This window comes from Schistocerca gregaria, chromosome 3 (genome assembly GCF_023897955.1).
Source record: "Schistocerca gregaria isolate iqSchGreg1 chromosome 3, iqSchGreg1.2, whole genome shotgun sequence".
Lineage (NCBI taxonomy): Eukaryota > Metazoa > Arthropoda > Insecta > Orthoptera > Acrididae > Schistocerca > Schistocerca gregaria.
Genome location: NC_064922.1, coordinates 791945982 through 792018070, shown reverse-complemented (window position 1 = coordinate 792018070; position 72089 = coordinate 791945982).

The following is a 72089-nucleotide window of genomic DNA, read 5'->3' as shown; positions in this document are numbered from 1 at the left end:
ACATCAATGGAGACGTGATTTCCAGAATGAGGTGAGCTGCACTCATTTCTGGCTCTAGGCAATATGTAGGTAACAACAGCTTCATGTTTTTACATTTCTATTACAACATTCGCCGTTTCTCGTACCCAATGCACTAAGCGCCTCTCTTCTGTAAATGTTCTTCCCTCGCTGCTGGCTGTCCAAGGCTTCGTCCACTCTTTGTCCCATTTGTTCTTTGCCGTCTTCATCGTAACTTAGATCCATATCTTTGCAGGGTACCTTTGCACTTCCATCCAAAAATATTCATTCCACAGCAGTATATTTCGTTCTTTCTGTAATACCTCCTGTCCCCTTCGTTCTTCCCCTCAACGTTGTACTAACACAAAAGGATCTGTCTCTCTGGTTCTTGTCTTAGTTCATTTTCTGAGTTGGAAAAAGAAATACGCAAATCGTCATCTCATTTGTATAGCATCCAACATATTCAAAGAATGTTTTCATAAACTGCATTTAATATTTTGCTCTCGGGTGCAAAAAACTAATAACTTCTCTGGTACCGCAGCCCATGAAGATCCTACGTGTACCTGTCAGTGCAACAAACGCGATAAGTTAAAATTCACTTCGCAACTTTGGAATTTTACGTTTTGCTTTACTGATGGATAAACTGTGCGCAATGTTAACGGAAATAAGATCCTTTTAAAGTTGAATGGTAAGTAACTTGAAATGACTGGAATTAGTGGTAGGAACGGTAACTAAAAGTAAGTTGAAATGACTGGAATTCGTCCGTATGAACAGTAACTAACCCTTTTGTTTTCTTAATAACATTTCCTTTTCTATCGTGTTGTTCAATAGCATTTTTACGAGAGCATTTTGGGGATGTTGAGAAAATTTAAAGATTCTATTGGAACGGTTACGCCTTTGTCTTGGTCCGTTATTGTTTCAATGGATTTAAATATTTTTTTTCTCCCCCTCGTATCCTAATCAGTATTCTCCAGTTTCTTCGTTAAACGGCATCATTTTTTATTTCTAAAACCACTTGCATTGTTTACGTAGATTCTCTCTGTAGGCGGATAAATGTTTTAGAAGTGTTGTTTCTCAGTTTTTACTACGTTGCACCAGTGTGCAGATCAGTGCGATATGTGTCATTACCAATATTTATTCTAGAATTTGAAATCTATCATAATTGGACACTGCAAAGAGCGATCATACTTGCTCCGAATGAACCTTTAGTTTCCAAGACCGCATTCAGTGCCATTTGTTCCTAATGACCTCTTTCACCAGTTCAGGCTGTTATCTTCTGACCTTCAGAAAAATTGTTGTTATACGTCCTTTTACATTATGGCTGTATCACACATGCCATGATGACATTATAATAAATGAAGTGTAGTACATATCACACAGATTTGTTAAGATCAAAAACAAGTTTGTCACAAATAAAAACAATAGGTTTAAAGTGCTTTTCACTATATTGTTTTTATTTGTGACAAGCCTGTTTTTATTTTCAACAAGTCTTTGGGTCATTTGCTACGTTCTATGCCCTATAATGTTAACGTGGCATGTGTGGTATAGTCATAATAGAACAGGACTATAACAACAAGTTTTTTGAAAATCAGAAGATGATAATCTTCACTATCGAAACCGGTTATGAGGAGCAAATATTACTGAATCAAGCCTTGGCAAAAGTTTATTCTAGCACATTCGAGAATATTCTAGAACTTCTAAAATATTCGTAAAGGCTCGATAACATTATAGAACATGCCTGGCTTTTTCCATTTCAAAACGTCTTCATGCAGATGAGACAGAAGGTGTCCTGGTGACGACCATGATGTGATGGCCAACAATCGAAACACTCAAACATTATAATCATCTCGACGTTTTGTACTTACTTTCTTGATTTTTGCGAACGTATCATACTTCTAGGATACTGAGCGACATTCCGTCAACATTAAATGATGTAAAGTATTTCTTTTTTTTAGTGTCGCATTTTGTGAATTTTCTCCGTAATCTACCATCTAGTGTGGTACCTCCTTCCGTCGCTAGGTCATGTGATGTTCTACATCATTCCACAACCTGAATGCTTATCAAAGACAGATTCAGCTTATTTCGTTATTTCCTGTATGTTAGTATCTTTCGCACGGCCGTTGTTTCCAGGAAAGATAGTCTACTAATTTAAACAATTATCATATCCTTAGGCTGTACCTGGGACAAATCAGTTTTGTTTATTGTGATCCTGGAACTTCGCCTGACGGTGGGGAGCACCCTGTTGATAGTACAAAACTTTATCAACTTACATCAAAAGAGAATAATGTCATACGTCGTACAACTGTCTCCAGACAAACCTGTCCACATAACTAATTCATATTTATAATTAACAAAATTCTTAAGTACTTGTCTTTTTATTGGAACATTCTTAAAAGGTATAGTCCTTCGACTTAGGAGAATTGTCCTTCGAGAATTATCAAAAGTTGGTTTGGTTAATGCGTTCAAAATGGAAAGCTACTTGAAACTAAGAACGACAGTTTTTTATATTCTAATGACTGAGTCATAAGAACTGACGTTAGCAGATACCCGGCTCGAAAGCACGACAATAAACTTAAACAGCGTGTGGTCAGACTGCCGGGAGCTTAAATCGTAGGAAATGTAACTGTACCAGTGAACAGGTGACCGCTGTAGAAATCAGAGCCAGAATCAAATTAGTAATTGCCCACATTTCCGTCCACAACGGTACGCAATTGTAAATGTAGGATGCCTGTTCATTTCAAAACACTGTAATCGCACAGCAATGATTGTAGACGACGCGCTCGGTACAGAGATAGAAAATTACACGGCTAGTTCAAGTAGGGAAAAGTAATTTTCTTGCTTAACAATGCTAAACGCTTCTCCGAACACCGCCTTGAGTAACGTGTTCCACAGCCTGCGGTGACAAAATTACTTCAGATGTAACGATAAGCACACTGGATCGTTTCGACTTTGATAGGGTAGGAGAAGGAACTACGACGCAATGCAAGTAATGACAAATACAGTAGGGTTAAAATCTCATATAGGCGTCGGAGAGAATAAGAGAAATATGAGACCTTTCCACCAGCATACGAATAGCTCAAGAATCACTGAACCACAAAAGGTAACGTGACTAACAGCAAAACAAGTATATACTGATAAGTGCTGTCCGCTATTACATACAGCTAATGTTACTAACATGCATTTGGTTCGTATATAAATGTAATATATAGTAATTATCCATGCAAATGCTTGTTACAACTCTGTGTTCTTGATATGCTGCAAGACCGATGACCTTTTAAAGACAATATAATGACAAAAAATTGTTATACAGGAACAACAGTTAAATTAACATAACGGTAAGGTACAGTGACAATGCAGTTAATGCAACATAAAATACAGTTAATAAGCTAATCATGCATCAAAATTCTGACTAGCATCTTCAACAAGGACCTAATCTACAGGAACAGCCTATGAATGAAACACACCCTCTTCTGTTGTACATATGAAAACGCTTAGATAAGCAACATAATGTATGCTCCAGTGTAACTTTGTGATTAAACAAAGACTGGAAGTATATACCTGCACGGAATGTGTTTATACAGTACAGTTACTGAGGCACGCACAAAAAAAAAGAATATCGGCTAACGGTATTGTGCAGGGAAGTAAGGAAACCCACGAACAGCTAACGTGTGCCATAAAAGTTATCTATAGAAAGATATTATATCTAGAGATCAATAGCAAGTGCCAAATTATTATCTGAGGAAATTAAATAATACGAGAGGCAGTAATAAACTGTGTTGGGTTGGGTTGATTTGTGGGAAGAGACCAAACTGCGAGGTCATCGGTCTCATCGGATTAGGGAAGGATGGGGAAGGAAGTCGGCGGTGCCGTTTCAAAGGAACCATCCCGGCATCTGCTTGAAGCGATTTAGCGAAATCACGGAAAACCTAAATCAGGATGGTCAGACGCGGGAATAAACTGACAGTTAGGAAGTAGGTAAGTGGCAAAGTGCCAGGAATAGTTTTGACCAGGGTATTAGCACAAGACGTTGTTAGTGAAAAGTTCGACCGAAGATAAGAATCACACAATTTATTGAAAAAAATGTACACACTCCATCATAAAAGAACATTTATCTCATTGGAATAAACCAATTTCTGTAAGATTAATAAACCATAAAAAGGCATTTACTAACTGGTTTAACTAAACAATTTTTACTCCAGAAAATTAAAATACTTCTAGTTCTCTTGCATTTACATAACCAGTTCGTTACAAACTTGGAACAGCAATAACAACTCACAGATAATGCACAGTTATAACATAGACGAAGACACCACTAAAAACGAGAACGTTGAAACGCCAATTTAAACCAGTGGCAAAACCTGTATACCGAAACAGGAGGTGCCAGTGATATACTCATAACCTTCTTGCACAAAAGAGTTATGGTTAAGCGCTGCATGAACTAAGCCTCGAGAAATCATCATATAAACTTACGAAAAACAACGTGATTATGAAAGGTCCGCAGATGGAGTAATAATTTAGAATGTTTAATACACCCATTATCATTATCATTCGACCCGGCGACAGGTAAGAAAAAAGTCATCACTTACAATAAATGAAATAGGAAATATTAACTACGGCAAGCAGCAATAAGCGAATGTACAGTGCCAAATCTTCTGAGGGATCCACAGAAACAGTTTTAGTACAAAACAGAAAATAACCTATTCCTCTGTGATCGCCTTGAAGAATGGTTTCAAAACGCTCGATGTCATGTGCACAAAATTGATCCAATTCGACAAGCTTCCTTTTTAAGAAGATTTCCACAGTTAATCACCAGGCCTGGATTGTAGGAACTGCCCGGAAGCTGAAGGCACGACGCTGAACTTCTACACTCGAGCACAACGTGCAATCACACGGCAGTGTAGCACCTCTAGCCCGTCACCGATGTAACTTCAAGGGGCGTTAAATATGTAATGAAATATATTTTTTTCCGAAAGCAGGTTGGTTTTATTCATGGTTCCAATACACCATACTATTCCCCACTCTTTCGGGTACAAAACTCTATTTTTCAACAAAATCTCCATTCAGTGCGGCACCTTACTGGGAGAGTCTGTATGGTACCACTCCACTAGTCGATGTCGAACCAGCATATTGATGCATCAATGACCTCCCCATCATCCACGTACTGCTTCCCGTGGAGTGCATCCTTCATTGAGCCAAAGAGAAGGAATACGGATGATGTGAGATCCGTTCCGTAGGCTGGATGAGGAAAATCAGTGCAATGATGTTTTGTGAGCTTCTGTCTGCTTCGCAAAATTATGTGCCACCTTGGTTGTCATGGCGTAAGGGGAAGTTCGTTTGCATTTTTGTGGCAACGAACGCGCTGAAGTCGTTTCTGCAATTTTCTGAGCGTAGTACAACACTCATCAGAGTTGATCCTTGCGCCATAAGGAAGGACATTAAACAAAGTGACCCTTCAAAATCCCAGAAGACCGTCACAATAACTTTACCGATTAATAGTGCGGCTTTTAATTTTTTTTCTTCTGCCGAGAGGTGGAGTGTCACTACTCCATAGACTGCAGTTTGTTTTCCGGTTCGAAGTGATGAACGCATTCTTCGTCGCCAGTTTATTTATTTGATAGTATGGTGATTTTATACAATATACATGTGATATAAGACAAGTTTAAACCTAAAAGTCCGTATTTTTCAACCAATTAATTGAGCTGGGTGTGAGAGTGAACAAGGCGTCGGGAATTCCAGGGTATGAATGAAGTGGACAGCGTTGGACTAAATGTTCAATTGCTGGCTCTTCTTGATTACATTCACACATTGGTGAACTGATTCAGCACCAATTTGTAACTGAAGTAGCTATAACAACCATGTTCAGTCCTTAGCCTGTTGAGGTGGCACGAGAAGTTCCTCGGTAGGTCAAAACCTTTTGGCTTCTTTGTGGGATCAAGGTGATCGGCTCTTGTTCCCAATGTTTTTGTTGACCATTCATGCTTCCAGCTTTCGTTTAGGTCAAAACCATCCGTGATGAGTTGTCCTGCAGTAACACTTGCTGTTCTTCTTGGTCGCAATCGTTGCTGTGGCGGCTGACAGATTTGCTGGTGCAGTGGTAGAGAGGGTGATGCAGAGATTCTCCTGGCCTCCCTCAGTAGAGCTTGTTTTCGCCTTAAGTGAGGTGGAGGGATGTGACTCAGTACAGGTAACCAGTGGCATGGGGTTGATTTGATGCAACCAGTAATGCAGCCCATTGTGTCGTTCAGTTTTGAGTCTACCTTCTTCACATGTACACTTTCCACCCAAACACGTGCACAGTTCTCGGCAGCGTAGTACGGAGGACTGATGCCAGTTAAACGCAGACAGTCAGCAGAGGTTCCCCAGTTGGTACCACTGAGCTAATGTAGTATTCTGTTCCTTGCAGTAACTTTATGAGAAAGCTTGGTGATGTGCTCTTTGTAACTCAGGGTTCTATCTAGAGTGATTCAGAGATATTTTGGGAAATGATTGTACCTCAACGTCTGTCCATTAAACAGAACTCTTGGTTCGTAGTTCACAGCATGATTCGCTAGATGGAAACAAGAGATTTCAGTTTTTGATGTGCTTGGGATCAATCTCCAGGTCTTTAAGAAAGTTGACAACTTCTCCAGCTCCTCTGTAAAAATTCGTTCACCATCTTCGAAATTAATGATCTGTGCTACCAGTGCGATGTCATCAGCATAGATGAATTTAGTTGATGTTGTGGCTGGTCAGTCAATGTATAAATTGAATAGTGATGGGGCTAAAACAGATCCCTGTGACAGTCCATTATTTAGTTTCCGTTTGTGGCTTTGGATACTTAAACAATGACTCGTCGCCAGTGATCATCTTCGACTAAAAGTTCTCACCATCAGCCTCATAACGCTCAAGCAATTCCGCACTGATGGTCCTTGGTTGCTCTTTACGGTCTTCTGTTTGGCAGCGAGAGATCCAACGGGCAAACAGCTTTGAGCATCGCAACTGGTGGATGACTGTCGCAGCGTTACCAACGGAGATACCTAGTTGTGCAGCGAGGTGTTTGTGATCCGTCTATCACCTTGAATGAGAGTGTCCGCACGTTCCAACTTTGCAGGAGTCATAGGTGTGTGCGACCGGCCCGAGCGCGGGAGGTCGGACAGCTCTGCGCGACCTTATAGCGAAAATGTACTTTCGTTATAGATGCCATTTTGAAGACTACGTATAGCGCCACAACCTGTCGGAACTTCATGAAACTGTAGATGTTGAAACAGTAATATTCCACGATGCCCCACAAAAAATTCCGCATTTTCTTAGCCGAAACTGGCCGAGAACAGTAGTGTGTTGCACTACTTATTGAACGCCCCTTGTAACTCCAGTACATGACTGATTCCACGACCGCCACCATCCCGAGTAAGTCGGCTGCCCCCTGTGGACGCTGAAGTAAACACGTTCCCGAGAATTAGGCAAAGATTAAGTAACTCTCGATCCCGCACTTAACACAGGTCATAAATACTAATTACTGGAAGTCACAAAGGAATAGGCAAGGAATGGGCGGATCCGTGAGGTTATTACACAGAAAAACTGCGAGTTAACGAAAGAAATATTTGAAGACGATTGATAGTAGTCCCTTTCTAGAAACAGTGTTATTTACATAAAAAATGTTGATGACCAGTAAGAATAAACTTTCAAAATTATTTCCAAAGGAAATAGACAGAAGAAGGACGAGGAAAGTAATTTTAGGTGAAAAGGGAGAGGGGAAAGGGGAAGGAAATGAATAAAAAAAGGTACCTTTGCTCCAAGGGCTAAAAAAAGAATGAAAATCATTCGAATCGCAAATGCGGGAAAATCAGTGGCAAGCGACTTTGCCAAAGGACAGGTTGCTATGGTCTGGTGCCTGTAAATGAGCATTTCTGAAAGGACGAAACTGGTCGGCTGCTCGCGTGCTACTGCCGTGAACATCTATGGATGATATGAAGATAGTATCTGTTCTTGGGGACATGTCGGACATGTCCGAAAGAACAGATATAATCGGTAATCGATCAGCTCTCTAGAATGGAGATGATAATTAAATCAATATCCTAAGCTGTCGACAGGCGTTGATATACATCAGTAGGGACATTTGAAAATTTGTGCCTCGACCAGGACTCGAACGTGGGATCTCCTGCATACATGGCAGTCGCTCTATCCATCTGAGCCACCTAGGGCACAGAGGATAGTGCGACTGCAGGGATTTACGCCTTGAACGCTCCCCATGCAGGGCAGGGGCACTATGAGTGCAATGTGTGGACATTAAGTTGGGAATGTGGGTTTCACGGGGAGCATGCACGGGATAAATGCCTGCAGTCGCACTATCCTCTGTACTCTCGGTGGCTCAGATGAATAGAGCGTCTGCCATGCAAGCAGGAGAACCCAGGTTCGAGTCCCGGTCGAGGCACACATTTCCAGTTGTTCCCGTTGATATATACCAACGCCTGTCGGCAGCTTAGGGTATTGATTTAATTATCATTTCATTCTATGGATGATAGCTTAACGGTGAAATCATGAGTAGACAAAGCGTTGGATGTTCACACATCATAGAAAACAGGAGATCAGAAGACTGCTCGCTCTATAAACAGCAGTGGTGGCGATCTCTGGCAGATCTGACGACACAGTACAATGCTGGTGCAGGCGCAGGAAATACCGAGCACACTATCCTGCGCATGTAATTAAACATGGGATTACGCAGTACACGACTCGTATGTGGTTCCATGTTTATCCAGCGATTGGGGCGGATACGGGATCATAGTGATTGGGACATGAATGAATGATTACGTCCGTCTGGTAGGATGAATCATGTTTTTTTTGTTATACCAGGTAGACAGTCGTTTTCAGATATTTTGTCATCCAACAAGTGAACGGCTGTCCGAAGCGCGCACCTCGCCACGACGGCCGACATCTTCCTGATCTTCAGTCGAAACTTTGTAATAGTGTAAGGCAGCATGACAGCTGTAAACCAATTTAAGGTTATTGCAGACCAGCTGAATCTCTTCTTTCTTGATATCTTCTCCAATGGCGACGGTATATTCCAGTGGGGTAACACACTGATATTATGGCCACCAGACTCGGCTGGTCTGAAACAGATGAAATCTGTGTGGGGCACACTCAGAAACTGCTGGCCTGCCAAAACATTCGGCCAGATTGAAACTGTGTGCAGGATGGGCACACGAAACCAGCACCTTTGCCACTCACAGACAATTGCTCTACCAATTCAAGTACCCGTGCAAGACTCACGAACCATCATCACAGCTTTAATTCTTTCAGTACCTCATCTCCTACCTTGCAAACTTCGCAGAAGTTCTCTTACATACCTTGCGGGACTAACACACCTGGAAGAAAGAGTATTGCGCAATGTTTTAGGCCAGGGGCGGCTCCTACATAGGTTTGCAGGATTTCGCTAGCCACAGATACAATATTTTCCAACCGTATCTACTTTTTGAGCTTTCTGTACAAGTGCAGTGATAGCGCGCTAAGTATATTCTTCGAACTGCCCGGGCTCAGGCTGTAACCGCGCGCAGCCGAGTGGGAGGGAAATGCACCGACGGCGTTTTGGGATTGCGGGATGCGGAGGCAGTGCTGGGCTACAGCGTTCTCGTACAGGGGCTGTCTGTGAACACCGCACCCGAGCCACCCTTGCATCCGTAGAAAGTGTCCAAAGAGGACCGAAAGTAGCGGGTCTCCGAACAAAGTGGGTTTCTCAAACATCCTTAGTAGTTCACGTGTAGCTGCAAGTGAAGTAAATGTTTAGTGTGTGTTGTGTTCGTTATTTTAGCGTATACTATAGTGATTTTAAGGCTCGTGTAACGAGTGAATACGAGAAATAATAAATTAGGTAATCTCCTTGCTCTCTGAACTGTTAATTATAAGCAAGTTTGAAGAAAAATTAGTAAACAAGAGACTTGGTAGGTCAACACTTATTATGATAATTTCACTGACAGTTAAAAGGAAAACTCGTTTATTCAGTAGAAAATTTAACTCAGAACTGTACAGCAAATACGACCAAGTGTTAGTAGCTGGAGATGAAGATGCAAAATTACGTGCTCCGCAAATTAATAGAAGAATATCAAAAATGGGTTCTTGTCATAAACGTATCTAAAACAGGGTATCTGAAAGTGGGAGAAAATACTATTAACGACTTACAGATCGGTTCTGATACTGTTGAAGGGTTGTCATAATTTTAAGTATTTGGGAGTGACACTGTTGTCCAATGGTAGACGTATGGATGATGTAAACAATAAAATAGGCCAGCGCAAGAGAGCCATAAAACCAGTAAATGGTATTCTCTGGAACAAAAACATAACGCCCGGAACAAAACATACCATCTACCACACAATTATTGATCATATGGTGCAGAGTTGCGGGAACTAACTCAGAGTCAGAAAGATCGTCTGCTGGCTGTCGAGATGGATTTCTGGAGACGGAGTTGTGGATACTAAAGACTTGACCATATTATAAATGATAGGATCAGAGAGGTTATGAATGTCAAAAGCACAATCCTATTCAACATAGAAAGGAAGCGCCTGCTCTGGTATGGTCACTTACAGCGTATGCCAGACACAACATGGCCAAAACGGGTATGACAATTGACTCCACATCAAAGAAGAAAGCGCGGTAGACCTGCGAGATGCTGGAAAGACGACGTCAAAGAAGCAATGGCGGCGAGAGGTCTTAATAAAGGAGACTGGAATGAGCGTTGTAAGTAGGTTGTTTAGGTTTTTTATATTGGTAACGCCACGTAGCGCTCTGTATGAAAATCACTGGCTGTGCTGTGTGCAGTCAGTGGCTGGTTGGCATTGTTAAAATACTCACCATGGTAGTGTTGGGCAGCTGGATGTTAACAGTGCATAGCGTTGCGCAGTTGGAGGTGAGCCGCCAACAGTGGTGGATGTGGGGAGAGAGATGGCGGAGTTTTGAAATTTGTAAGGCTGGATGTCATAAACTGATATATATATATATTATGACTTTTGATGACATTAAGGTAAATACATTGTTTGTTCTCTATTAAAATCTTTCATTTGATAATTATCTCTATAAGTAGGTAGTGCGTTCCGTAGTTTGAATCTTTTATTTAGCTGGCAGTAGTGGCGCTCGCTGTATTGCAGTAGTTCGAGTAACCAAGATTTTTGTAAGGTAAGTGATTTGTGAAACGTATATGTGAATGTTAGTCAGGGCAATTCTTTTGTAGGGATTTTTGAAAGTCAGATTGCGTTGCGCTAAAATTATTGTGTGTCAGTTTAAGCACAATCATGTATAATTGTTCAAAGGGGACATTTCATATGTCGACCCTTAGCCGAGGATACCTCACTGGAATCTTATGATTTTTTTCTTGTGGTTTGTGTAATTAGTGTAGCTATTGTTTATTGCTAGCGCGTAATTGTAGAGAGAATCTCCTTTGCAGTTGGAGTCTTTCATTGTTGTACAGTAAAACAGTTGTGGCATGAATGTAGATTTGCACCAAGAATTTCGCAGCTGCGCTTGCAATTAACTAGATATTATTTTCAATGCTACGTTAATGTGTTTTGTTATTTTGCTCTTCAAATTGTGCTTTTCTGTGTTGTCGTGTGAAATATTGCGACAATAATGGCGTGTGAAAAACGTAACAATAGGCTCCAAAGTAAACTGAGAAATAATATTGACGACGAGCGAAGCTTATCAGCACCACTGTGTAGTGAATTGACAGACATTCGAAGTAATAATTTAGTAATTGTGCATAGGGAAATGGAGCAGGCGCAAATAATGGTGTAGACAACGAAACAAGTAGTGAACAGGGAAACATTATCGATCGATCGGTCGGCAACAGCTCGCCTCAGGAATCCGAAATGACAGAACACGATATTGCAGATACTGTAGACTTAGGTTTTGGGTCCTCACCGTTTTCTCAAATGAGTCAAGACACATTTTCTACTTGTCAAAATGTGAATGTTGCCGGTGAAAATCCACTGCCAATTAGCATAGAGAAACACTAGTACATTAGTATTGCAATTAATGCAAAAAATGGAACAAAATAAGTGACAAACGCAGCAAAAGCTTCAAAAGTTAGACAAAATGAAACAAAATCAGAGACAAACACAGCAAAAGCGTCAAAAGTTAGACACCACACTTGAAGAGACACGTGAAGATTTAACTACTGTTACATAACATTGGATCGAAATATCAAAAAGTCTGTAATGACGTAAAAACACAGATTTGTGAGCATTTACAACCTATTTTTTAGCGGCATGAAAATGCATTACAGAATCACGAAGCAGCTGCAAAAGAACTGCAAACTATTGTTCATGAAAATCATGATACCTTGCAAGCTACAATTGACTCAGTTGGATCTACCGATTCGGTTACGCAACTTGCAAAACACGGTAGATACTCTGAAAATTTGTTCAGAAAGACACATGGAGGAAATTAGTTCATTATCAGAGAAAGTAGTTGAACTTTCGGATCAGCTAAATAATTTATCTCTGAAGGTAGATGATAATCTGAATGACACAAAACCGGTAGTCTTTAATGACACAGAGTGCGAACAAATTAGGAAATCCAAACAAAATCAGATACAAATTAATACGCAACACCAAAGAGAAATTCGGAAAGTACAAGATCAGCTGACACAGGTAATACAAGAATTACGTATTTCAGAGGACACTCGCGCTCCAATACGGGAAGAGGGACATAAAAATACGGAACAGCCACAAAATAATAACACCGGGCACTTCAGAAATTATGAAAGAAATTGGCAAGGTACACCGAATTTTGAGATGGAACATCCGAAACGACGTAACAATGACTGACATGCGACTCGCCGACATGATGATTTTGACTATAAGCTGTTCATTACTACATTAAATTCAAAACATTTGAGAATTCTGACAACGACATTCATCCACAAGCATGGCTCCATCAATTCTCTCATTGTTTTCTTCCCAGCTGGTCATTAGAGCACAGATTAGAATTTATGTGTGGCTACTTAGAGAATGAACCAGCTGTAAGAATGCGATCTGTCATTCACGATTGCAACAGTGAAGGAGAATTTTACCATGTCTTCGTCTCAGCATATTGGTCTCAAGCCACACAAGACCGAGTAAAACATAGCATCATAATGATGAAACATTTCGAACATTATGAATTTTCCAGTCTTGTGAAATATTTTGAAGACATGTTGCACAAGAATCAGTACCTGTCAAACCAATACAGCCCCTCAGAAATCATCCGTATTTGCTTAATCAAATTGCCTGAACATTTACGACACATTATTTAGGTAGGACGTTGCGAAGACGACACTTAAGTTTTTCAGCGACTTAAAAGAATTGGAAATTGACACTGACAATCGCGGAACGCGAAAACAGGAACACAACAATTACAGGTTACATCCGTCGCAATTCCGCGATGAAAGAAATAATAACTGGTCACGACAAGGCTATTCTTACAATGCAATTTGTGAACAAAACAGACACCACCCATATGACAACCACTGGCAGAGTAATAGTTACAGAGAAAGATCGCATTTCCGTAGTAATGCATATGACAGAGATAACCATAGAAACAGACAATATGAGAACCAAAACAATTATTATCAAGGGAGGCAGAATAAGTTCAGACGCAACGGTCCACTGTGCAGTGATAATTCAGGGAGAAATTATCCACTACTTAACCAACAAGAAAGAAACTACAGGAACTACCGACATGACGACAGACGATATAATTGTAACGACAGACTTGAATTCCATCAGAACTAGCGAGATTCAAACAGAGCTGGGCCCTCTCGGCAAGGTTAATTTGTAGAAGTTAGGTCTCCTAATCCCAATAACGACGCGCGACAACAAAGAAACAGATAATGACTCGCACCGCAGGAAGCCACGTGCGCCGGCTGGCTCAGAGAAAAATAACATTGACGCTAACCTTGAGAACAATTTTAGCATTCTTTAGCGATGTATACCACATGATAATTGATTTGAAGTTGAAAGTCTGCACACTATAAAGGGTAAAACATTGCACCAAATTTCACATGCAAAACCGTTTATTGAAAGATAATCTGTCTTTTAACTTTGTCTTTGCCGTATAACTTTTCACTTTACATTACTAGTGTGCTTTGTCAGACTTAGAATCTGTTAACATGCAACAATGTTTGAAGTTAAATATCCAGTCAAGAACCAAGAGAACTTATTTAAACAGAAATTATGAATGCATTGTTATTGTGAACAGACGACACAGTGTTATTGTGTGTGTCCATTCCTGCTTGATAGTTGCATGATTACTCACGACTATAAGGCGTACATACTCGGAACATATACTGCTAATGAGATTTTAATGCAACATTTTGGTTTACTTGCAAAGACATCCCTAATTTCAAGTAGTTTTTGTGACATTAAAGATGACTTAGTATTTGGTTTCTTTGACAGCTACACGATTTTATCACGGCGCTACTAATGTGTGACACAATTTACATTGTTGCTTTTGCGGTGTATCTGTTTTATATCTGCACAGTTTTTCTGAATTCTTCTGGAAAGGAAAACATGTTTTAGTAGTAACTTTTGTGGTATAGCTACAATGAGACAGCCTTTTTCCGTAGCACAACAATACGTTACAGCACAGTACTTTCTTCATCACGGCAATAAGCGTAAAAATTAAGATATTTATACGCAAAGCATTTCACTTTTGTTTATCATGAGGTAAGTACATTGACTTCTGCAGAACTTAACTTTCGGAGGACGATAACTACGACACTTCCACAGAATTATCTTACAGCAAGACGCACATTTAGCGCTACAGGACACGCATTTGAGTGATTAATTTTGTACTTGAACCATTTATTTTTCAAGATTTTTGAATTACAAAGAAAGTTTTCCGTGATACATCTCATTCCATTGCTGTAATCTGTAACACCTGAGGGTGTAATTACATTAATCCTCAGGGGGGTACTCGCTTACTTTGTGTACCATGTGTGTAGCAAGCACAAGGAGCCCTAGCTAATGTGGTATTTGCTTATACAACTTTACATATCGGTACCATATTTCTCTAACACATAAATTACACAGCTCTCTGATCATTTAACTGAGAGGGACAAATATTTATTTTACTACATCAGTGACAGATATTGTTGTTTCGAAAAAGACGGTCGTGTGAAACCCAGCTCTCCTATTCGTCCACGAGACTCAGAGGGCCTTAGACACGGGTTCCCAGGTAGATGTCGTGTTTCTTGACTTCCGCAAGGCGTTCGATACAGTTCCCCACAGTCGTTTAATGAACAAAGTAAGAGGATACGGACTATCAGACCAATTGTGTAATTGGATTGATGAGTTCTTAGATAACAGAACGCAGCATGTCATTCTCAATGGAGAGAAGTCTTCCGAAGTAAGAGTGACTTCAGGTATGCCACAGGGGAGTGTCATAGGACCGTTGCTATTTACAATATACATAAATGACCTGGTGGATGGCATCGGAAGTTCACTGAGGCTTTTTGCAGATGATGCTGTGGTGTATCGAGAGGTTGTAACAATGGAAAATTGTACTGAAATGCAGGAGGATCTGCAGCCCATTGACGCATGGTGCAGGGAATGGCAGTTGAATCTCATTGTAGACAAGTGTAGAAAGATAGATCCCTTATCATTTAGCTACAAAATAGCAGGTCAGCATCTGGGAGCAGTTAATTCCATAATTTATTTGCGAGTAAGCATTAGGAGTAATTTAAAATGGAATGATCATATAAAGTTGATCTTGGGTAAAGTAGATACCAGACTGAGATTCATTGGAAGAATCCTAAGGAAATGGAATGCGAAAACAAAGGAAGTAGGTTGCAGTACGCTTGTTCGCCCACTGCTTGAATACTGCTCAGCAGTGTGGGATCCGCACCAGATAGGGTTGATAGAAGAGATAGAGAAGATCCAACGGAGAGCAGCGCGCTTCGTTACAGGATCATTTAGTAATCGCGAAAGCGTTACGGAGATGATAGATAAACTCCAGTGGAAGACTCTGCAGGAGAGACGCTCAATAGATCGGTACGGGCTTTTGTTAAAGTTTCGAGGACATACCTTCACCGAAGAGTCAAGCAGTATATTACTCCCTCCTACGTATATGTTGCGAAGAGACCATGAGGATAAAATCAGAGAGATTAGAGCCCACACAGAAGCATACCAACAATCCTTCTTTCCACGAACAATACGAGACTGGAATAGAAGGGATAACCGATAGATGTACTCAGGGTACCCTCCGCCACACACAGTCAGATGGCTTGCGGAGTATGGATGTAGATGTAGATGTTTACGTAATTACACCGTTTGATAACTTCACACTTACGAAATTGTATTTTGTCTTTACTTTGTGAACTGTTCATATTTTTTTCGGAACAATTGTCATACTATGAGAGCTTTGAATGATGTATTTGGTATGAGATCATGATTTTTAATATACGTTTGAGGTAGATGACACTATTGAAATGAGCAGAGAATTTTTTTAGGTTTTGAAATTATTGGAGGAACCTACCACGATTTTGAGAATTGACTGAGATATTATGATATTATTACGACGACGATGTGTATTATGCTGTTGAGGTATGTTTAAGATCAATGAGATGATGTAACCGTATACGAGGAATTTGATTATGCTATGTATTTCTTATGATGAGATATTGAAGAAGTGTCGATGAATACGTATATGTATAATGAGGTAAGGATGAATTAGTAGTGGTTAGGGGCTCTGATTTGTGGGAAAGGATGTTGGAAACCCAGAATCGTACTTTCAGAATTATGAAAAGTATGTTTATGCGTAAATGTATCACAACACCGATTAAAATTTTTTGGACACTGTTGTATTTATAGGATTTTGTTTCTACACATTTGTAACGCAAATTCTCGACCTGTGAATTTTTTTATATGAGACTGTCACTGTAGTGCAAACCGATGTCGTAAATATTTCGGTGAGAAAGTTAAGCTACCACTTTCACGTAATGCGTCGTGAGCACCCAGCTGTGTGACAGTCGCCTGGAAAAAGCCATTAGTTTGTGCCTTTCAGAGGCACAGGTGAAAAAAAAAAGAGGCCATTATCCTCGCTATTGACATTTCTTCGTAGAAAGCGTCGCAAATTCGACACGCTCAAACTTGAAAACATATGATTACACTTTTGAGCTCTTAATTTATGATATTTACTAAAATGCCTAATGAGATGATGAGAAACATTTTCACATCTATTGTCTTTCTAGTTGAGAGATTGCTCAATTTGTTTAATATCTAGTTTCTAGCTGCCCTGCAGCATTGGTTAAAATAAAATTTTATAGATGTACTAATATAAATATTTTATGCCTACAGACCCAGTAAAGAATAAATTTAGAAAACGAAGAAGCACAGAAAGACATTTCCCTTCACAGGAATTGCATACAGAATTTTCTTTTCAAGTACTTGGTAATTTATTTTGTAGAATAAATTGTGATTCATCACTCTAGTGTCAAGATGTGATATAGGTATTAGACATGGCCATCTTTAGTGTAATATTTTTTTCTGCTTGAGCTTTGTCACGTTCAGATATAAGTCATTGCATTTGCTGCAGCTGTCTGCCAGGCATAGTGCTACTAACTTTCGCTTTGTATTACTCTGTTAAGCTAGTTTTACTACTGATTTATTTTTCTTGTTTGCTGTGCATTGCCGTATATTAGTTGTAACATTGCATTTCCTTTGCTAATTTATGCTGCTTGCTTTGCCAGTTTGCATTTTTTTATCATTGCTGTTTGTGTTAATTGTTTTGCGCTGCTGCATTACCTTGTCCCTTAGTTTAGTATCTGAGCTCAGTAGATTTAAGTTAGCTTAACAGGGGGTACACTGTATAAGAGAATGAGTTGCGATGAATTGGAAGAAATGGATTGAGAAGTTATACGAAAAAAGTACAGAAAGCAGGTATAGGTAGGATTTTCTTGGAAATAAATGATGAGGTAAGATAATGGAAAATAAGTAATGAGGTAAGAAATATGTGAACATATAAATACAGAAAGCATCCTTGGATAGGATTTTTTTGGTGGAAACAAATGTTGGAATAAAACGTAAGATCTATGGAATGAAATTTTGGGTTGGACTGCAGTACTAAATGTCACACTGAAAACGAACCCTGTCTTTCCTTTTGTATTATTCCCCTATGTGTTTATGTACCCTTGTGTATTTGTCTTTTTCCTGCCTGTATGTGTTTAGCTAATAAGATTTATGTTGTAGAATTTTTCAACTACCTTGTTATTTTCTTTGTAAAGATGTTTAGACATTATTTATTCTATTCTGTTTTGTTGCTCATGTATGAAGCTGATGTTTTGAAAGCTATTCTGATCTTTTACGTATTTACTTATATCATAATTACTGCAAGACTGCTGTATATGTTTATTTCCATTCTTTTGTAAAGCCTGTATTACTGCAAATGTTGTCTGTACTATTATGTTCCTTAATGATATATTTTGTACCTTTGTAATTGTATTCTTATGTTGTAAATTTATAACTGTATAGACACCAGTTCTTCAAATTAAGTTTCATTTCACTGCACACATTTCTGTTGGTCATAGCATATGGACAATACGTGAGAAGTAGGGACTGATAGTGTTTGCACATGTGTTAATAATTCAGCAAGGGACTGGATAACAGCATTGCTGGTTCTAAGGACATTTCCAAAAAACAATTTCTGAGTGCACAAGTGGTGGTTCGTGGACTTGCTCTATTCTCTGCAAGACCCTTCGATGGTGATTGTGCACCTATACAGTCGCAACAGATGGTTGCTGGCTATTTATACAAGAACTACAGTGGGTCTGCATGTTTGATGGCACACCAATACCATTATTTCCACAAGGGCTACAGTGGGTCAGCATCTTTGATTGCTCACCAATACCATTATTTCCACAAGGACTGCAGTGGGTGTGCATCTCTGGTGGCCCACCAATACCATAATCTCTACCAGGCCTACAATAGGTCTGCTCTGTGATGACCTACCTACCAATGTTCTTCAAAACTTCGACTGACTCAGCTGTAGGTTTGCTCTGTTGTGGCCCATTACCTGTCTGCATGTCAAGAGTCAGCACTGTCTTTCCGTTGGAAGGACAACAGTAATTCTTCAAGACTGCATGGAAATCCACTACTTGCGTGTGCATTTTCTTTTACTGCTCAGACTTTGAGAAAAACACTGCAATTTTACTGTGATGAACGATCAGGACTGTCTTTATGGACTGTGAGAAAATTTTAGCTTCTGACCAACATTGTATCAATAAGTGTGTGCATATGATTTCTTTGTTATTGTAATTGCGAAAATTTTTTTAACAAATATGTATTGGCCAGTGACCAAAACAATTAGTAAACTTTTTTGTGGGGAGCATTCGGGCTATGTAAATAGGTTGTTTAGGTTTTTTATATTGGTAACGCTACACAGCGCTCTGTATGAAAATCACTGGCGGTGCTGTGTACAGTCAGTGGCTGGTTGGCATTGTTGTAATACTCGTCATTGTAGTGTTGGGCAGCTGGATGTGAACAGCGCGTAGGGTTGCGCAGTTGGAGGTGAGCCGCCAGCAGTGGTGGATGTGGGGAGAGAGATGGCGGAGTTTTGAAATTTGTAAGACTGGATGTCATGAACTGCTATATACAATCCTGGAAATTGAAATAAGAACACCGTGGGCTGCACGATGTTGGGGCGTGAGCGGAAGACGGCCTAACGGTGTGCGGGACCGTAGCCCAGCTTCATGGAGACGGTTGCGAATGGTCCTCGCCGATACCCCAGGAGCAACAGTGTCCGTAATTTGCTGGGAAGTGGCGGTGCGGTCCCCTACGGCACTGCGTAGGATCCTACGGTCTTGGCGTGCATCCGTGCGTCGCTGCGGTCCGGTCCCAGGTCGACGGGCCCGTGCACCTTCCGCCGACCCCTGGCGACTACATCGATGTACTGTGGAGACCTCACGCCCCACGTGTTCAGCAATTCGGCGGTACGTCCACCCGGCCTCCCGCATGCCCACTATACACCCTCGCTCAAAGTCCGTCAACTGCACATACGGTTCACGTCCATGCTGTCGCGGCATGCTACTAGTGTTAAAGACTGCGATGGAGCTCCGTATGCCACGGCAAACTGGCTGACACTGACGGCGGCGGTGCACAAATGCTGCGCAGCTAGCGCCATTCGACGGCCAACACCGCGGTTCCTGGTGTGTCCGCTGTGCCGTGCGTGTGATCATTGCTTGTACAGCCCTCTCGCAGTGTCCGGAGCAAGTATGGTGGGTCTGACATAGCGGTGTCAATGTGTTCTTTTTTCCATTTCCAGGAGTGTATATTATGACTTTTGATGACATTAAGGTAAATACATTGTTTTTTCTCTATTAAAAACTTTCATTTGATAACTATCCCTATCAGTAGTTAGTGCGTTTCGTAGTTTGAATCTTTTATTTAGCTGGCAGTAGTGGCGCTTGCTGTATTGCAGTAGTTCGAGTAACCAAGATTTTTGTGAGGTAAGAGATTTGTGAAACGTATAGGTTAATGTGAGACAGGGCCATTCTTTTGTAGGGATTTTTGAAAGTCAGATTGCGTTGTTATTGTGTGTCAGTTTAAGCACAATCATGTATAATTGTTCAAAGGGGACGTTTCAGTGTGAACGATGGAGATTGGGATGCGAGAGGCGGCGGCAGCCGTAAAAACCTCGCTCATATATACTGTACAGCAAGCATGAATGATTGTGTGATTGTGATTTGAAAAACACTTTATTTTGTTTTCCTTGATTGTTGTTTGCAGGAGAGTGGCTGTGAACTGCTTATCGGAGTGGTAACGCGTTTGCCACTCCCATGCAGCGGGGCCAGGTTTCGACTTGCGTCGGGGTTGAAGATATTCTCCGCTTGTGGACTGGGTGTTGTACTGTCATCATCATCATCACCGACGCGCAGCCAGCCCAATGTGGGATCTCCTGAAATTAAACTTGCATCCGGCAGCCGAAATTTCCCGGATGGGGCCTCCTGGTCGTCACTGCCACACGATCATTTCATTTCCATGAACTAAACAAAGAATTTGTGACATTCTACATCTTCACTTTCTTCGGTCCATGATGTGTTCCAATCGATTAGGCTTGAGTAATATCGATTCCAGCGACATCACTCGTAAGTGGATTGTGGACAGACGCCCGTGTTAGAGGTTTGTCTTCAGCAGGGCGCAAGAAAGAGCGGAGAGTTTGCCGAACGAGGCACGAGGTGGCGCTGTAGACTGTGGTGCTGGCAGTGGTTCTGTGGCAATAAGGAGTAAGTGCGACATACCAATACTAAGCGAGCATTGATCGCCAGGTTACACATCTTGTTCTGGAGAGATGCAGTGTGCGGACGTCCATGTGATGTGTGGGGCATTCTGCAGCGGCTTTGGATGACAGTTAATTTGGTGAGCTGGAACGTTGAACTATGGGGGACTGTGCTAGTGTTGCGGCTCATTGTAAATGTTAGCCGGCCGTTGTGGCCAAGCGGTTCTAGGGGCTTAAGTCTGGAACCACGCTACCGCTGCGGTTGCAGGTTCGAATCCTTACTCGGGCATGGATGTGTGTGATGTCCTTAGGTTAATTATGTTTAAGTTGTTCTAAGTTCTAGTTCTACGGGACTGATGACCTTAGATGTTAAGTCCCATAGTGCTCAGAGCCATTTGAACCATTTTCTTTTTGTAAATGTTGTACGGTGTCTTCGCTACAACCGTTGAACATTCAATTCGTGTCCCTCTGGACATTCCAAGATTCTAATTCTCACATTAAGGCCGGTTCAAGTGATCAAGGGTAGGTCTCAGGAAAGAAATTCAGAGAGAAACTGTTTTGGCAGCATCCACATATTTAGCCGCCAAGATGCAATTTGTAAGAATAATTATAAGACTCTTCCGCTTCCCTGTGTTATTGCACGTACGGAGTTATACGTGTTTCAGTTAACTGATTTTACTGCCCTTTTGTAGAAGCCTGGTTATGCTCTGTGCATTTGTTCCTCTACCAGCATAATTGGGGTCGGCCTGACGCGGATTTGACCACTCCTACCCAGACAACGGAATGGTGCATTTTCTCGCTGCAGTTCTGTAATGGTGATGCCCAAATTTCCCAAGATTAAAAATTCTAGAATTTTTTTGCTTCTTTACATTCCTTTAGCGGTATTGGGCTGTTTGTCAATGATTAGACGTATTGATTAACGCAAGTGTATAATTCTTAGATTGCAATTAATGTATTTTCTAAACTCTCATTGAAGGTATTACGTAAAAGATAATCGATGTTTGTCCCACGAATTGGTCTGTGAATTTTTATTGACGATAATTTAATGTCTATGGCTGGAATTTCTGGCAGTAATTTCATGTTCTGGGCAGAGCCCTCATGAAAGTTGTTTAATGTTAAAATGTCTTATGGTGTTTGATGTACTAGCTATTAAATGAAAGTGTCAATTCTTATTAAGAAAAGAGCAAAAGGTAGTCATAAGCTGATACTTTCCTTTGATTATTTTACTGCTTTATGCATTATGCATTATTTTTAATATTATTATCGTTCGTTCACTGTTTTCCCTTTGATTGCTTAAGTTTTAATGATGTGCACCAATAAGTCAAGAGAAGGTTCATTAGCAATAACCAAAGGAAATCTGTTTCCTGACCAACTGATCAAGTCGCCTCAAGGTATTAACGGAGTGTCCATTTTAGTCTATGTGAATAGCGTTTTGAATCTGGCAATTCCAGATCATGTTAATATACCTATCAAATTACACATTGGGTACAGAAGATCTGTTGGTAACAAAACTAAAACGTTGCCGGCAGGTACATGCTACATATAATTATTAATTTTATACATCTCTGTGGTGAATTCGAACTTCCCCTCAGATCGTATTGTTTGGAAACAGAGCACTGTCTAACCACAGACGGGAAAATCGGAACTATTACGCAAACAGAATTCGAAGCGCTGTCCTACTGAAGAGAAAAATGGCTGGAATATTCGGTGTCCTACGGCTACGGGTCTGGAAATGTCTTAATGCCACAGTGGCGGATGAATGATGGCATCCCCGCCAGAGATGGATGGTCTGCTTCAACTTGTCTTTGAACACTTGCTTTCTCAGAACTTTCCATGGATAACTTGACTCCATCTTGTTGGAATCAGTTTGTAGAGTCTCCTACGCCCGAGCACGAAAGACATGTTGTGGATGAATGGAGCATTCTGATTGGATATTACTGAATTTACCCTCAAAATTTTTGATGCGGATGGTCTTGAAGCAATTAGCAGATTTCAAAAAAATTTTAGACTAGACTTTCAGCGGCAAATAACTATTTTGTGCAGATTGCCATATTGCACGGATAGTTAAATCCCGCAAAGTGGTCTATAGATTGTCAAATAAATACCACGTACTCACTGTGTCACTGCGGCCACGGCGACAACAGCGCAGGCGCATGTCAGCCAGAGAGAGGCCAGCCGGCCGCAGACGACCTCTCACCCCAGGAGGACTTGACTGGTAGCAGTTTGACTGCTATCAATACTCCCAGTGCAAACACTCATCGTATGGTATCCTATCACATTTCCGCAGAGTATGCACGCGACACATGCCGTCCCGAAGGCCACAAGGTACTAGTTCACTATTCGCCCACACAGGGCGAGCCACGAGCCAAATAGTCATAAGCCAGAAACTTTCTTGGACTCTCTGAACTGGTATACAAAGGATGGGTAAGCCCCAGTTCGGAACAAAGGCGTCCGCTGAGATGCCGTTTCTAGCCGCCACCTGCTTCCTTGCTGCTACACTTTCTATGGCCATCAACAGACTCACAAGAATATTGGGAACCAGACACACATTTATCAGTGTAACTACAATTAAATAATATTAGGATTGCTCCAGCAGTCTGACACGTACTGGATGTGTCTCCTCTTTACCACCGTGGTTCTGTAACGAATCTCAGTATCTATAGTACTACTACTACGTGATCAGGCCCAGTGGACCGCACGCATCTACAAGGTTCCTCCTCCACTGTATTCTGTCCATTGCTGCTAACCGCCATCCGTCCACATCTATTGACATTTGTTTTAAATCTTCATGGAGTAAGTCCCTCCAACGCTTCTTGGGTCTCCCTGGTGGTCTCTTTCCTGTAGGTGTGAAATCCAGGAGCTTCCAAGGCCATCTGTGAGCCTCCATCCGGGCCACATGGCCGGCCCACTGCATTCGTTTAGCTTTCACAGCTCCTGCTATGTTGGGCTGCTGGTATAGTTCCTCAAGCTCTTGGTTGTATCTGATCCTCCATTCCCCTGTATCTGCATCCAGAACTGGGCTGAAGATCTTCCGAAGCACTTTTCTCTCAAAGACAAGAAGCTTATGGAAGTCCTGTTTCCGGATAATCCATGTCTCACAGCCATATAGAACAACAGGCTGGATCAGAGTTTTGTACAGTCGTATCTTGAACTGTCTGGAGAGAGATTTGGACCGAAGCAGTTGTGCTAGGATGTGGTAAGATCGGTTTCCTGCTTGTATTCTGGCATTGATCTCTGCTTCACATGACGAGTTCTCAGTGAAAAGTGCCCCTAGGTATTTGAATTCTTGCACTCTCTACTAGGAATGGTCCCCAACCTGCAGTGATTGTAAATGATCAGCAGACTGACGATGACCATGCATCATAACGAGGTACTCTGCCTTGGCTTTCTTTTATGTTTAGCCCAAATTTGCTGGCAACCTCTTTTAGTGCTTTGGCCATTTGCTCCAACTCCTCTTCCGACCTAGAGAGTAAACAGATACCGTCTGCATGGGCTACGTACGCCAGTCTCTTTCCTTCGGTTTCAATCCCTTCGTTCTCTTGGAAGGTCTCGCGTACTATCTTCTCGAGAGCAAAGTTGAACAGGATAGGGGACAACCCATCTCCTTGCCTGAGTCCTGTCACAATTTCGAATTCCTCAGTTACGCGATTTTCCATCTTCACCTTTGCACGTGTTTCGTTCAGACAGATCTTTATCAGATTGATGAGTTTTTCTGCTATGCCAAACTCCCTTAAACAGTTGAGCAGGCTCTTGCGATGTATGCAATCATAGGCCTTCTTAAAATCAACGAATGAAATATGCAAATCTTTACCATATTCACCGAGTTTCTCAGTGAGCTGCCGGAGACTGAAGATGTGATCTATTGTTGACCGTCCTGGCCAGAAACCTCCCTGGTACTCCCCAATCACCGATTCTGCCACTGGCTGAATTCTATGTAAGATGAAATTGGACAGGATCTTATAGCAGACGTTAAGCAGGGCGATTCCTCGATAGTTGCCACATTTCAGTTTGTCGCCCTTCTTATGTATTGGACAAATCAGAGCTGTTTTCCATTCTCCTGGTAGTTCTTCTTTGGTCCATATTGCCTGTATCAGTCGGTGTATTTTTTCTGCAAGTTTCTCTCCTCCTGCCAGGATCATTTCAGCCTGTATTCCATCTTCACCTGGACTCTTATTCTGTTTAAGGTGTCTGGTTCTGGTTTTTATCTCATCCAGGGTAGGTGGGGGATAGTCTGCATCGACTGTAATTGGGTACTGGAAATCAAACTGCAGTTCGGGTTCATCACAATTTAGCAGCTGTCGAAAGTACTCTTTCCATCTCTCAGCTATGTCCCTATCGTTCGTCAGGATCTTACCACAGGAATCTTTGACAAATTTCTGCTTGGCCTGGTGACCTTTGCAGAGGTACTTCACCGTCAGAAACATTTCCCTCGTCTTTAGTCCTCTGATGTCCGTTCCTGCTTCAGTGATGATATTCCTTATGTATTTCCTTTTTGCTCTTCTCAGAATTGCTTGTGTAGTCTTTCGGACCTCCTCAAATTGTGCTTTGCCCTGTGCCAGATTTGTCCCCTTCAGCCACTTGCTCCTGGCTTCCTTTCTCCTTTTCAGGGCATCTGCACATTCCTCTCCAAACCAGATCTTCTTCCCCACTGGGTTTCCCATGAGTGTTTCCTTTTCTGTATCCCTAACTGAGCTCTGGATGTTTCCCCACATTAGTTCGAGGTCCTGATTCGCGTCCACTTCACTGAGTGCTTCAAAGCGGTTACTAAGTTGCAACTGGTATCTGGTCTTCGTTGCCTCATCTTTCAGTTTCTCCACATGGTACCTTTCCACACTTTTTAACTTAGGCCCCCTTCTTCTTTTAACTGTATGTTTAAACGGTCTCTGACCAGGAAATGATCACTCCCACCTTCGGCACCCGGCGCTGTCTTAACGTCACCCATCTCTTGGCTCTGAGATCAACGGCAACATGGTCTATTTGATTTACAATTCTCCCATCTGGTGACACCTAGGTTCCTTTATGTATGTTTTTCCGCTGGAAGTTTGTGCTGAAGATGAACAACCCTAATGATGTAGCGAAGCTGATGAACCTAACTCCATTGTCATTGCTTAGGTTGTGTAGACTGTGCCTACCTGTTGTGTCTTGGAATATTTGTTCTTTCCCAACCTTGGCATTCATATCACCAAGGAGGATCCTCAGGTGTCCATTTGGTATAGTGTCCATCACTGCCTCTAGCTGTGCATAGAACTCGCCTTTCACTTCACATTTGCTCTCCTCCGTGGGAGCATGACAGTTCACAAAAGTCGCCTTAATATTCTTTACTTCCAGTGTTAGAACAAATATTCTTGGGTTGACTGAAACGAATTCTGAAACATTTGTGGCCAACGTCTTACTGACGCAGAAACCAGGGCCTAACGTATGACCTCGTTCACAGGCTCCATACAGAATTGTACAGTTTTCAACATCAATGCTCCCAGCATCGTCCCACCGGATTTCTTGCAGTGCAACTAGGTCTAGTTCGTACCTCTGAATTTCCTTGACCACACTGATTGCAGCTCCTGTCTTGTAGACTCCTTACATTCCACGTTACAAATCGTATACCGTTTCTTTGCCATTGACGTAGTCTATTTTTGTCAGTAATGTTCCGAGGCTTACTTGTAGTCTAGAAAGCATGTTTAATTTTTTACGGAGAGAGGGTTCTGGTCTTCCGTCCAACCTTTAAGGGGTGGGCTCCCCTCAGGAGTTGGGTTATAAGTAAGAATAAGAAAACTGGAAAGACGCCCTCGGGCCTCGAAACCTAATACCGTTGGGGTCAAAACAGCAAGAGTTGGCCAAGGGAGGCCGACAGGGAAGGAGAAAGAAGGAGTCTGACACAAGTAGGTGGAAGCAATGTCAGACTCAGCTCGGGTCCCCGCGGTCGCCACCCGCGTACTTCTATCTGAAGACCCTGAGGTTTCTCAGTACCTACAGCGCACATAATTTTCCACGTAAACAAACAAAAAAAAGCTATCTATAACGCACATAATTTTTCACGTAAACAAAAAGTAAAACCAAAAAACTGTCATTCCCCTTACTACTATAGACGTGCCGAATCTATACGACCCTCACGAAAGGACACGCAGTAGTGAGCGCCAGACACTCATACATATACCGCCAGGACTGTTGTACAAACACGGACTCGTTTACACTCGGTACAAAGGCGTTACTGATTCTGGCCCTGACCTGCCTGCCTGCTTGCTTGCTTTCTACGACAATCTCCAGACTCTGGGATTACAAGAACACATCTAATTTCACATGTTTTGTCAGAATATCATACCATTTTCTCATTCTTTTCGATATCAAGTACATAGCAGTATGCTACTGATGACTGGCACAGTATAATTCCGAAGACACAGACTGAAAATTATTTCTTTAGAAACCCGAAACTTTAGTACTGTGGATCGCGCTGAAAACCACTGAGTAACTGGAAACTTACCCGGTCTGCAAAGACCGTTACGTGAAAACTCAAACAAAATAGAGGAAACTGAAATTTCCACTCATCAATACCAATTTAAGTGATGTAACAGTTTCCAAATCATCCCTATACAAAGTCAACTAAGATGTTTCTCACGTCTAAAGAACCCGCAAACATGTCTTCTACCTGTCTTTCACCGGCTACATGCACGCCGGCCGCGGTGGTCTCGCGGTTCTAGCCGCTCAGTCCGGAGCCGCGCGACTGCTACGGTCACAGGTTCGAATCCTGCCTCGGGCATGGATGTGTGTGATGTCCTTAGGTTAGTTAGGTTTAAGTAGTTCTAAGTCCTAGGGGACTGATGACCACAGATGTTAAGTCCCATAGTACTCAGAGCCATTTGAATATTATTATTATTATTATTATTTTTTTTTTGCTACATGCACACACCACAGTGATGTTCTCTCAACTAAATAAAGGCGCGAAATGTGCTTAAACAATGAACTGGACAATTTACATGGAAGGGAATAATGGTCCAGCGCAAACACACATCCGTATTGAATCTTCTCAAATTTCCACGCGATCACGACAGCTGTCCAACACACACTAAATATTAGTTCGCAATTCGGCAGTATAGAGGACGACACAAGTCAACTACAATCTTGCACCACTACCGACATCTCCATTCGGACAACTTTTACCGTTAGCCAGAAACATGAATCATTCCCGCCACAGGTCACCAGCGCAGAGAGAATCATCCTAGGAAACCAGTCTCATATATATTTTATCAGTGTGCGTACAATTAAATGTTATGATCGCCGTCTCAATTGTACAATATTAGACAGTGAGAGTCTAACATTCTGCGTGGTGTCTGTTTGTTCTAAGTCGTATCGCCCTACCACTTTCGCGCAACGACGCTCTGAGCCTGTTTTTTCAGGGAATTGACTAGTTTGAACCTGGGACCTGTTACTGGTAAGGAGACTCCAGAACACACATGACATGTAGAGTTCAGAAGAGTTCAGTGAGACTAGCGATGACATAATCAAATACTTAATGATTTCACCGTCAGTTCAACTGCACTCCCTGTAAAAGAATCTTAATACTAACTAAATTTAGTGGGAGGAGTTCAAGGCTTTCCTATTTTTAGTTAGCTGATAAAATAACGTCGGAAAAAGCAGTTAAGTCTACCATTGGAACTTTATTCTACTCACAAAATATTGTTTATAAAGTACACTATTGATAAAAGGAATATTTTAATTCAGGATGATAAAAACCAACTGCATTCAACAAAAATGTGAACGAATATTCTCTGAATGGGTTTCCAAGTTCTAAAATGAATCGAATGATGACCTATGCCATATCACATCAATAATCTAGGTTTAAATTAAGTTTCACAAATGAGAAAACTATCAAAATTGTCTACAGTGATCAATTATCTTTAATTACTTATCTAACTTGTTGTAAATTTCAGTGGCTGATGTGACTTCTCAATAATTATGAGACAGAAAAATCATCGCGTTTCAGATTTTTACTTCAAGTAGCAAATGTGAACAACATGAGATTTAATTGACAATCGACACTAGTATTACGTAAAAAGGGGGTGTAACAGATCAGACTTCTGCAGTTTTAAGTGAAGCCTTATGCAGTGTTATGCACTAACGTAACGCGCTGTTAAGCAGTAACGTAACGTGTATCCACAGGACATGTGGTCTGTAGTTGAAGAAGTGTCATGATGATCTCTCCATTGGCAAAAGATTCCGGAATAGTCCTCCATTCGGATCTCCGGGAGGGGACTGCCAAGGGGGAGGTTGAATAATCAACGAAAAGATAATGTTCTACGAGTCGGGGCGTGGAATGTCAGAAGCTTGAACGGGGTAGGGAAACTAGAAAATCTGAATAGGGAAATGCAAAGGCTCAATCTAGATGTAGTAGGGGTCAGTGAAGTGAAGTGGAAGGAAGACAACCATTTCTGGTCAGATGAGTATCGGGTAATATTAACAGCAGGAGAAAATGGTATAAGAGGTGTAGGATTCGTTATGAATAGGAAAATAGGGCAGAGGGTCTGTTACTGTGAACAGTTCAGTGACCGGGTTGTTCTAATCAGAATCGACAGCAGACCAACACCGACAACGATAGTTCAGGTATACATGCCGACGTCGCAAGCTGAAGATGAACAGATAGAGAAAGTGTATGAGGATATTGAAAGGGTAATGCAGTATGTAAAGGGGGACGAAAATCTAATAGTCATGGGCGACTGGAATGCAGTTGTAGGGGAAGGAGTAGAAGTCAAGGTTACAGGAGAATATGGGCTTGGGACAAGGAATGAAAGAGGAGAAAGACTAATTGAGTTCTGTAACATGTTTCAGCTAGTAATAGCGAATACCCTGTTCAAGAATCACAAGAGGAGGAGGTATACTTGGAAAAGGCCGGGAGATACGGGAAGATTTCAATTAGATTACATCATGGTCAGACAGAGATTCCTAAATCAGATACTGGATAATAAGGCGTACCCAGGAGCAGATATAGACTCAGATCACAATATAGTAGTGATGAAGAGTAGGCTGAAGTTCAAGACATTAGTCAGGAAGAATCAATACTCTAAGAAGTGGGATACGGAAGTTCTAAGGAATGACGAGATACGTTTGAAGTTCTCTAACGCTGTAGATACAGCAATAAGGAATAGAGCAGTAGGCAACAGAGTTGAAGGGCCATCACAAAAGTTGGGAAGGAAAACATAGGTACAAAGAAGGTAGCTGCGAAGAAACCATGGGTAACAGAAGAAATACTTCAGTTGATTGATGAAAGGAGGAAGTACAAACATGTTCCGGGAAAATCAGGAATACATAAATACAAGTCGCTGAGGAATGAAATAAATAGGAAGTGCAGGGAAGGTAAGACGAAATGGCTGCAGGAAAAATGTGAAGACATCGAAAAAGATATGATTGTGGGAAGGACAGACTCAGCATACAGGAAAGTCAAAACAACATTTGGTGACATTAAAAGCAACGGTGGTAACATTAAGAGTGCAACGGGAATTCCACTGTTAAATACAGAGGAGAGAGCAGATAGGTGGAAAGAATACATTGAAAGCCTCTATGAGGGTGAAGATTTGTCTGATGTGATAGAAGAAGAAACAGGAGCCGATTTGGAAGAGATAGGGGATCCAGTATTAGAATGGGAATTTAAAAGAGCTTTGGAGGACTTACGGTCAAATAAGTCAGAAGGGATAGATAACATTCCATCAGAATTTCTAAAATCATTAGGGGAAGTGGCAACAAAACGACTATTCACTTTGGTGTGTAGAATATATGAGTCTGGCGACATACCATCTGACTTTCGGAAAAGCATCATCCACACAATTCCGAAGACGGCAAGAGCTGACAAGTGCGACAACTATCGCACAGTCAGTTTAACAGCACATGCATCGAAGCTGCAGAAGAATGGAAAAGGAAATTGAGAATGCGCTAGGTGACGATCAGTTTGGCTTTAGGAAACGTAAAGGCACGAGAGAGGCAATTCTGACGTTACGGCTAATAATGGAAGCAAGGCTAAAGAAAAATCAAGACACGTTCATAGGATATGTAGACCTGGAAAAAGCGTTCGACAATATAAAATGGTGCAAGCTGTTCGAGATACTGAAAAAAGTAGGGGTAAGCTATAGGGAGAGACGGGTCATATACAATATGTACAACAACCAAGAGGGAATACTAAGAGTGGACGATCAAGAACGAAGTGCTCGTATTAAGAAGGGAGTAAGACAAGGCTGTAGCCTTTCGCCCCTTAACTCGTCAATCTGTACATCGAGGAAGCAATGATGGAAATAAAAGAAAGTTTCAGGGGTGGAATGAAAATACAAGGTGAAAGGATATCAATGATACGATTCGCTGATGACATTGCTATCCTGAGTGAAAGTGAAGAAGAATTAAATGATCTGCTGAACGGAATGAACAGTCTAATGAGTACACAGTATGGTTTGAGAGTAAATCGGAGAAAGACGAAGGTAACGAGAAGTAGTAGAAATGAGAACAGCGGGAAACTTAACATAAGGATTGATGGTCACGAAGTCAATGAAGTGAAGGAATTCTGCTACCTAGGCAGTAAAATAACCAATGACGGCCGGAGCAAAGAGGACATCAAAAGCAGACTCACTATGGCAAAAAAAGCATTTCTGGCCAAGAGAAGCCTACTAATATCAAATACCGGCCTTAATTTGAGGAAGAAATTTCTGAGGATGTACGTCTGGAGTACAGCATTGTATGGTAGTGAAACATGGACTGTGGGAAATCCGGAACAGAAGAGATACGAAGCATTTGAGATGTGGTGCTATAGACGAATCTTGAAAATTAGGTGGACTGATAAGGTAAGGAATGAGGAGGTTCTACGCAGAATCGGAGAGGAAAGGAATATGTGGAAAACACTGATAAGGAGAAGGGACAGGATGATAGGACATCTGCTAAGACATGAGGGAATGACTTCCATGGTACTAGAGGAAGCTGTAGAGGGCAAAAACTGTAGAGGGACAGAGATTGGAATACGCCAAGCAAATAATTGAGGACGTAGGTTGCAAGTGCTACTCTGAGATGAAGAGGTTAGCACAGGAAAGGAATTCGTGTAGGGCCGCATCAAACCAGTCAGTAAACTGATGACAAAAAAAACAAAAAAAAAAAAAATGCAGCATCGCGTGTGGTCATTACCTTGTCGTTCGTTAGGCAGCGTCAGGGAGCGGCGGGCGGCGCAGAATTTCCATGCAGCTAAGCTGGGACATCACGAAAACTCCTACAAAAGCGATGGTTAACTATTTCTCCAGCACTTTACGAATTCCGGGTAGGGACTTATAAATAATGGACGGGCTGTCCTCTTACATCTCTCAGCATTGGACGTGCAGCTGTGCGTCATCGCGACAGCAGCGATGCCTAGGTAAGCACATATTTCGACAGTCACTTCTCAAGTGTCATGTACCAAGGGGATTCCGTCACCTCATCCTTGTGGGGGTCCGAACTGGCACCTGCGTGCGGTTCGACAGCTGGTGGCCACGTCGTCACCTCGATGGGGCCCCTGGTGCATCCCAGCTCCTGGGAGTGTGTGTGGTAGCGTTCTGTACGGTCCACTGGACAACAGACGGTGCGCGGTGCGTGCTTCGTGATCGAAAGGTTTTTAACTGTGTGTAATTTCGTGTGATGTGTGTTTAATGACAGTATTCCTTGCGTAATTGTAATAAAAAAAAGGAATGCCATCGATGTAATTACTTCTCACAAGATCTACATCCTTTCAAACAATGGAGAATGTTGAGCAAGTGAAATTCAAGACCCACAAACTGATTTTATTTTATAAAAAGCAATATGCCCTTGAATTTCCGTTCGTGAGATCCACCACAGTGCCGCCGATATCCAGGTAAAGGAGGGGATGTGGAGAGGGCAGGGGGCGAGGGGGCAAGTGGATGGGGTGGCGGGGGTGGTGATCGATTTGCTGAAAAGTTCTTTAAATAAATAAAAAACTACTTTCCATACACTGCCTTCAATCCCCTAAATTGTTTAAATAAAGAATATTCCACACATTGTATAAATTGTTTAAACAATATTCCATACACAGCAAGCGATTTCCAAATAAATTCTTTAACTAAATAAGTAAACTATATTCCATACACTGGCATAAATAACTAAACAATATTCTATACATTGTCTAATTGTTTAAACAATATTCCATATGCTACAATCGAATTCCCTCCAAATGACCGATCAACTGAGTCTTTTTCGCACCAGTTTCCAGAAGGGAAGGTGGAAGAGGAGGGGCTTTACCAGAGGGGGAGAGGTTAATTAATTGATCAATTTAATTAAGTAGTCAATCAAGTTGATAAGAGTCTAAGGGGCTTTTCCAATAACTCAAGACCTTAAAGCGTACCTGTAGCAGTGAGCGGAGAGGTTTACTGAGTGGTGGGGGAGAGGGAGTGGGTGGAGAACAATAGGTTAAGGATCTGTCAATAAAAAGGAAGGGTCCTTTTAGCAGAAAAATAGGTTAAGGACCTGTTAGTCAAAGGAAAATAATAAGTTAATGACCTGTTAATCAAATAGGTTTGCCAGTGAAGGCATACCTGCCCTGATGTAGGCAACCTGCACTAACAAATACACCAAAACGAACTTTGGTCCACTACTACTATAAGTAAAGAAGGAGTGAATGAAAATTCAATGTATTTGGACGAGTATGACAAAAGAGGGAGAACTGAATGTAGAATATTGATATGATATCTACTGCAAGACGCAAATTAAATATGTCACGTTATAACTTACGAAGCAAAAAAAAAAAGAGTTATGTTCACTGGGCATCTGGTTGCACCCTATTTTTCTACCAGAAAAATTCTCCACTTACTCTTTCAGTTTTCCAGATAGTTCTTTCAGAGCTTTAACTCAATGGTATTTTGTTTTTGGAATCAATGAACCATTGAACGGAATCCTCTGTTATTATTAGAAGCCAGAAGCTCAAAAGTATGTATGGAACTCTGAGCTCGCTGGATTACAAAACAGACAATAGTCTCTGTGATACCTCGATAGACACTGAGAACCTCTTGAAAGTGATAATTACAATTACAATGACCTTATCAGAAGCAAAACTTTGTTTTTCATCACAGAAACGCATTAAAACTTTCTTGTGGGATAATATGGACCAAGAAAAGCTGTCAGCACCCGCAATGCTCTACTGACTTCTATCAGAAAAAAATTGCAAACATCATGAGAAGAGCAAAAAAGTTCCTCTACAAGTGATCACCACTACAGTGTGGCCGAGCGGTTCCAGGCGCTTCAGTTTGAAACCACGCGACCGCTACGGTCACAGGTTCGAATCCTGCCTCGGGCATGGATGTGTGTGATGTCCTTAGATTAGTTAAGTTTAAGTAGTTCTAAGTTCTTGGGGATTGATGACCTCAGATATTAAGCCCCGTAGTGCCCAGAGCCATTTGAACCATTTGAAATCAAGAAGTGAGGTGATTCCTCATGGGTCACTCCCATTCTGTCAAGGAATTCCTTGAAAATTAATAATTCCTGTGTCACAATGTTGACTGTTTTATACTTATATATCTTGCTTTTATATCTTTATATCAGTTAAGCTTTCATAAACATTTTATTTTGTTTTGTTGTGATCGTGTGCTGATACGCTCCATGACCATTCAGATTTGCTCTTCAGTTTGGTCCTACTGAACTAGATACGTAAAATAAAATATGTCTGCCTCATCCGAGTCGTGGAGGAAGCCTTGCCTGAAGCTATAGAGCGTGTTATAGCAGTCGTCTGCAATTTACTGCTCGCGTCGTCTGTAACGACATGTAGTTCTGAAGCCATCTTCATTTCATATAGTCGCCTGAAGGAAGTGGTGAAGGGTGCTGGCCTCGTGTGCAGGGTGCGAGCAGCACCATTTGCAGCTTTGTTTCCAGAGTTGATCGGGGGCCAGTGGAGGGTCTCAGCCATAGGCTTCGTCGGCTCTTTGACAGTCTTGGCTGAAAATTTCTGGACCCGAGTAATCGGGTGGGGAATTGCGAGACTCCATCTGATAGGTCATGGGTGCACTACACAAAGGAAACACCTAATGTTGTAGCAGAGTACTTGCGAAGTTTTAGGCTAAGTTTGAAGAAGTCTGAACACTCGTCAGACAATATGCAGACCTCGAAATCAGACTGCACTCAGAGTAAAGAAATTTCGACTCTCAAAATCTTATCAGTAAATTGGTGAAGTATTGGTAACCAAGTTCCGAATGCATTGTCCTCCAGCAATGATCTTAAGCTCAAATTATTCTTGGGACCGAGAGCTGGCTTAAATCTGAACGCCCTAAGGTCCTCTGCGAGTCTTGGAACGTATATCACAAAGATAGACTGGACACGTAGGAAGTGGAGTGTTCGGAGAAGGAGATAAAAATCCGTCTCTATTGAGGTCGAAACTGAGTGTGACAGTGAATTTATCTTGTAGCGTATAGCAGGTCTTGGTGGAACGAAGTTAATTGTTGCAGGTTTTCACCGGCCATTATACATCTACATCCATCTACATCTATACTCTGCAAGCAACCCGACGGTGTGTGGCGGAGGGTACCTTGAGTATCTCTATCGGTTCTCCCTTCTATTCCAGTCTAGTATTGTTCGTGGAAAGAAAGACTGTCGGTATGCCTCTGTATGGGCTCTAATCTCTCTGATTTTATCCTCGTGGTCTCTTCGCGAGCAATATACTGCTTGATTCCTCGGTGAAGGTATGTTCTAGAAACTTTAACAAAAGCCCATATCGAGCTACTGAGCGTCTCTCTTGCAGAGTCTTCCACTGGAGTTTATCTATCATCTCCGTAACGCTTTCGCGATTAGTAAATGGTCCTGTAACGAAGCGCGCTGCTATCTGTTGGATCTTCTCTATCTCTTCTATCAACCCTATTTGGTACGGATCCCACACTGGTGTGCAGTGTTCAAGCAGTGGGCGAACAAGTGTACTGTAACCTACTTCCTTTGTTTTCGGACTGCATTTCCTTAGGATTCTTCCAATGAATCTCAGTCTGGCATCTGCTTTACCGACGATTAATTTTATATGGTCATTCAATTGCGATGTGACAGTTTTACAGTCATTCAAAGAGAGTCTTTCGTTAGCAGCGCGTTGATACCCAGATCACGCAATACTAGTTGGAGGCGACTTCAATATACCGAGTATCGACTGGGATGTCTATGGATTCATTGCAGAGGGTACACACAGACTATGTTGTTCAGTAATTTTGAACACAGTTTCGGAAAACAGTCTTGAGCAGTTAGTTCGGCAGCCCAAACGCAGTGTAAATATTTTAGACCTTATCACTGGTGTCAGCATAGGGACAGGGGCTAGTGATCATGAAGTCATCATAGACACTATTGTTATTAAAGTTAATAAGTCAGTCAAGAAGCTGGTAATGTTTCTGTTCGAAAAGCATATAAGTAACTGTTAGCATCTTACTTCTACAATGAATGCAATCGTTTAGTTCCAGTATGATGAACATAGAACAATTATGGGCGAAGTTTAAACGGATTGTAAATCGTACACTGCGGAAATGGTGAAATCAGGAAATTCGGAGAATTTAGAGGAATCAAAGACTGTTGCACTCTCTGTTCAAAACAGAACGCGCAAATAACGACAGGCAAAAGTTAGTAGAGTTTCGTGCGACCGTAAAAAGGCCTGTGCGCGAAGCATACAGTTACTACCAAAGTCCAACGTTAGCAAAAAATCTGGTCCTATGTAAAATCACTAAGCGTGTTTAAGGGTTCAAACGTTGCCAGTCAGGCGTGGCAATAGAAGATAGCAAACGGAGAGCTAAAGTTAAATTTTGCATTTAATAATTCGTTCATGCAGGATAATCGTAGAAACGTAATTTAGTTTGACCATTGGGCGAAATCCTGTATTAACTAAGTAGTAATAGTCATCTCTGGGCTACAGAAATAACTGAAGCAGTTGAAAGGAAATAAGTCGCCAGGTCCGGATGAAATCTCAATTAGGATTTACAAACATAACTCTACGGCACTGACCTCTTACTTAGCTTGCATTTATCGCGATTCTATCGCCCTCCTCAAAATCCCGACCGACTGGAGAAAAGGGCAGGTAAATGCTTCACATCAGAAGCGTAAAAGAACGGATCGCAAAATTACAGACCAGTACACTTAACATCGGTTTGCTGCAGAATTTTTGAACATATTTTGAGTTCGAGTACACTAAATTTTCTTGAGAGTGAAAAACGTCTGTCCACAAATCGGCACTGTTTTAGAGGGGACCGCTTGTGCTCAATTGAGCTTGCCTTTTCCTCACATGATATGCTGCGAACTACGAATGAAGGGCAACAGGCGTATTCCACGTTTATAGATTTCCGTGGAGCATTCACATAGCTACCCACTGCCCACTGCAGACTGTTCAGGAAGACACGCTGATGAGGAATAGGTTTCCAGATAAGTGAGTGGCTCAAGGATTTTTAAGTAGCAGAAGGCAGTACGTTGTCCTCGATGGCGAACGAGCGTTCATCAAAGACAAGACAAGGGCCGTCTCAGGGAAGAGTGATACGAGCGCTATTAATTTTTGTATACGTAAATGATCTGGCAGAGAGTGTGGGGGCAGCAATCTGCGGTTGTTTGCTGATGATTTTGTGGTGTGCGGGAGGGTGTCGTAGTTCAGTAACTGCAACAGGATACAAAATGACTTAGACAAAGTCCTTTGCACACTGCATCGTTATTCTGAACACCACAGACACTGTGATACTGCAAATATTCACAGACACTGGGCAGGCGACTTTCAATTGAAATTACTCCGCTGTACGGGAATACACATAATGAATGTTTGAGTACAGGTAGTAGACACTTTGTTGACGACATTTAGAATTTTGAATAGTAGTGAGGAGTATCTCCGCAGAATCGATGGAGGAAGGACCATATGCAAGACACTGTCAAGCAGAAGGGACAGTGTTAATGCATCACGGAATAACTCCCATGGTACTCAATGGAGCTGCGTAGTGTAAAATCTGGAATATATCCAACAAATACTCTAAGACGAGGAAGATGACATGAGAGTAGCTTCCGTGGAGGGACGTAAAGAAAAAAAAAATTATGATTGTTAGACTCCCTTCGTTATTTTACATTGCCGAACAGTCATGTCTGCTTGTAGTTACAATATGCTATTTTTTTCAAAATTGAAATAGTTCCTTTTACTGAGAAATGAATCCGGTGGTCTTGCTCGCCAAGGCAGTTGTTGTACACCACAAAGAGCTCGTTGCATTGTAGCAGCCGTATGCATCATCCACCGATACCAATGAGCCTGTAGCACGTGTGCAGGTACATCAAATGTGACCATGAGTTGTAACTGGTACCCCTCCCCTCAACACGTTGCCTGGCGTACGTTGCGGGCGAATGCACTTCAGAATAGATCGCTCATCAGGTCTTTGCCCCACACGTGTACTCCATCACTCGCACACAGACAGAAACTACTCTTGCCACTGATGACATCATAACACTATTCTACTCTCCAGTCACCCCTTCCACGATACCAGAGTAGCTGTATTGGCGGTGTTGTGTGTCAGCGGTAGCCTGACCAGAGACATACGTGCTCTTAATACTACCACAAAAAGACAGTTCCCATCGGTCCTTTGCGCAAGCCTTAATCATATATCTTCGCTAAAGAAATTGCACATTTCTTGACGTGCCCCTGTACACGGAGACGTGGTCTATGATGTGCTCCATGGATGTGACAATGTTCGACAGATCACTACTGAAAACAACGATACACCACCGATATGTTGTGTCCAAAATGTGCAACAATCCGTCGATACGTCAATCAATCTTCCAAGAGGCCTACAATGCATCGCCGTTCAAATGGGTTAAATTGTTCAACAGGCCTTGCACTCGTCGATGGGGATGGCTGTAACGTAGAATGATTGTTGCAAACACTCTTCCCCTTTGAACTCAACATAGTTACTACCATCAAAGTCAAAACAGAGGTGCACGAACAGGCCTCTTGAGCACCAACTGATTGCAGATGACCTTGATAAGTGAGTCACTAACGCTACAACTCCTCAGTAGGCATATATTATACCCTGCTGCCACTATGGCTGTCCTTGAGGTTGTTGCGGTGTAGATTAATAGCCGACTCCCCTGCACCTTGAATCCAGTATCTGTTTCAGGTTCGCTGGCCGGAGTGGCCGAGCGGTTCTAGGCGCTTAAGTCCGGAACCGTGCGACCGCTACGGTCGCAGGTACGAATCCTGCCTCGGGCATGGATGTGTGTGATGTCCATAGGTTAGTTAGGTTTAATTAGTTCTAAGTTCTAGGGGACTGATGACCTCAGACGTTAAGTCCTATAATGCTCAGAGACATTTGAACCATTTGTTTTAGGTTTCATATGTAACCATGAACCATGAACCATGGACCTTGCCGTCGGTGGGGAGGTTTGCGTGCCTCAACGATACAGATAGCAGTACCGTAGGTGCAACCGCAACGGAGGGGTATCTGTTGAGAGGCCAGACAAACGTGTGGTTCCTGAAGAGGGGCAGCAGCCTTTTCAGTAGTTGCAAGGGCAACAGTTTGGATGACTGACTGATCTGGCCTTGTAACAATAACCAAAACGGCCTTGCTGTCCTGGTACTGCGAACGGCTGAAAGCAGGGGGAAACTACGGTCGTAATTTTTCCCGAGGGCATGCAGCTTTACTGTATGATTAAATGATGATGGCGTCCTCTTGGGTAAAATATTCCGGAGGTAAAATAGTCCCCCATTCAGATCTCCGGGCGGGGACTACTCAAGAGGATGTCGTTATCAGAAGAAAGGAAACTGGCGTTCTACGGATCGGAGAGTGGAATGTCAGATCCATTAATCGGGCAGGTAGGTTAGAAAATTTAAAAAGGGAAATGGGTAGGTTAAAGTTAGATATAGTGGGAATTAGTGAAGCTCGGTGGCAAGAGGAACAAGACTTCTGGTCAGGTGACTACAGGGTTATAAACACAAAAACAAATAGGTGTAATTCAGGCGTAGGTTTAATAATGAATAGGAAAATAGGAACGCTGGTAAGCTACTAGAAACAGCATAGTGAACGCATTATTCTGGCCAAGATAAATACGAAACCCACACCTACTACAGTAGTACAAGTTTATATGCCAACTAGCTTTGCAGATGACGAAGAAATTGAAGAAATGTACGATGAAATAAAAGAAATTATTCAGATGCTAACACTTGGTTTAAGAATCATGAAAGAAGGTTGTATACGTGGAAGAACCCTGCGGATACTAAAAGGTATCAGATAGATTATATAATGGTAAGACAGAGATTTAGGAACCACGTTTTAAATTGTAAAACATTTCCAGGGTTAGATGTGGACTCTGAGCACAATCTATTGATTATGACCTGTAGATTAAAACTGAAGAAACTGCAAAAAGGTGGGAATTTAAGGAGATGGGACCTGGATAAACTGAAAGAACCAGAGGCTTTATAGAAGTTCAGGGGGAGCACAAGGGAACAATTGACAGGTATGTGGGATATAAATACTGTAGAAGAAGAATGGGTAGCTTTGAGGGATGAAGTAGTGAAGGCAGCAGAGGGTCAAGTAGGTAAAAAGACGAGCGCTAGTAGAAATCCTTGGGTAACAGAAGAAATATTGAATTTAATTGATGAAAGGAGAAAATATAAAAATGCAGTAAACGAAGCAGGCAAAAAGGAATACAAACGCCTCAAAAATGAGATCGACAGGAAGTGCAGGAAGTGCAAAACCGCTAATCAGGGATGGATAGAGGACAAATGTAAGGATGTAGAGGCTTATCTCACTTGGGGTAAGATAGATACTGCCTACAGGGAAATTAAAGAGACCTTTGGAGAAAGGAGAACCACTTGCATGAATATGAAGAGCTTTGATGGAAACCCAGTTCCAAGCAAAGAAGGGAAAGCACAAAGGCGTAAGGAGTATATAGAGGGTATATACAAGGGCGATGTACCTGAGGGAAATATTATGGAAATGGAAGAGGATGTAGATGAAGATGAAATGGGAGATGTGATACTGCGTAACCAGTTTGGCAGAGCACTGAAAGACCTGAGTCGAAACAAGGCCCCCGGAGCAGACAACATTCCATTGGAACTACTGACGGCCTTGGGAGAGCCAGTCCTGACAAAACTCTGCCATCTGGAGAGCAAGAAGTATGAAACAGGCGAAATACCCTCAGACTTCTAGAAGAATATAATAATTCCAATCCCAAATAAAGCAGGTGTTGACAGATGTGAAAACTACAGAACTATCAGTTTAAGAAGCCACAGCTGCAAAATACTAACACTAATTCTTTACAGAGGAATGGAAAAACTGGTAGAAGCCAACCTCGGGGAAGATCAGTTTGGATTCCGTAGAAATACTGGAACACGTGAGGCAATACTGACCTTACGACTTCTCTTAGAAGAAAGATTAAGGAAAGGCAAACCTACGTTTCTAGCATTTGTAGACTTAGAGAAAGCTTTTGACAATGTTGACTGGAATACTCTCTTTCAAATTCTAAAAGTGGCAGGGGTAAAATACAGGGAGCGAGAGGCTATTTACAATTTGTACAGAAAACAGGTGGCAGCTATAAGAGTCGAGAGACATGAAAGGGAAGCAGTGGTTGGGAAGGGAGTAGCACATGGTTGAAGCCTCTCCCCGATGTTATTCAATCTGTATATTGAGCAAGCAGTAGTGGAAACCCTAAGAAAAATTCGGAGTAGGTATTAAAATCCATGGAAAACAAATAAAAACTTTGATGTTCGCCGATGACATTGTAATTCTGTCAGAGACAGCAAAGGACTTGGAAGAGCAGTTGAATGAAGTGGACAGTGTCTTGAAAGGAGGATGTAAGATGAACATCAACAAAAGCAAAACGAGGATAATGGAATGTAGTCGAATTAAGTCGAGTGATGCTGAGGGAATTAGATTAGGAAATGAGACACTTAAAGTAGTAAAGGAGTTTTGCTATTTGGGGAGCAAAATAACTGATGATGGTCGAAGTAGAGAGGATATAAAATGTAGACTGGCAATGGCAAGGAAAGCGTTTCTGAAGAAGAGAAATTTGTTAACATCGAGTACAGATTTAAGTGTCAGGAAGTCAGTTCTGAAAGTATTTGTATGGATTGTAGCCATGTATGGAAGTGAAACGTGGACGATAAATAGTTTGGACAAGAAGAGAATAGAAGCTTTCGAGATGTGGTGCTACAGAAGAAAGCTGAAGATTAGATGGGTAGATCACATAAGTAATGAGGAAGTATTGAATAGGATTGGGGAGAAGAGAAGTTTGTGGCACAACTTGACCAGAAGAAGGGATCGGTTGGTAGGACATGTTCCTGGGCATCAAGGGATCACCAATTTAGTTTTGGAGGGCAGCGTGGAGGGTAAAAATCGTAGAGGGAGATCAAGAGATGAATACGCAAAGCAGATTCAGAAGGATGTAGGTTGCAGTAGGTACTGGGAGAGGAAGAAGCTTGCACAGGATAGAGTCGCATGGAGAGCTTCATCAAACCAGTCTCAGGACTGAATACCACATCAACAACAACAACATGTAAAGGTTTCCAGGCGATACAAAAATTTGGCTTTTCAATATTTCGGGTAATTATCAACCGAATAAAAGAACTGAAAATTAAACAATTATTAGAATTTGTGTGTTTTTCCAGAGGCACCATAACTGACGGCGGGCAAATTCCTGGGCATTATTCATCCACTATTTCAGAATGAGAGCTCCTAGAAACTACCTGTCGCTAACACATCTCATGTCACTTTAATTTATTAATTCTTTTCGGCGTTCCCCATTCGCTACAAAGTTTGCAGTCAGTATCCACATATACCTCTAAATGTACCTGCAAAATCATGTTATTCTACGACATTTACTTCAGGAGCTTTTGCTTAAAATGACACGCAGTGGAACTTTAACGCCAGGCACGACATTTCAATTTATTACTTCTTTACTACCAACTCTAATTGCAGTACACTTTACAGACAGTATCTACATAATTCACTTAATGTATTTATAATACTATATCATTGTGCAACACGTGGTTCAGGAGATATGACGTTATAAACATTGAGAAGGGTGAACAACTTGATTTTTCTTAAAATGAAGATAAATTATTACATTCATGCAGTGTTTCATAATGAGAGTGCTTAGTGACCTCCAACAAATTTTAAGCATAATTTAAAACTTTTTCTAAACTTTTTCTCCTGCCGGCGGGAGTGGCCGAGCGGTTGTAGGCCCTACACTCTGGAACCTCGCGTCCGCTACAATCGCGGGTTCGAATCCTGCCTCGGGCATGGATGTGTGTGATGTACTTAGGTTAGTTAGGTTTAAGCAGTTCTAACTTCTAGGGGACTGACGACCTCAGAAGTTAAGTCCCATAGTACTCAGAGCCATTTCAAACATTTTTTAAACTTTTTCTCCCTTACATGCTGAACGTCAAGTAGCGACCCATTAAATCGTTTCTAAAGTAAACAGACGTTTGAAGCTGTTTTACACATGGCAGTTCGAGATTTTAAAGGCTCAGAAGGTTATTGGTATTGCACGTCCTAAGTATTGCATAGTCTATGCCGTGCCTAAGTACATCGAAATCAGTGCATCGCTCTTCTGGCATGTCCTTGCAGAAGACATAAAAACATAACTAAAGGTAGTGTTGAACCGTCTCGTGCTGGATGCAGCTTGAAGTCGTTCCCAGACATATTTTGACCAAGAAAGTGGGACATTCCACATTCCACATCGTCTCCGGCCCACATATGCGGTAACAAACTGCGTGGTCTTTCAGTCGCTCGATTTCGGAGATCTGCAAGGAATAGAGATAAGAGAGAGCGGAATAAGGGTGCGCTGCTAATGAACTCTGCCGGAGATGCTGTCCAGACCTGTCCATTAGTGGAGGTAGTGGGAGTGGGGGAACTAATCGACCCGACTAACTACCCACTTTACTGAATCCCTACACTCAATCATTTTACCAAACCACTCTACTAAATAATTTCATCCGGAAACATTTAGTTACTAAATCACCAGCCTCTGGACTAAATTGCTGCTCTTGTGTGAACCAGCTGTAACCCTAGGCCCCCCCGTGTCGTATATAGGAGTAGGCTGTAAGCCGGCGACTGGTCTTACATGCTCTATTCCATTCACACAAAACGCTCCGCAGTACAAAATCGCGTCGCAGTCATCCATGACATACTAATATACACCCAATACGTCGTAGCAGTTTACTTGATGCGAGCAGCGTCCCACAGGTATCAAGAATATGAAAAAAAAAAACAGATCTACATTTCATGTAGATTCCCCGTGAAATTCTAGAGGCGTATGAATCAAATGAAATGTTCCATGCTTCGGCAGTGAAATGGAGTCGCCTGCCGGTGTGGCCGAGCGGTTCTAGGCGCTACAGGCTGGAACCGCGCGACCGCTACGGACGCAGGTCCGAATCCTGCCTCGGGCATGGATGTATGTGAAGTCCTTATGTTAGTTAGGTTTAAGTGTTTCTAAGTTCTAGGACACTGATGACCACAGAAGTTAAGTCCCATAGTGCTCAGAGCCATTTTTGAAGTAACCCTCAGCGTAAGCAAATGTAACGTATTGCCAATAAATAGACAGGAAGACCACTTATTGTGTGATCGTAAAATTGCAGTCCAGACCTTGGACCATCCTATTTCCATTCTTTCGGCAAGCTGAAAGAATATGTGGGGCAAACAGATGTTTCAGTAATGACGACGTCCACGGAGTGGTTCTCTAGTGACTCCACGACCAAGCAGCGGATTTCAGTCGTCAGACAGGTGAATGAGTGGCAGAAAATCCCGACCGTTGCTTAGGGAGACATGGTGACTAAACTGAAAAGTAGTATCATGTAGCTTTGTCACTGATGCACACACAACATACTGAGAGTGGCAGTAAATAAAATAAAAGGTATCCTATATCGCTGCCGTCAATAGTAAACTGTAGAAATACCAAGGTAATACTGTAAGAGCCTAGTGTTTTTAAAACACCTACCGAACCTAGAGTGGAAAGTATACGTGGGTGACTGATATATAAATTTTTATTACTGTTATAAATTTCTCAATCTTCGCAATAGTCATCCATACTATCAGCTCATTTTTATTATTTTAAGTAAGCAGATGATGGGAAAATTATATTAAAGGAAAGTAAAGTAAGTTTAAAATTTTATATTTATTTTAAAATTCATCAATTGTAAGGTTGTTGCATTAATTTGAGGTGTAAAGCGGTGCTGATAGACAATAGAGCGGTTTAAAATCTGTGAGCTATCTGAGGAAGTTAACGTTGCATTACTGAGCAACTGTTTCACCAGGTATCCAATCTAGCTTACCAAATTTCCAACCAGACTAACATTAATTATAATCTTTTAATAGTCATAAGAAAACCGGTGATACATATATAAAAAAGAGAATTAAAATAAAAATAAATAAATAAATCAGTTTATATTTGGAAATTTATTTTAACATTGATCATTGAAATTTCAGCATATTAAATTTGAGTCATAACTAAGCTGGTGTCTTATTTTGGATTGTGAAAATGTGAGTTTGTAATCTTACGGAACACATCAAATAGGGAGCCAAGATTGGGAGACTGCATACAACACTACATTCATAAAATAACACACGAAGAACATTGAAACATATGTAAGAGGAAATTAACCACAACCAACCGATTCAATTTTCACCCAAAGAAGTAACGTTCGTAACGCAATCCTGTCCGTCATGTAATTACCACACCCTGGTATACTAAATTCATACTAACTCTCTGTGAAATCTTCCCGAAAAGAATAGCTGAGAGCTACTTTGATGATTACACCACATGCTTCACGTGGTTAACTTGCTTCACACAAAGAGTGTAATGCCACAATAATTTTGATAATTAAAATAAATTAGATCTAAAAGCAATTTACAAAAGAAAAACCTCGAACTGGTTACTATCGTCTTACTATTAACCTGATGGGTCAAACAATTGTATAAGCACGTGGTACTGGTCTCACGAAGTACACCCCACGTGGATTGAACATAAAGAAAAGTTGCTATATTGAAAAATATTGTTAAGGCAAGACGTTATAATCTCACGCACATTCGCATTTAAGATTGATGACCTTAGTTAGAGTTACTGATCAACACGTGGTTCCACTTTACTCACAAACTAGTGACAAAGCAACTACTGTAAAATAATCTGAAGTTCGCACTCGAAATACACTGCGTTGCAACTTAAGATAACATTAGATATTTTAGAGCTAAACCTGAAATAAAGTTGATTAAATTTTCAGTTAGGCTGAACTTAAGAAATCCATTGTCCTGCGGACTTAGCAGACACGCGCTTAGCCGGAGACCTTACCACTTCAGACGCTCGCCGCGGACAGACTGACCTGCGCTCCTACCGAGCGTGCTTCCCGATACAAAACGGAAATGACCAGAGGGGCAGCTTCCTATACCAACATGACAAGGGACGGACAGAACCATACTAAGGATAGAAACCTCTTTGCTTTTAGAAAGCATAGCTCCCTGTTCCGACGTTGGTCCTACTGTTCTCTAGCAGACAGGCTTGTCTGCTACCCTCAAGCATGCAACTACAAATACATTTGCTCATTCATCCTCTCACACAGAAGGGAAGGGGGATGACAGTATCTTATCATATACAGTACATAAAAGAAAGCGGATGTAGGTTCCGTATGAGACTGTGTGACATGAATTGCAAATAAACTGTGGTTTAAAGTGTAGTAGTGTGACAGATCGTTCTTGTTTATGTGGAAAAGTAACACTGCTCAGTCTCCTCGCAGATAGTCAGAAACGCCACAGTAAATTTAGAAGAGGAATTTGTGCCGTAAATGACAACAGATTTAAGAAATTAACATGAAAGGAATCTAACAGAGACCTTTCACAATATTCAGTAAAACGGGTAACATATGCAAAGTCTATCTCAAAGCTGCTGCCTTATTTACTGTTGTAAATTGATTAAGAAAAGTGTTACTCAGAGGGGGTTCAATTACCATAAAACGTGATTTTCAAAGAATAGGAAACATAGAGAATAGGAAACAGGATTGGAGGCCGCGTTCAAACAAGGACACAAAGATAGCTTATGAGTACACAAAGAAAAAGTGCTGAACCAGAACCATTCCATTTTATTCAGGCAAAGAAATTCCGCTCCTATTGTAGTCGTGTTCCCAATGGACAACCACAGTCTGATATTTGAAGTTAAGACAAAGATCACGTGGTTTAGATATAACCACAATCTTACCAAAATGCTCTATAAAAATCTTTCTAGAAATTGTGAAATAAGAAAACTGCTCGCGATAGCGATTAATTAAGTATGAATAAGCGAAATATTATGCAAAAGAGTAGCTGAGGGCTAGTTTTGTTACTACAGCACATGTTACATGTGCACAAGTATATTTACGAAAAATATGTAATTTCACAACGATTTTAATAAAGAAATCAAATCCAAACACATTACTTACAGAAAATTTCCGAACTACGTTAATAACGCCATAGTATTGACATGATCGCTCGTTAAACAATTTCACGAGCATATGGTAGTGTTACTACAAAGCACATATTACGAAGACACTTCACACTGAAGAGCGATGATTTTAATCAGAATTACACCTCATGAGTTAACGTGCTTGCACTTTCCTTTATTGGATTGAAACAAAGCAGATACCGCAATAAACTCCGAAGTCAACACTGAAATCGCACTGCATCGTGATTTAAAATATATAGAAAACATTTTCGATATAAATCTGTAAGAAAAATAATTAATACTTCAGTCAGGCTGAAAACTTAAGAAATGCATTGTGCTTCGGACTCACCAAACACGGGCTTACTCGACGATGTTGTCACATGAGAAACTTCCCGCAGACTAAGTAGCGTGGGCCCCCGTTCGAGGATATCCCAGAGATACAGTAGGAAGTGATCGGACAGGTAGCTTCCTTTACCAACTTGACAAGGGACGGAGAGAACCACACCGAGGAGACAAACCCCTTTGCCTTAGGAATTGTATCTACCCACTCATCCGTCGGTACTGCCGTCCTCTAGCAGACAGAACTTCTCTGCTATCACCAAGCACGCAACTACAAATACTCAGACTCATTCATCCTTTCACACCAGAAGGGAAGGAGATGACAATATCTTAAGAACATCATATGCACTACGTAAAGGAGGCGGATATAGGTTTCATAGGAAACCCTGTATGACAAGAATTACATATAAAAATATGTTTGAAAGTTTCGTATGACAAGTTGTTCGTCTTCATATGTCAATATAACACATTCCACTCCTGAGTCTCCTCCCAGATAAATTTAGAAATACCACCGTAAATTTAGAGGTGCAAATGTATGACGTAAACAACAATAGATCGAGCAAAATAGCTTGAAAGGAATCTAACATAGACCTTTCAATACATTTACAAAGTTAGTCCAGTTTCGTATACTGTTATACTCAGGTGTCACCTGCCTGACATACTGCCCATGCATATATATATATATATATATATATATATATATATATATATATATATATGGTAAAGGCAGAATCTGAGTTAATTCCTTAATGAGTATGTTGCCTTCAAAGATAAAAACTGCTGCCGTGTTGATGGGGTTACGTGCACACGTTGCTCGTCTGACACACACTCGGGCAACCCATCTCACTCATACTGCCTTGTAAAATTACCTTATATTAGTCCCATAGAAAAGTTCTGAGACTATTTCGAAGAATGGGTGAAAGGTAGCAGTAAATATTCACTCAGTTTGATATTTCTGTAAAAGCTCTGTGGGATCTAATTATCAGTGAGTGGCTTAAGCTCGGTGTGGTATAAGCGAAAGAAGTTATGGACTTTCTTACTCGTCCGTATTGAGGTAATTATCGAGGCTGGAGAAGCGCTATTACAAAGTATTAACCTGATGTGTCTGGCAGTGAATAATTTTTGGTCCGGTGTGCTTATGAAGAAAACTGGTACCATGGAAGCATGCATTTCTCGGCATACTTTGTGTGTGTGTGTGTGTGTGTGTGTGTGTGTGTGTGTGTGTCAGAGAGAGAGAGAGAGAGAGAGAGAGAGAGACTTCATATGTATTTTGTTTATTACAATAAGTCTTGAGTATAATATCTGATTGTCAAAAAATAAATGATGATAAAGAACCCGTCAGGAAGACACTTCGGAAAATGAACTAAATAACTTTTCGACTCTGTATATGCAGAACAAGGAATAAGTGATCATAAGGCCGTTGCAGCATCCCTGAATATGGAAGTTAATAGGAATATATAAAAAAAGGGGGGAAGGTTTATCTGTTTAGCAAGAGTAATAGAAGGCAGATTTCAGACTGCCTAACAGATCAAAACGAAAATTTCTGTTTCGACACTGATAATGTTGAGTGTTTATGGAAAAAGTTCAAGGCAATCTAAAATGCGTTTTAGACAGGTACGTGCCAAGTAAAACTGTGAGGAACGGGAAGAACCCACCGTGGTTCAACAACAAAGTTAGGAAACTATTGCGAAAGCAAAGAGAGCTTCACTCCAAGTTTAAACGCAGCCAAAACCTCTCAGACAAACAGAAGCTAAACGATGTCAAAGTTAACGTAAGGAGGGCTATGCGTGAAGCGTTCAGTGAATTCGAAAGTAAAATTCTATGTACCGACTTGACAGAAAATCCTAGAAAGTTCTGGTCTTACATTAAATCAGTAAGTCGCTCGAAACAGCATATCCAGACACTCCGGGATCATGATGGCATTGAAACAGAGGATGACACGCGTAAATTAACACCTTTTTCCAAAGCTGTTTCACAGAGGAAGACCGCACTGCAGATCCTTCTCTAAATCCTCGCACAAACGAAAAAATGGCTGACATCGAATTAAGTGTCCAAGGAATAGAAAAGCAACTGGAATCACTCAACAGAGGAAAATCCACTGGATCTGATGGGATACCAATTCGATTCTACACAGAGTACGCGAAAGAACTTACCCCCTACTAACAGCCATGTACCGCAAGTCTCTAGAGGAACGGAAGGTCCCAAATGATAGCACAGGTAGTCCCAGTCTTCAAGAAGGGTCGTCGGACAGATGCGCAAAACTATAGACCTATATCTCTGACGTCGATCTGTTGTAGAATTTTAGAACATGTTTTTTGCTCGAGTACCATGTCCTACTCTGTAGGAATCAGCATGGATTCCGGAAACAGCGATCGTGTGAGACCCAACTCGCTTTATTTGTTCATGAGACCCAGAAAATATTAGATACAGGCTCCCAGGTAGATGCTATTTTCCTTGACTTCCGGAAGGCGTTCAATACAGTTTCGCACTGTCGCCTGATAAACAAATTAAGAGCCTACGGAATATCAGACCAGCTGTGTGGCTGGATTGAAGAGTTTTTAGCAAACAGAACACACCATGTTGTTATCAATGGAAAGACGTCTACGGACGTTTAAGTAACGTCTGGCGTGCCACAGGGGAGTGTTATGGGACCATTGCCTTTCACAATATGTATAAATGACCTAGTAGATAGTGTTGGAAGTTCCATGCGGCTTTTCGCGGACGATGCTGTAGTATACAGAGAAGTTGCAGCATTAGAAAATTGCAGCGAAATGCAGGAAGATCTGCAGTGGATAGGCACTTGGTGCAGGGAGTGGCAACTGACCCTTAACATAGACAAATGTAATGTATTGCGAATACATAGTAAGAAGGTTCCTTAATTGTATGATTATATGATAGCGGAACAAACACTGGTAGCAGTGAATTCTGTAAGGTGTCAGGCAAATCCAACACCTTACATGAAAACCCTGACATAATAAGCAAATCTACTAGTATGTCACATAGCTCCGAATAAATCGTGACATTAAATTAACCAAAGTAATACGAGTAACGAGTGAGCAAATGGAATACCACAGACTAACACAAGAATGCCTAAATGCATGTCGTACCTTCCCACCGTGAGGTAGACGCAGTTCCGAGGGGAGAAACGAGGACAGAAGCCGAGAGCAGAACCCTGGGGGAGGGGCTGGGCACCCACGCCACGAGCCTACCTGTACAACTATACAACCCGCACGTTTTAGCGTGAGGCTTTTTCGCGTCTCAGGTATGTCAAGGACAACCCCCAGCCCATGTTAAAAGCTAGAGCCCTCCAGAAAAGCAGTTTAGATCTTACGATAACACAAAAAGGGCCACTACCACCCGCAAGTTTTAGGGTGAGACTTTTTCGCGTGTCTGTTACATTAGGATCACTCCCCAGCCCATGTTAAAAGATAGAGCCCTCCAGAAGAGCAGTATAGATCTCACGATAACGCTAAAAGGACCACACTAGCTGCAGGTTTTAGCGTGAGACTTTTTAGCGTCTCTGTTACGTTGCAAACTTTAAAAACATTGCCCCACCACGAAAAGTATAACGTTTCCCATTGGATAGACAGAATTTTTCTAGGCGGAGCGTAAGGTTAACATTGAGACCCTGATTGGTCAGATGAAAACACAGCCAGATAGCTTTTTTAAACTAACTTCGGTAAAATCGTAGTAAGGAGAAGTTCGAGGGTTGGTTCCGAGACGGCGAGCTGGACGGCTGGTGCGCCGGCCGCTGTCGCCCTGACGCTGCCTAAACACCGACAAGGTAATGAACGCACGCGATGCCGCATTTTTGAGCGCATCAGGCTTCACTTAGAACTGCAGAAGACTCATCTGTTACACCCCCTTTTTTAGTAATACTAGTGTCGATCGTTAATTAAAACTCATGGTGTTCACATTTGCCACTTGAAATAAAGATCTGAAACGCGATGATTTTTCTATTTTATAGTTATTGAGAAGCCACATCAGCCACTGTAATTTGCGACAGGTTAAATAAGTAATTAAAGATAGTTGAGGGTCACTGTAGATCATTTTGATAGTTTTCTCTTTTGTGAAACTTAAATTAAACTTAGATTATAGATATAATATGGCATAGGTCATCCTTCGATCGATTGTAGAACTTGGAAATCGATTCAGGGAATATTCGTTCACATTTTTGTTGAACGCAGTTGGTTTTTACCATCCTGTATTAAAACATTTCCTTTTATTAATAGTGCAATTTATAAACGATGTTTTGTGAATAGAATAAATTTCCAATGGTAAACTTAACTGCTTTTTCGACGTTATTTTACCAGCTAACTAAAAATAGGAAAGCCTTGAACCCTTTCCACTATATTTAGTTAGAATTAAGATTCTTTTACAGGGAGTGCAGTGGAGCTGACGCTGAGATCATTTAGTATTTGGTTATATCATCGCTAGTCTCACTGAACTCTTCTGAATTCTACATGTCATGTGTGGTCTGGCGTCTCCTCACCAGCAACAGGTCCCAGGTTCAAACTAGTTAATTCCTTAAAAAACACGCTCAGAGCGTCGTTGCGCGAAAGTGGTAGGGAGACACGATATAGTACAATCAGACACCACCATGAATGTTTAGAATTCTGTAAAATATCTGGAAGTATGCGTGCGGAACGATTTGAAGTGAAAGATCATATAAAATTAATTGTTGGTAAGGCGGGTACCAGGTTGAGATTCATTGGAAGAGTCCTTAGAAAATGTAGTCCATCAACAAAGGAGGTGGCTTACAAAACACTCGTTCGACCTATACTTGAGTATTGCTCATCAGTGTGGGATCCGTACCAGATCGGGTTGACGGAGGAGATAGAGAAGATCCAAACAAGAGCGGCGCGTTTCGTCACAGGGTTTTTTGGTAACCGTGATAGCGTTACGGAGATGTTTAGCAAACTCAAGTGGCAGACTCTGCAAGAGAGGCGCTCTGCATCGCGGTGTAGCTTGCTCGCCAGGTTTCGAGAGGGTGCGTTTCTGGATGAGGTATCGAATATATTGCTACCCCCTACTTATACCTCCCGAGGAGATCACGAATGTAAAATTAGAGAGATTCGAGTGCGCACGGAGGCTTTCAGACAGTCGTTCTTCCCGCGAACCATACGCGACTGGAACAGGAAAGGGACGTAATGACAATGGCACGTAAAGTGCCCTCCGCCACACACCGTTGGGTAGATTGCGGAGTATAAATGTAGATGTAGATGTAATTTTTTTTTCAAGACCACCGGTTTCAACAGTCTTAGCTGTCATCTTCAGGTCTTAAACGACTTTTTTGTAATAAAACATGTTCATTTTCAACTGAACCTCATGCATAAGATGTCAAGTGGATAAAACTCAGCAGATTATAAACATTTGTCGTCGCTAAAATATTTAAAAACACACAGCACCTTGTCCAAACGGCCATGTCCGTATAAATATTGCTCATAGATGATTGTTACAAGATACAAATACGACACACAACAGCACATCGGTTTACATACGCTGGACGGCGGTGTCTGTCCAGCATATGTGTCCAGCGTAAAACGAAAATGTTTCACTACACAAAAAAAAGTTCAAGATCTGAAGATGACAGCTAAGACTGTTGAAAGCAGTTGCCTTGAATAGAAAATAATTTGTGCGGTCTTGGCTTTTGAAATGTTTATAACAATTAAAATAGATCGCCCTACAGTACTCTCATATTGAGAAAATTCAATGTGCTAGATGTTCCAGCACTCCTTGTGGACATTCACGAGATGACAGTATCCTAGTAACCACGACCTACCAGTGGTCAGACTTCTCAGTGGTCGCCTAGCGCATTTCTAATGGGGAGACAGAGGGTCTTCCAATACCAGTTCATATCGCGGTGCTTAACGCACTAACATCGTCACCGCTGTGTGACGAGGCCTTTCGGTAACTCTATTCCTGATCATTGCTGCCGGCACTTCTGGGGTGCCAGGGCCTACCTGTGCAATGGGACAACCATCAGTCGACTACAAGAATTCAGTCAGCGTGCTAAATCCCGATGGGTCACTGCGGGTCATTGTCATCTTCTAGAGCGCAATCGAGGACGCTCTAACGCACTCTTGTAGCTAAATCTCATGCTACAGCTTTGTCTATCAGAATTGGGCCGAACTTTTTGAGCAATGTGACTTCATTGTCCAGATAATATAGCACGCTATTCGAAACCCCTCGTATTTTCCTGCCACGTCCCTTCTGTGAACTTTAGTGTATGCAAGACTTCCCACACGAATTTACAGATTTTCCCATTTTATCCAGTGTGTGACCGTTTCTGTGTTGATAATGTACACTCATGCACATAAATCAAGGATAATGCTGATACATGGTGAAACAACACTCTGGTGGGCGGTATGCGGGTTTAAATCACCTCGGGGTATGACCATGCGGTGCATTTCACCTGCGGTCGTCGCACGGTGGCGCTGGCAGCAGTGCACATACGCAGAGATGTGTTGGTGCATGACGTTATGAGGGGTAGGAAAGTATTTGTATGGAGTGTAGCCATGTATGGAAGTGAAACATGGACGATAAATAGTTTGGACAAGAAGAGAATAGAAGCTTTCGAAATGTGGTGCTACAGAAGAAAGCTGAAGGTTAGATGGGTAGATCACATAACTAATGAGGAAGTATTGAATAGGATTGGGGAGAAGAGAAGTTTGTGGCACAACTTGACCAGAAGAAGGGATCGGTTGGTAGGACATGTTCTGAGGCATCAAAGGATCATCAATTTAGTATTGGAGGGCAACGTGGAGGGTAAAAATCGTAGAGGGAGACCACGAGATGAATACACTAAGCAGATTCAGAAGGATGTAGGTTGCAGTAGGTATTGGGAGATGAAGAAGCTTGCACAGGATGGAGTAGCATGGAGAGCAGCATCAAACCAGTCTCAAGACTGAAGACAGCAACAACAACAACATGAGGGGTAGAATACTAGGGCGACAGGAGGCTGGTAAAACATAGCAGGTCATAGCACAGGCCCTCCGTGTGCCACAAAGTGGGATCTCAAGATTATGGCAACGATTCCAGCAGACAGGAAACGTGTCGAGGCGCTACAGTACGGGGCGTCCACAGTGTACAACACCACAACAAAACCGATATCTCATCATCAGTGCCCGCAGACGGCCACAGACTACTGCGGGTCGTTTTGCTCGGAACCTTACCACAGCCACTGGAACAGTTGTCTCGAGACACATAGTCTACATAGGATTGAACAGACACGATTTATTCGCCCGGAGACCTGAAAGGTGCATTCCGCTGACCCCTGGTCACAGGAGAGCCAGCAAAGCTTGGTGTCAAGAACACAATACATGGTCAATGGAACAGTCGTCGCAGGTCATGTTCACGGACGAGTCCAGCTATAGTCTGAACGAACCCTCTAATGTCCTTGAAAGGGACCTGTATGGAGGTCGTGGTTTGATGGTGTGTGGTGGGATTATGATTGGTGCACGTACACCCCTGCATGTCTTTGACAGAGAAACTTAAATATTTTGAAGTGTCTGAGCCATCGGTCCTGGGGAGCAGATCGGGCGCGTCTGTTGCAGTTTTATAGGGCTTTCGTCCGATCGCGTCTTGACTATGCTTGCACCGTGTATGGGTCAGCAAGGCCTTCGTATCTAAAGATTCTTGAAGCAGTACACCATGAGGGCATCAGGCTGGCCACTGGTGCATTCCGTACCAGTCCCATCCCCAGCCTGTGTGCTGAGGCAGTGGAACAGCCGCTCGCCATCCGGCGGAAACTCCTCATGGTGCGACGTGTGTGTCATTTCCTTGCCTGTCCTACCTCCCCTGCGTACCCTACCGTTTCCCGACCGCCTATGGAACGTCTCTTTTCCAGTCGTCCCAGGGCAACGAGACCATTTGGGATTTGTGCCAATCATTTGCTTGAGTCCCTTGGTGTGGAGCGTGTGGCCTCCCAACGACAAGGTTTTACCCGCCTGCCTCCCTGGTTGCTCCAGAAGCCCAGCATCCTCCTAGACTTGTCGTAGTATCGGAGGAGCTGCCATCCAGTTTTTGTTTTTACCTCCTTATTTTAAGATATTTTACACCAGCATCCGGGCCATGTACCTGTATTTACGGATGGCTCTAAACAGGGGAACTCTGTTAGTTGTGCTGTTGTTTTCCCTGATCGAGTCGTCAAGTTACGGCTTCCTGCGGCGTTTACAATCTTTGATGCCGAATTGTTTGCTATCTTGCGGGCATTGGAGCAGATGAGATGTGTTCCCAGTCTTAAGTTCCTCATCTGTTCTGACTCCCTGAGTGCGCTTCAGACCATGCAACACTTGTACCCAGCGGATACGGTCGTCCAGAACATCCATGATGCCCTACTCCACCTGCAACGGCAGGGGAAGGAGGTTTCTTTCTGCTGGGTGCCAGGGCACGTGGGTATTAGGGGAAACGAACTGGCGGATGTGGCTGCCAAAGATGCATGTTCCCTCCCTCACGTTGTTGAATGTGCCGTCCCCCTCCATGCTGTTACCTCCCTTTTGCGTTTTCGTGTTATGCGTCAATGGGAAGAGGAGTGGCTGGCAGTTGGTGACAATAAGCTGCGCTTGGTCAAGGCCACTACGCGGCCATGGCGTACGTCCCACCAGTCATGCAGGCGGAATGAGGTTCTCCTCACTCGCCTCCGCATCGGGCACAGTCCCTTAACGCATGGTTTTTTTACTCCGGCGGGAAGACCCCCCAATCTGCAGTGCTTGTGGCGTCCAGATTACTGTCCGCCACGTTTTACTTGACTGTCTTTTATTCTATGACCAGAGGGGGTTGGTTCCTTTGCCATCGGACTTGCCCTCTATTTTGCAAGACGACGCAACGACTGTGGTTAAGGTCTTACGGTTTTGTGTCCTGTCCAATTTGTTGCCTCGGATTTTAGGGAGATAGTTTTAATGTGCTGCTGGGTGACTGGCTCACCCAGGTTTTAGGTAAGAGGTCCGTCAGTCACGATTACCTCCTTGTTTCCCTTCGATTTCTGTTCTCCTTTCCTTGTGTTTCCTTTCCTTTTTTAGTGTGTTCCTTCTCCTCTTGTTTTGCCTGTGTATGTGAGGATTTCGAACTGCGTCAGGTCTGTGTCTTTTAGCTGATCTCCTTGTCCGCTGTTCGTCTTAGTCCGTTCACTGCATGTGTTCCTGTTTTTATGTGCTTGGGCGCTGATGACCATGCTGTTTAGCGCCAGTAAACCTCAAACACACACACACACACACACGACAGAGGAACTGTAACAGGTCAGGTGTATCGGGACGTCATTTTGCCCCAGTATGTCCGGCTTTTCAGGGTTGCTGTGGGTCCCACCTTCCTCCTGATGGATGATAACACACAGCACCACCGAGCTGCCATCGTGTAGGAGTACCTTGAAACAGAAGATATTAGGCGAATGGAGTGGCGCTCCTGTTCTCCAGACCTAAACCCCATCAAGCACGTCTGGGATGCTCTCGGTGGACGTATCTCTGCACGTCTTGAAAACCTCTACGATACTTCAGGAGCTCCGACAGGCACTGCTGCAAGAATGGGAGGCTCTACCCCAGCAGCTGCTCGATCACCTGATCCAGAGTTCGCCAACCCGTTGTGCGCCCTGTGTACGTGTGCATCGTGATCATATTAGAGTCGGGGTACAGGAAACAGTGGCGTTTTGTAGCACATGTGTTTCGGGACGGTTTTCTCAACGTAACGCCAATAACGCGGAATAACAGACCTGTGTCGTGTGTGTTCCCTATGTGCCTATACTATAGGCGCCAGTTTCGTGTAGTGCCACGTTGTGTGGCTTCACATTCTCCAATTATTCTTAATTTATGAGCATGAGTGTAGAGTGCTTAGGGTGTAGCCACTACTCAGAACCAGGAAAAGACAGGCAGTTGATGCTACAGCTGTTATTTTGATGTTAATTCATTAAAAGACTGTAGATTAATTCAAAAATGAATAATTTATTTTCATTTTCTCGTAAATCCATTAACAGTGTCGCGATCGCTACTTTCAGCAGAGGTGAACTATTCATTGGGTGAGTCCGAAACCTCCTGTTGCGGGAGGACAACGGTTCAATCCCGTCTCTGGCCATACTGATTTAGGTTTTCCGTGATTTCCCTAATGCCGGGATGGTTCCTCTGAAAGGACACGGCCGATTTCCTTCCCAATCCTTCCCTAACCCGAGCTTGCGCTCCGTCTCTAATGACCTCGTTGTCGACGGGACGTTAAACACTAACCACCACCACCACCACCACCACACCACCCAGTACAGTACCACTGCGCGACTGTTTCTGCAATTCCGTATGTGTGCACCGAAACAATTCCTGACCCCGCGATCTCGCTGCAAGCACGTGCGGCTGTTATTCGCTCGTGTGCATCGAGTCTTAGCTCCAGCTAGCTGCAGCATGGTCATAAACGTGTAAAATTTAGAAAATAAAATGCTGTCTAAAATAAGAGAAACCTCACAAATGGTACTAAAAACTGCTCAAAACATATCAGACCCACCTCCAGTTAAAATGACGCTTTTTGCATAGTGGGGCTGAAACCCTCATAGAACTGTCGCATCATTCAACACTCCTAATCATTTACAAAGCGGCAACATCATGACCTCGTGGATCACACTACACCGCTCCAGTCAGCTATTCTCCGGTTTTTGTGTTGGTTTATCCATTGAAGTCTCCCAGATTTATCTGATACTGCGAGAAATGCTCTTTTGAAAAGGTACCCAACTCTAGCAAGCAATTCACTTCGCAATGTCCGTTCGGAACCTGTTGGAGATCGATGTGCATTTATTGACAGGTGTAACTTCTAACAAGCCTACCACAACAAAGGCCACAAATTAATTGTGTCTGTAGTGTTGCTCACGCTGCTAAATATTGCATTTTCGGGCAACAACAAAGCTATATTATGTGGCAGGTGTCATTAGAGCACAGTTAATAAAGTCATTTCTTGAAATAATGGATAAACTAGGCACATCTTTTCGTGTTTCCCACGGTGGTCTTGTTGTGAACTCATAACTCAATCGTCGAAAATCTAGGTAGTGATGATCCCAAGCTCGGATGCAAAGATGCCTAGGTGTTATTCTGCGATATTCAAAAGTTTTATAGATGGGTTTCATAAACCATTCTTGAAGATTAAACATTTGCAAGTTAGGACAATGGTGGTGTAAAAAAGTAATCAGCACTCCGAATTTAAGTTACACTTCTTTTTTTACACTCCTGGAAATGGAAAAAAGAACACATTGACACCGCTGTGTCAGACCCACCATACTTGCTCCGGACACTGCGAGAGGGCTGTACAAGTAATGATCACACGCACGGCACAGCGCACACACCAGGAACCGCGGTGTTGGCCGTCGAATGGCGCTAGCTGCGCAGCATTTGTGCACCGCCGCCGTCAGTGTCAGCCAGTTTGCCGTGGCATATGGAGCTCCATCGCAGTCTTTAACACTGGTAGCATGCCGCGACAGCGTGGACGTGAACCGTATGTGCAGTTGACGGACTTTGAGCGAGGGCGTATAGTGGGCATGCGGGAGGCCGGGTCGACGTACCGCCGAATTGTTCAACACGTGGGGCATGAGGTCTCCACAGTACATCGATGTTGTCGCCAGTGGTCGGCGGAAGGTGCACGTGCCCGTCGACCTGGGACTGGACCGCAGCGACGCACGGATGCACGCCAAGACCGTAGGATCCTACGCAGTGCCGTAGGGAACCGCACTGCCACTTCCCAGCAAATTAGGGACACTGTTGCTCCTGGGGTATCGGCGAGGACCATTCGCAACCGTCTCCATGAAGCTGGGCTACGGTCCCGCACACCGTTACGCCGTTTTCCGCTCACGCCCCAACATCGGGCAGCCTGCCTCCAGTGGTGTCGCGACAGGCGTGAATGGAGGGACGAATGGAGACGTGTCGTCTTCAGCGATGAGAGTCGCTTCTGCCTTGGTGCCAATGATGGTCGTATGCGTGTTTGGCGCCGTGCAGGTGAGAGCCACAATCAGGACTGCATACGACCGAGGCACACAGGGCCAACACCCGGCATCATGGTGTGGGGAGCGATCTCCTACACTGGCCGTACACCTCTGGTGATCGTCGAGGGGACACTGAATAGTACACGGTACATCCAAACCGTCATCGAACCCATCGCTCTACCATTCCTAGACCGGTAAGGGAACTTGCTGTTCCAACAGGACAATGCACGTCCGCATGTATCCCGTGCCACCCAACGTGCTCTACAAGGTGTAAGTCAACTACCGTGGCCAGCAAGATCTCCGGATCTGTCCCCCATTGAGCATGTTTGGGATTGGATGAAGCGTCGTCTCACGCGGTCTCCACGTCCAGCACGAACGCTGGTCCAACTGAGGCGCCAGGTGGAAATGGCATGGCAAGCCGTTCCACAGGACTACATCCAGCATCTCTACGATCGTCTCCATGGGAGAATAGCAGCCTGCACACTGTACTAGTGCCGACATTGTGCATGCTCTGTTGCCTGTGTCTAAGTGCCTGTGGTTCTGTAAGTGTGATCATGTGATGTATCTAACCCCCGGAATGTGTCAATAAAGTTTCCCCTTCCTGGGACAATGAATTCACGGTGCGGTGTTCTTATTTCAATTTGCAGGAGTGTATTTCACAGAAGCACAGTAGAATATTGCTGGTATCGAGAGGTTGAGGTAAAGTGCCGTAATGGTTACGTAATACAAGTACCATTACAAACTCCTGTCGGGTTTTAGGACGATAGCCAGTGACATGGTGTGGCAACGTCTCTGGCCTGCGTTGTTTAGGACATTTTTAGGATCTCTGTTCTTACACTATGTTGCATGGTTATGAATGGAGCACTATTGCTTCTAGATACCTTGGGCTGTCCACGACGACACATCAAGAAGTCTTTCAACGTCATTTATTGTGGGTCTTGTGCAAGTCCCAATACTACTGATCCTTTTTACTGTCATGCCATATCATCATGTCGATCAGATTCATAAAATTGAGAGGCACATACGTTCCACTTCACTGCCGTAACTTAACGTCAGATGTGGAGTCCTAAATGACTGCTTGCTGCTAGCAGTTGCACAACAATTATAAAAATTAGAGTTTCACTCTACCAGAACTACGGTTTGGTGGTTTCGGAGGAGCAGGAGGAGATTAGTGTTCGACGTTCCGCTGACAATGAGGTCATTAGAGACGGAGCACAAGCTCGTTTTAGGGAAGGATAGGGAAGGAAACCGGCTGTGCCTTTTCAAGGGAACCATCCCGGCATTTGCCTGAAGCGATTTAGGGAAAACACGGAAAACCTAAATCAGGATGGCTGTACGCGGGTTTGAACCTTCGTCCTGCCGAATGTGAGTCCAGTGTGTTAACTAACGCACCACCTCAGTCGGTCCGTAGTTTTAATACACTACGTAAGTGACGCAGTAAACGGTAAAATTACCGGTAGTATTGGTAGCAATAGTAAGGACAGAAACATAAATGAATGTGTAAGAGAGAAACTGGGAACCGATGGTATCTCTTGTTTTTGGTTTGATTCGCATAAATACAACAGCACAACATTCAGTGTTAGTCCATTGCATATTTTGTACCATTACATAATATAAACCACATTTTCTAAGCAATAAAAATTAGTTGATCGCGTAATTTCTGGACTTTTAAGCAACAAAAGCAGTTACTTTTGATGCAAGTGCATTGACATTGAGAAACATAAAAATATATTAAACTTCCTTGCAGGTTAAAACTGTGTGCCCGACCGAGACTCGAAATCGGGTCCTTTGCCTTCGGCGGGCAGGCGCTCTACAAACTTTTTTTTCCGTTGTTGATCGTTGTCACTGGTCGTTGCAGGAGTCGCATGGCATCCGTTAAAGTTCGTTTGCTGATTTATTACAGAGGCGAACCAGCTCTCTGATCGAACACGCTGAGCTCCCGTGACGGCGGTTAAGCTACACAAGCACGAAAACGCCCCGTCGTCACAGCTTTACTCCTGATCGCGAAAGGCAAAAGTCCCGAGCTCGCGTCTCGGTCCGGCGCACAGTTTCAATCTGCCAGGAAGCTTCATACCAGCGCACATTCGGCTGCAGAATGAAAATCTCACCGCCCGGGTTCCCGGGTTCGATTCCCGGCGGGGTCAGGGGATTTTCTCTGCCTCATGATGACTGGGTGTTGTGTGATGTCCTTAGGTTAGTTAGGTTTAAGTAGTTCTAAATTCTAGGGGACTGATGAAAAAAGATGTTGTCCCATAGTGCTCAGAGCCATTTGAACCACTTTGAAAATCTCATTCTGATAAAATTATATTATACTGACTCTATATCGTGGCAGTTTTAGGTGTTTTGAATTGTGGTTGCGTAAGATAGCGGTAGAGATTAGGCCTGAACTACCACTGCCAACCGCAGCAAACAGTTGTGCTCTAGCCACTGCCAAATGGTTTGTTACTCCAATTTGTCTCGTGTTACACATTGCTTTTTTCTTTATTTTGTTATGAGTGAAGTGACTTAATCTTGGTGCACAAAGGGATTCTTGGCTCAAATGGTTCAAATGGCTCTGAGCTCTGTGGGACTTACCATCTGAGGCCATCAGTCCCCTAGAACTTAGAACTACTTAAACCTAACTAACCTAAGGACATCACACACATCCATGCGCGAGGCAGAATTCGAACCTGTGACCTTAGCGGTCGCGAGGTTCGAGACTGAAGCGACTAGAAGCGCTCGGTCACAACGGCCGGCAAAGGATTCAAAATGGTTCAAATGGTTCTGAGCACTATGGGACTCAACTGCTGAGGTCATCAGTCCCCTGGACTTAGAACTACTTAAACCTAACTAACCTAAGGACATCACACACATCCATACCCGAGGCAGGATTCGAACCTGCGACCGTAGCAGTCGCGCGGTTCCGGACTGGAGCGCCTAGAACCGCTCGGCTACCGCGGGAGGCAAAGGGATTCTAATGCGACTTTCACCACAGCAAATGGAATCAGCGATCGCTATGACAGTCATGTCAATTCTGCTTTTGTGGAAGCACAGAACGCGAATGTAGGATGGCAGGCCTTCGAGAGGGAGGCGGGGCTCATTTCCCCGCACCGCTCTTCTCCCTTCGGGCCGTCGCTTATGGTCGCGGCCGACGGCCACGATGTACTGTCCGCTTAGTATATATAATTATTGCTATTTTATACTCAGTATAATGTTCTTCAGCATGATTAGTGGCAAGTGTTCCCTGTTATCATTGATGAATGCGAAAGTTGGTTACGTGTTTATGGATAACAGAAATGTTTTATGTAAGCTCGACGAAGTATTGAAACGGTGTTTGATATATTTTTTGTTTGGCTTTTTTTACCTTTTTGTTGAGAAAACTGCGTTTGCTAGCGCTGTATGTAAAGTGATTTAAACATTGATAAGTGCAGTTTAGCTACAAATACTGTTAATTTTTTTTAAGCAGCATGCAGGATAAAAAGGTGGCACAAATAATTCCGTAGGGTATGAGACCCTTTCTACACAGGGTGGTCTATTGATCGTGACCGGGCCAAATATCTCGCGAAATAAGCGTCAAACGAAAAAACTACAAAGAACGACACATGTCTAACTTGAAGGGGGAAACCAGATAGCGCTGTGGTTGCCCTTCTAGATGGCGCTGCCATAGGTCAAACGGATATCAAATGCATTTTTTAAAATAGGAACCCGCAATTTTAATTACATATTCGTGTAGTACGTAAAGAAATACGAATGTTTTAGTTGGACTACTTTTACACTTTGTGATAGATGGCGCTGTAATAGTCACAAACATATGGCTCACAATTTTAGACGAACAATTAGTAACAGGTAGGTTTTTTAAATTAAAATACAGAACGTGGGTACGATTGAACATTTTATTTCGGATGTTCCAATGTGATACATGTACCTTTGCGAACTTATCATTTCTGAGAAAGCGTGATTACCTGTAAATACTTCATTAATGCAATAAATGCTCAAAATGATGTCCCTCAACCTCAACGCATTTGGCAATACATGAAACGACATCCCTCTCAACAGCGAGTAGTTCAACTTCGTAATGTTCGCACATGCATTGACAATGCGCTGACGCATGTTGTCAGGCTTTGTCGATGTATCACAATAGCAAATATCCTTCAACTTTCCCCACAGAAAGAAATCCATGGACATCAGATCAGGTGAACGTGCGGGCCATGAAATGGTCCTTCGACATTGTACCATTTAGATTGCCATCGATAAAATGAGGGCCAATTATCCTTCCTCCCACAATGCCGCACCATCCATTATGCCGCCAGGGTCGCTGATGATCCACTTGTCGCAGCTATCGTGGATTTTCCGTTGCCCAGCAGTGCATATTATGCCGCTTTACGTTACCGCTGTTGGTGAATGACACTTCGTCGCCAAATAGAACGCTTGAAAAAAATCTGTCATCGTCTCGTAATTTTCTCTTGTGCCCAATGGGAGAACTGTACACGACGTTTAAAGTCGTCGCCATGCAATTGCTGGTGCACAGAAATATGGTACAGGTGCAATAGATGTTGTTGTTTCTGGGGAAGGAGACCAGACAGCGAGGTCATCGGTCTCATCGGATTAGGGAAGGAAGTCGGCCTTGCCCTTTCAGAGGAACCATACCGGCATTTGCCTGGAGTGATTTAGGGAAATTACGGAAAACGTAAATCAGGATGGCCGGACGCGCGATTAAACCGTTGTCCTCCCGAATGCCAGCCCAATGTCTAACCACTGCGCCACCTCGCTCGGTCTGTAATAGATGACGATGTAGCATTCTCAACACCGACGTTTTTGAGATTTCCGATTCTCGCGCAGTTTGTCCGCTACTGATGTGCGGATTAGCCGCGACAGCAACTAAACCACCTACTTGGGCATCATCATTTGTTGCAGGTCGTGGTTGACGTTTCACATGTGGCTGTACAATTCCTGTTTCCTTAAATAACGTAACTATCCGTCGAACGGAATGACACTTGGATGATGTCGTCCAGAATACCGAGCAGCATACATATCACACACCTGTCGGCCTGTCGGCCGTTTTGATCACAATAGCCATACACCAACACGATATTGACCTTTTCCGCAATTGTTAAACCGTCTATTTTAACACGGGTGATGTACCATGAAGCAAATACCGTCTGCACTAGCGGAATGTTGCGTGATACCACGTACTTACGTCGAAGCACCATACCATGGCCCGCACGTTCACCGGGTCTGACGTCCCCGGAATTCTTTCTGTGGGGAAAGTTGGACGATATTTTTGCTATCGTAATCCACCGATAACGCCTGACAACATGCGTCAGCGCATTTTCAATGCTTGTGCGAACATTACGGAAGTCGAACTACTCGCTATTGAGAGGAATGTCGTTACACGTATTGCCAAATGCATTGAGGTTAACGGACATTATTTTGAGCATTTGTTGCATTAATGGAGTATTTACAGGTAATCACGCCGTAACAGCATGTTTCCTCAGAAATTATAAGTTCACAAATGTGCATGTATGACATTGGAACATCCGAAATAAAATGTTCAGTCGTACCCACGCTCTGCATTTTAATTTAAAAAACCTACCTTTTACCAACTGTTCGTCTAAAATTGTGAGCCACGTGTTTGTGACTATTACAGCGCCATCTATCACAAAGCGTAAACGTGGTCCAACCAAAACATTCATATTTCTTTACGTACTACACGAATACGTAATAAAAATGGGTGTTCCTATTTTAGAAAACGCAGGTGATATCCTTTCGACCTATAGCAGTGCCACCTAGCGACCCAACCATAGCGCCATCTGGTTTCCTCCTTCAAGTTAGATAAGTGTCGTTCTTTGTAGTTTTTTCGTTTGACGCTTATTTCGTGAGATATTTGGCCCGTTCACGATCAATTGACCACCCTGTTTACTCAGTTTTAGATGGTTTACCATTTCCGGTTTTAATGGGAATCCGGTTAGACACTGCTAGCGGAGATAAAAAAAAAGCGATGTGTATGAGGTGACGCTCAATAGTTACAGGTAACACGTGTACGACCTTAAATGGCCAAAGCTACTAGGAAATCTACCGTAATCTACCGTAGTCTACCTAGCCTACGGTAGTTCTAACACTCTAAAAAGAATCCAAAACAACCGTTTTCTTTATTGAGAAAGAATAAAACGATCTGCACAAAAAAAACATTTTTGTTTCAAGGCTTTTGTGGAAACCTAAAAGTCTGGCACTTTCTTTCTTGTTTTCTGTCACTGGTGCAATGTCCCACTCTGAGGCAGGGTCGGCATTGTTAGGAACGGATTTGGCAAGGTTAGTGGAAAGGGGTGGCCGGATTCCCTTCCTGCCACCACCCCGTATCCCCCGCGACGGAATTAGTGTACCAGTGCTGTCTGCGTTGAGTGTAATTCATGGAATAGTGCGAGCGTGTTCAGATGTCTACGAGTCGTGTAACTGAGGCGGAACGTGGGGACCAGGGGCTGGTGCGCCTCCCCGAGTCCAGGAAGCAGCGCATTAGCGCTCTCGGCTAACCTAGCGGGTCACTTAAAAGTCTGGCACTGGTGCCATAGAAACAAAACAAAAAATGGCTCTGGGGACTATGAGACTTAACTTATGAGGTCATCAGTCCCCTATAACTTTGAACTGCTTAAACCTAACTAACCTAGGGACATTACACACTTCCGTGCCCGAGACTGGATTCGAACGTGCGACCGTAGCTGTCCCGCGGTTCCAGACTGTAGCTCCTAGAACCGCTCGGCCACCCCGGCCGGCCCATAGAAACAGATTCACTTGTTTGCTATCACAATGCTGCACTCAGAGGGGGAGTGATGAAGCTGAGACTGCAAGCCGTTACAACGTTTAAGCTCAGAGATTTCTGACAGTTACGGACAACATCTACGCACGGTGTGTCGCACTACGCTGGTTTCCAGTGCCCGGCCACGGAGAGGCGGTGACGCAAGAGGAGGTACAGGTGGCCGCCGGCTACGGCTGTGACGGCAGCCGGCGGCTTGCGTCAGCGGTTCGCAGCAGGTGCCCGCGGCTGCGACTGCGGCAGCGCCAGCCGTGGCTGTCCGCGCGCGTGCCTACCTCTGGGCTGCGAGATCTCTCCTATACAGCTCCCGGTGAGCTGCCATCTCTGATTTGCACTCTTAAAACTTTGCTTGCTGTTTTGCAACTGGGGTCACCAGCCTTAAATTCTGGCGTTTCTTTCAGTTCTCTTCTTCTTTTTTCCTTAGCAGTGTGATGAACTTACCTAGTAATTCATACTGAGTTGCAGCACGGACCAGAAAACACTGTTAATGTAAGTATAACAAAGAACTTGATGGAACGAAGGATAAAGAATATTGTCGCTAAGTAATAAGCAACACATTATAGGCAAATACACTGCTTACCATTGGAATCGAGGCGGTCAGAGGCAAAGGGATACAAGTGGTATTTCCCACAAAAATGATTAAGTGCCTCTAGAGTTTGCAGAGGTATGTAAAATTGTTGTGAGAGAGGGATGCAAACCAAATATCACTCAAAGTTGCCCCATGGTGAACGAAAAGAAAACTGGTGACACGATGTCACAAACAGAGGGATACACTGCTTTTTATGTTGTGTATTACCTAACTAAGCTTCTTTTATGATACATGGAAAGAGGGAAGTCACACAGGTTGTACGAAATATTTTCTGTAATGTGGTAAGACATTAAACAGTATTCTTTTTTGTTTCGTTTCCCTATTGTAAGCCATAAAAGGCATGTTGTTCATGTGCCCCTACATAAATTATATATTTCAGACATTGTCGCTCTGGGAGTGATCATCATTGTATGATAACCGAAGAAAACGTCACAAGCCAAGACTACTAAAGGAAGCATTTTATCAGGCGACAGGTTTCGACTGAGCTGTGCTCTCATGATCGGATATTATGATTTAAGATATTGTTGTTGTTGTGGTCTTCAGTCCTGAGACTTGTTTAATGCAGCTCCCCATGCTACACTCTCCTGTGCAAGCAGCTTCATCTTCCAGTACGTACTGCAACCTACATCCTTCTGAATCAGTGTATTCATCTCTTGGTCTCCCTCTACGACTTTTACCCTCCACGCTGCCCTTCAATGATAAATATGTGATCCCTTTATGCCTCAGAACATGTCCTACAACCGATCCCTTCTTCTCGTCCATTTGTGCCACAAACTCCTCTTCTCCCCAATTCTATTCAATACCTCTTTATTAGTTACGTGATCTACCTATATGATCTTCAGCATTCTTCCGTAGCACCACATTTCGAAAGCTTCTATTCTCTTCTTGTCCAAACTATTTATCGTCCACGTTTCACTTCCATACATGGCTACACTCCATACTAATACTCTGAAACGACTTCCTGACACTTAAATCTATACTCGATGTTAAAAATTTCTGTTCTTCAGAAACGCTTTCTTTTCCATTGCCAGTCTAAATTCTATATACTCCCTACTTCGACCATCATTAGTTATTTTGCTCCCCAAATAGCAAAACTCCTTTACTACTTTAAGTTTCTCATTTCCTAATCTAATTCCGTCAGCATCGCCCGAGACTGTCCGTTAGTGTTGCATGTGAAACTACTTGCAACATTGATGGACAATATGTTCCTCTCTCAGCCTCCACACATAAGTACGCCTATTATGACGATGGACACACAAGAAGGGCTGTACTCAAAAGACGACTTCGCACCACTCTCGTATCCAGTATCTCGTTCGGTACACCACTGTCTGCGCGGCCGCCAATGGTCGCCTCCTCTCAGGCGCAAATCGCGTGATGCCGTTGAGATCCTGCATGACGGGTATGATACTCATGTACCCATCAACTCCAAAATCGCTTGACAGTCTTTGGACCCCGACCACCGGGAACAGCGGTATCACAAACCACAGTTTCAATAGCTCCCTTTTGTGCAGCTTGAAACGTCCCCTTAGAAAAATTATTCATGACTGTGCTTAAACTGACACACAATACTTTTTAGCGCAACGCAATCTGACTTTCAGTAATCCCTACAAAAGAATGGCCCTGACTAACATTAACCTATACCATTTATGAATCACTTACCTCACAAAAATCTTCGTTACTCGAACTACTGCAATACAGCGAGCGCCACTAGTGCCAGCTAAATAAAAGATTCAAACTACGGAAGGCACTAACTGCTGATAGGCATAGTTAGCAAATGAAAGGTTTTGATAGAGAACAAACAATGTATTTACCTCAATAGTGTTCAAAAGTCATAATATATATACAGGGTGTCCCAGATATCTTGTCCACCCAAAATATCTCTGGAACAATAACAGCTATTGGAAAACGACTTTCACCGGTATCAATGTAGGGCTGGGGCCCATGAATGTACATATTTGTAAACATTCTAAAACGAAAGCATATGTGTTTTTAACACAAACATATGTTTTTTTAATGGACCTCCTATATTTTTTCTTCAGCAAACCATAGCATGACAAAGCACATACACAATGGCGTTGATTGCATCGCAATACCATTACATCCCGAGATATTAAGACACGAAATTGACGCTTGAAACACCCGACATGCGCTGCTAGCGCACGTCCTGGGGCTCAGGCGTGCACCCTATGCTGCCCGTAATCGCGATGTGATTGACATACGTAATCACACTTCCATACTTATGACGAGGTCCGAAACGAGTAATACGGTCTGCTGCCATCCTGCTGCGATTGCGGGCAGCATGGGATTCACGCCTGAGCCTAAGGACGTGCGCCAGCAACGCATGTCGGGTGTTTCAAGCGTCAACTTCGCGTCTTAATTTCTCGGGAAGTAATGGAAATATTGCGATGCAATCAACGCCATTGTGTATGTCCTTTATCATGCTATGGATTGCTGAAGAAACAATATAGGAGGTCCATTTAAAAAAAACATAAGTTTGTGTTAAGAAACACATATGCTTTCGTTTTAGAATTTTTCAAATATGTACATTCATGGGCCCCAGTCCTACATTGATACCAGTGAAGGTCGTTTTCCAATAGGTTTTATTGTTCCAGAGATATTTTGGGTGGACAAGATTGCTGGGACACCCTATATATATATCAGTTCATGGCATCCAGTCTTACAAATTTACTGTCTCTGTCCAAAACTCCGCCATCTCACTCCCCACATCCACCACTGCTGGTGGCTCATCTCCCACTGCGCAACGCTACACGCTGTTAACAGCCAACAGCCCAACACTACAATAGCGAATATTACAACAATACCACCCAGCCCCAGACTGCACACAGCACAGCCAGTGGTTCTCATACTGAGCGCTACGTGGCGTTACCAATATAAAAACATAGACAGCCTACTTACATAGCCCCCATGCTCCCCACAAAAAATTTTACAAATTGTTTTCAGCAGTGGCCGGTACAGATTTGAAGAAATGTTTCATAATTACAATAACAAATATATCAAATGCACACACTTATTGATATACTGTTGGTTAAAAGCTCACAATCCATAAAGACAGTGCTGATCGTTCATCACAGTAAAATTGCAGTGGTGTTTTTTTCAAAGTCTTAGCAGTAAAAGAGAATGCTCACGGAAGCAGTGGAATTTCATGCACTATTGAAGAAGTAGTGTTGTCCTTCCAGTGGAAAGACAATGCTGACTCTTGACATGCAGACAGGTAATGGGCCACAACAGAGCAAACCCACCACAGAGTCAGTCGAAGTTTTGAAGAATATTGGTAGGTAGGTCACCACAGAGTAGACCCACTGTAGTCCTGGTAGAGAGTATGGTATTGGTGGGCCCCTAGAGGTGCAGACCCACTGCAGTCATTGTAGAAGTAATGGTATTTGTCGGCCATTAAAGATGCAGACCCACCGTAGTCCTTGTAGAGATGGCCAGCAGCCGTCTGTTGCGACTGTGCAGGTGCACAATCACCATCGAAGAGTCTTGCGGACAACATAGCAAGTCCATGAACCACCACATGTGCATTCACAATTTTTATTAATGTCCTTAGAACCAGCAATGCTGCTAACCAGCCCCTCGCTGAATTATTAACACACGTGCAAACGCTATCAGTCCCTACTTCTCACATATTGTCCATATACTATGACCAACAAAAAACGTGTGCAGTGAAATGTAACTTACAAGTTACTTTAGTTGATGAACTGGAGACAATTACAATTTTATAACATAAGAATACAATTACAAAGGTACAAAATACATCATTAAAGAACATAACAATACAGATAACATTTGTAGTAATACGGGGTTTACAAAAGAACAGAAATAAACATATACATCACTGTTACAGGAATTATGACATAAGTACACACATAAAAGATCAGAATAACTTTTGACACATCAACTTCACACATGAGCATTAAAACGAAACACAATAAATAATCTCCAAACATCTTTACTAAGTAAATAACATATTATTAATGCAAATTACATTTGAGGATAACAGTATTCCTCATCATAGTGAATGTAGCTTAGTATTAGAAGAGAAACATTTTTTTGAAACAGTACACAGAGACAGGAAGAAAACAAATACACAAGGGCACACAAAAATATAGTGGAATAGCACAAAAGGAAAGTACAGGTTTTTTTTACTGCAGTATTTTGCAAACAAAATTTTCCTTTGTTCTTGGAGAACTCCCTTCATTCATCATTATTCCCAAAAAATCCTATCTATACCTACTTTCTGTATTCTATTCATATCCTCTTTCTGAATAATTATTCTTCATTGTACAGTACCTTTTCTCTTTGCAAACTTTTTTCGTATAATTTCTCAATGCATTCTTTCCCTGTCCTCCATAGCTAGCTTCTTATATAGTCTACCCCTTCTTAAGCTAACTTAAATCTACTGAGCTCAAATGCTAAACTAAGAGACGAGGCAATGCAGCAACACATAACATATTAACACAAACAGCAATGACAAAAAATGGCAAAGCAAGCATCAATAAATGTAATAACTTATATCTAAACATGACAAACCCATAAGCAGAAAAAAATTGCACACTAAAGACAACAATGCAGATAAGGGAAATGTATATTCACATCTTAATATCCATGTAATTAAAGTGGTGCACCACAACTTATTCTACAAAAGAAATCACCAAGTACTTGAAAAGGAAATTCTGTATGCAATTCCTGTGAAGGGAAAGGTCTTTTTGTGCTCCTTCGTTTTTTTTTATGTAAATCATAAAGTTATTATTTAGTGGATGTGTAGGCATAAAATATTTATATTAGTACATCTACAAAATTTTATTTTAACCAATGCTGCA